This window comes from Triticum urartu, chromosome 1A, assembly GCF_056163025.1.
Source record: "Triticum urartu cultivar PI428250 chromosome 1A, HENAU_Tu73, whole genome shotgun sequence".
Taxonomy (NCBI): domain Eukaryota; kingdom Viridiplantae; phylum Streptophyta; class Magnoliopsida; order Poales; family Poaceae; genus Triticum; species Triticum urartu.
Genome location: NC_141873.1, coordinates 566,245,379 through 566,316,473, shown reverse-complemented (window position 1 = coordinate 566,316,473; position 71,095 = coordinate 566,245,379). Strand labels below are relative to the sequence as shown.

The following is a 71,095-nucleotide window of genomic DNA, read 5'->3' as shown; positions in this document are numbered from 1 at the left end:
CACAAACAATCTTTTTATAGATATTGAATTTCAAACTGAAAGGATGAGCCATCCGTGGGAGATGGACTTCCACGGCTCCGAGAACCGAGTTCTGAGAGAGCTCCAGGTCATTTGTTTTAGGCCGCTAAAGCAGCAACTGGCGTTCATAAGGGCCATGCTGGGACGAGCACCTAAACTTGTAGAAAATAGTTTTGATAGACGAGTAGTGCAAAGAGTTTGACGCCTTCATTACAGGCTTGTTCCTCTGCGGGTTGTGTTTTCCAAAGAGCAAGGCTGAGCAGGAAGCGGTGGTCAGGCGGAGTTACAGATGGTGTTGTCTTCTTAGGTGAAGTGGTTTTTGATGATTGTAAGAAGCTGTAGTAGGTACCTAGTTGTTGCAGATGGCTTGTTCTGGTCAGAGGCAATTTTTTTTTTGAAAAGGGGTTTTACCCAGCCTCTGGTATTCTGTTTTTATGAGACTGTAGGAACAAGAAAACAATATCTTTGAATCAATTTTTGACGTGTTTATAGAGCAGTTAAAACTGAAATATGCAGTTGATCTATTGGCATAATTACCTGTCCACTCATTGAACGAATAAAGTAAAGAAGAAGCACCGTTGGGCATGATTTGGACAATATCCACAACAAAACCTCAAATAATATTTATGCCGCCGCCGAACTTGTGCAATGACGTTGATTCAATACGTATATGTCCATATGTCTGCGAAATATTTGTTCTTTAGCCAATCTTTGATTAGGGAAGAAGGAGATATTCGCAATTACTGACGATTTCATTATGGGGCAGCTCATGGTCTTCCTGTCGATCTATTATTCAGTTTTGTATATATTCTTTCATAGCTAAACATGTGGAAGATCCATCCAATCTGGTTATGTCATGGACTCAAAAAATATCTGAATTTGACATCTTTGACTTATATACCACAGTTTCTAAAGCGCGCCATACTTTCTTGTCTCGGGGTAAATACCAGTCCAAAGCAACCGATATTACTGATCCATCAATGAATCAAAGTATGGTGTGAGCACATCATAGCTAGTAGCAAGAATGATAAATTAATCATGGTCACCTCGAGCAAGACTATGAGATTCCACGAACTAACACTAAACATTTTTTAGGATACACTAATACTAAAAACAATACCGATATACTTGAACATGATGGCGCGCGTTGCCGCGCTCGTCCCTAAACAGTCAATAATGGGTGGTTTGCTAGTAGAACTATGTTAAAACAATAGGCTGGTAGAACATGGCATTTGCCATGCCATGTCAAATTTACTTTTTCTGGACTCTATGAAAGACGAACATATATCTGAGTATACATTTAGAAAATAAAAGCGAAAATAGTGTATGAAAGAAAAGTAGGAAAGCTAACCTATATAAGGAAACTGAGATGGCATCCAAAAGAATATGAATTGCAATTTCTTGCTAATTACCTCATGTTTATCTTGTATATGTCATTCCTTTCTCTTACCAAAGATAGTTTGTCCCAGGCCACTTGTTTGCATGAAGTATGAAACAAGAACTACATATTGTAGTTATGCACCACTTTGACTATCTATTACCACAATACATGTCTACAATATATATATTAAAAAACAACATATATTTTTCAAGTAAATTCATATATGAAGCTCAATACAAATATTAACAGGTACACAATTCATATATGAAGCTGCCTGATCTCCCACATTGATTCTTCGTAACTGAAGTAGCACCAATGGGCAAGTTTTTCGAAAATGACCTTTAATCAAGTGTATCCTCGAAGCAGCTAATTAACATTTAATTATTTTTTGTCTTTCCTGTAGATATGCCATGTGCATAGAACAAATGAAGTGTGTACAAACAACAGCAACGACATGTGATGCCTTGTATCTGACTTCACACAGAAGGCCACTTCACCGTGCATAAACAATTTTCTTAGACAAAAACTTGATTAGTAAACTGAATTTGAAGGAAAAGAACAGTGCTTTTTTGGAATCGACTAAGCAATCCGATACTATGAAACACCATGTAATCGGAAGAATGAGCTGGGTACTGAGTCAGACCATACGACCAAAAGTAGATATCTATGGTTCACTTTTTTTAACAGCAAAGGAGTTCTAAAATTACCAAATCTTCACAAATACATGTCACTTAATCGTGTAACTACAGATGTACTATTACTACATATCCACCATCACTGGGAGTAAATGATTGGGATTTGGTTAATCATCAACTGACCATGAAGTGTCCTTAAAAAACGAGACGATAACTAGCAATACAAGACATCAGATGATTGTGCAGGTAATACAGTAATGTAACTAATAAGATCATCTACCAACTGAAATTTTGCTTACCACTAAGATGTATATATCTGAATATTTATACTCTGTCAGATTCAACCCATGGTAAAATACTTTACTCTCCTACAAATAGGGCTGGTGCGTGCCAGGGGATTGACAAACATCATGAAGCCCGAATCACACAAAAAGTGGAGACATGGTTCCAAATACTGCTTTCACATTCATGAGCCAGGGCAGGAAGAGTTTATAAAGGCATTGCAAGGGAGATCACCGGCTTCAGTTCTCGGGCACCAATGATGCGGCTCTATTCCGGCTGCGAGTTGGGATCTGGTAGCTTGCTAATCAATTTCTAGGTGTCCTCCGCACCGCCACGGTCCAAGAGAGAATTCCTTATTTAATACTGTCTTAAAACATTTTGCCCTATTTAACACTGTAAAAAAATTTCTTCCCTATCTAACAATGTGTCTAAATTTTATGCCCTTTATGACACTTTTGTCCATTTTAAGCCTTAACTGTGTTAAATGACATCTGAAAAGACGTTTTTGCCCCTCATATGATATGTGATAAAAAATTGATAAATGTTAATATTGTATGTATGTATGTATCCAACCGGCTCGGTTTGGTAGTTGTGTCAGCCAACTTTCAAGAAAAATCAATCAACCGCTTATGCTAGCTCTGGTGTACGTGCATCTACAAGTGCTCTGAGTTGCATGGTGTAACTTTGCTTGTATTAATCACATCTGTGAAGTGACATATACATACCGGTACAACGAGTGGGGCAGCTCGCTACCGAATCTAAATAGAAAGGCTGTCGAGTAGGCGGAGGCATGCGGAGCGCGGCGCCATTGCACTTGCACCCTGCATGCGCGCGTGTTGACCGAGTCCACGAGCTGGTCCTTGTTTATGGAGTGGAATCCGCTTAAGTCCATTTTGGTCAGACGTGTCTTGCTGTCTGGCAAAGACGTGCGCGACGCCTTGCCCAGGTTGCCTCTTGCCAGGACGTGCGGCCGAGGAGCTCGACCACAGGGACGGGGCGTGTACTATAGTCGACAGCTCATCGACGTATTCCAGATGACCGGTTCATATTATACGAGGGGCAAAAGTGTCTTTTTACATGCAATTTAACAATGTTAGATGAAAAAATAGACAAAAGTGTCATGAAAGGCATAAAATTTAGACCCCGTGTTAAATAGGGAAGAAAAAGTTTTCCAGTGTCAAATAGGAAAACACATTTTAAAGTAGTGTCAAATAAGGAATTTTCTCACGGTCCAAAGGAGATGCACGCTAGCAGCCGCCATTGTGGGAGAGAAAGTCGAGCTCCGTCGCCATCCGTCGCCGCCTGTGCGTAGGTTTTTCTTTTTGAGACAAGCATGTGCGTAGGTTTTTTGAGAAGTTGGTCCAACGCAGGCCCAGCCTAGTAAATAAATGTCGGGCCCTTCGGGGACGGCCCATAGTGCCTGTTAGCCCGATTCACGTGAAGTCGTTAATCGGCGGAGCAGCAGCCCTATGAATTGATCTGGTCCGTCGGTGAGCGTAATCAGACGGTTAATTGTGCCAAAACGCTGAGAGAGGGCATAGGTAGCTTCATTTTACTGTTTTACAATAGCTCATGACACGCTTTGTGCAGATACATAGTACTACTACGTACATGCAAAGTAACGGGGCAACTACTAAGTTGCATCATTTCTACACGGATGCACGCATTCTGAATATGAAAGTATTAGTTCCTCAGCAAGACTTGTACATCTGGAATATGAAAGTCGATGTGGAGTAGGAGAGCAGGTGTCTTTCTTCACCTAAGTCAAACATCATCTCTACACGTTGTCTTTTTTTTGAGAGTAAGATGATGAAGGTTTCTTGCGGGCAAAGGGCACGACTATGTTAAATAATTGGCATCATAGTTTCTTGTGGGCAAAGCGCAAGACTATGTCTCTGCAAGACATTGGTCGGGATGATCACGGCTTTGCTCATTAAGATGACACATTTGTTGGGATGATTAAGGCTTTGCTCACTAAGACAATGCGTTGACGAAGGATTACTCTATGTGGTTTATGTAATACAAAATCACAATTCTTATCCGTAGGTGACTTTGAAAACAAATCTACACGCTAGCACCTATTAGTCATTTTAACCCTCCCCCCACCCCCACCTTGTGAGAAATTGGTGCCTTGGTGACATCACACACAGTTAGAATAACAAGCTGTTTCGAGCATGTGTGATGTCAAAGAATCACACATAGTTGGAAATTAGTGACTGTGTGCTATGTCACGCACACGATTTATTCGGAGAAACCTTATAGGAGGAGGGGTTTCATCATATAAGGTCGGACAAGAAGACTTCTGTTCAATTTCTTTGCCACAATTATTTAGACTGAAAACATAAGTGATGGTTTGTAAAACCTTGTGTGATGCACGATTTTCAACCATGCGCAATGACCTGATCTGTACTAGTGAGTGGTGATATACCAGCTCCATGCACTCATATATAAACCAGATAACACTTTTATTCTTCATTGACCGTACTATTTTATAGCACCACCGTATGATTTACCATATGACCAGCCTAAACATACTAGAAAACATGCATGCACGAGATTAAACGAACAAAAAATTGAACATGGTACACGTAGTTGCTAGTTTGTCATCCGAACACTGACATTGGTACGCCGGCGGCGCCACTCGTCGGAGAGCTGCTGAGCGAACTCAGTTAGCTGCTCCACATTGGTGCCCCTGTCAGGGACCTCACATTCCGACCGGACTCCAGGTCCATCCGGGACACCTTCTTCCCGAGAAGCTCATTCACAATGTCCACCAGCTTATCCAAGTTAGCTTTGGAGCAGTCGTCGATCGAGCTCCAGCTCTGCTTAATTGATCATCCTGCACTTCCATGTACAACAATCATTCATTAATTACCATAGCAAATAATATGGCTGTGTATTCTCCATATAATTTACCACAATAGGGCACTCATTGTTACATTTTTGTTTTTTCGGTAGGTACCTGGATGCGCAGGTATTGGTGGCAGGAGCCAAGGGTGGCCGAGAGGACGGAGAGGTGGATGTCGACCATGTCCCAACTAGCTGCATTGAACATGTCTAGTATGGTTAGCCCTTGAGGATCCAATTTAGAATGCCCCACTTGGCGGTGTCCTGGGCACTGTACTTGCCTTTAGGGTTCGAAGACATCCTGCAGCCGATGGAGATGACCATGTACGACTTCCCAAGCAAGCCGCGGTTCTCAGCCACGATGATGTCCTCCACAACTAGGCTCATCATGCATAGTGTCTATAGCAGTCATGCATGTGAGATATCAAGTTATGTTATACAAATTAGGGTTTGGAACAATGCTCGATACCCTTGGTGGGTACGGCTGTCATATATTTATAAGAGGGAACCGTACAAGTACAGGTTATGTTACAACACGTATATCTAATATATACTTAGTCTAACACCCTCCCTCAATCTTAACTATGTCCTGAAACACTCAGGAGGTTAAGATTGCGACGACATCCTTCAAAAGAAGGCAAGGGCAGGGGTTTAGTGAAAATATCAGCAAGCTGATCCTTAGAAGAAACAAATTTAATCTGAAGGAGCTTCTGAGCAACACGTTCCCTCACAAAATGATAGTCAACTTCGATGTGCTTCGTTCGGGCATGAAATACTGGATTGGTTGACAGATACGTAGCACCGATGTTATCACACCAAAGAACAGGTGGCTGAGTTGGTGAGACCTTCAGCTCTCGAAGCAATGACTGTACCCAAATGATCTCAACTGTGGCATTAGCAACGACTTTGTACTCAGCTTCGGTACTACTCCGAGACACCGTAGCCTGCTTGCGGGCTTGCCAGGCGATCAAGTTAGGTCCAAAGAACACAGCATGTCCCCCCGTGGATCACCGATCATCCGGACTACCAGCCCAATCGGCATCAGAAAATGCTGAGATCAGTCCAGAATGTGCAGGCTGAAGATGGAGTCCATAGGAACCGGTGTGACGAATATAGCGCAAGATATGCTTAACAGCTGACCAGTGAGAATCACGAGGTGCATGAAGGTACCGGCACACACGGTTAACGGCAAATGATATGTCTGGCCTAGTAATGAGCAAGTACTGCAGTCCACCCACAACGCTGCGATACTCAGTGGCATCCTCAGGAGAGAGCAAGTCACCAGCAAGAGCTGTCAGTTTGTCTGTGGCAGACATGGGAGTCATAGCAGTCTTGCACTGCAACATACCTGCACGACGCAGGAGATCCTGAGAGTACTTCTTCTGAGTAAGAGTCAAGCCACCATCAGAATGAAGAACCTCCAGGACCAGAAAATAATGCAGTCTCCCAAGATCCTTAACAGCAAACTCAGCGCCAAGAGAGGACACAAGCCGATCTGTAGCAGTGGCAGACGAACTGACAAGAATAATGTCATCAACATAGACCAGAACGTACATAGTCACCTCAGGTCGCTGAAGAATAAACAGAGACGTGTCCGTTGTAGAAGGAACGAATCCATGTGCACGAAGAGCAGCACCAAGACGGGCATGACAGGCACGCGGGGCCTGCTTCAGACCATAGAGAGCCTTGACAAGGCGACACAAATGATGTGGCTGAGCAGGATCAACAAAACCTGGCGGCTGACACATGTAAACCTCTTCTTCCAGAACTCCATGAAGGAAGGCATTCTGAACATCAAGCTGTCGAAGTGGCCATCCATGAGTAACAGCCAAGGAGAGGAGAACACGAATAGTAGTTGGTTTAATAACATGACTGAACGTGTCTTCATAATCAATGCCATACCGTTGCTTGAATCCCTTGGCAACCAAGCGCGCCTTGTACCTCTCAATGGAGCCATCAGCATGCTGCTTCACCTTGAATACCCATTTAGAGTCAATGATATTGACACCAGATGGAGGTGGAACGAGACGCCAAGTGTTGTTTTTCCGAAGAGCACAGATCTCCTGCTCCATCGCAGCACGCCAATGCGGAATGCCAAGTGCTGCTCGAAAATGTCGTGGTTCAGTTGTAGGATCAGCCTCAGCATGCGCCACACAAGCCGCAAGCCACGCGACGGTGCCATCGGTGCGCTTCTTCGGCTGAAAGATGCCACTCTTTCTGCGAGTATGGGGACGCAGGACGACAGGTGGCGGTGGCGATGGAGCTGCCACGACAGAGGGCACGGTCAGGGTCGGCGAAGACAGGCTGGGTGGCGTCGATGAGCCAGACGACGAGGATGTAGTGGTTGACGAGTCCGCCGGTCCAGGGGACACCGATGGCGAGTCCGCCGGCCCAGGGGAATCAGGTGCCCTGTCCATCAGCGCCGCGGGCTCAGTCAACCCAGGCGACAGCGGGGCCGCCAGCCCAGGCGAAGGAGAGGCCGCCCGAGACAAGCGCGAGGCCGCCAGCCCAGGCGACGGAGAGGCTGCCCCAGGCAAGTGCGAGGCCGCCAGCCCAGGCGACTCGGGCACCCCGTCGGTTCCACATGCATGGGACATGCACGCATGATCGACGTCGGGGACAGTGGGCGTAGCTGCGGGGGCAGTCAATGGAGCAGCAGCCGGCGCAGTAGTGTCCACATCATCATCAAGCAGCTCAAGTCGAGCGCCTCGTCCAGTTCCTGCACCATGGTTAGGCAACAACAAAGGAGAATATGCAGCATCCACAAATTGATCAGGCAAAACTGGAAAAGAGTGCAACTCGGTGACGGGAGTAGCGGTGCGTGACGTGAGTGTGGAAAACGGGAAGACAGTCTCGTCAAACACAACATCGCGAGAAATGTAAACACGATTCATTGGAATGTGAAGACACTTATAACCTTTGTGGAGAGGACTGTATCCAAGAAACACACATTGTTTGGACCGATACTCAAGTTTATGCTTATTATACGGACGAAGATGTGGCCAACACGCACAACCGAACACTTTGAGTAGGGAGTAATCAGGAGTTTCATTGAGCAACACTTCCAGCGGAGACTTCATGTGAAGAAGTCGTGTGGGAATCCTGTTAATCAAAAAACAGGCAGTAACAAAGGCATCGCTCCAGAACCGAAATGGGACAGAGGCATGCGCAAGAAGTGTTAGACCAGTTTCAACTATGTGACAGTGCTTGCGCTCAGTAGCACCATTCTACTGATGTGTATGAGGACAAGACACATGGTGTGAGATGCCAAGCTTCTGAAAGAAGGTGTTAAGATTACGATACTCACCACCCCAGTCTGACTGGACATGGATGATTTTGTGCTTAAGCAGTCGCTCAACATGTGCTTGAAATTGCATAAAGGCATGAAACACATCAGATTTGCGCTTAATAAGATAAATCCAAGTAAAGCGACTAAAAGCATCGATGAAACTGACATAATAGTTGTGACCACTGACAGAAGTTTGGGCATAGCCCCATACATCAGAAAACACAAGTTCAAGAGGAGCCGTGACAACACGACTCGATATAGAAAAAGGCCACTGATGACTTTTGCCTTGTTGACAGGCATCACACACTAGAAACTCCTTATTACCCGACTCAACAGGAAGACGATGACGATGAAGCACATGGCGCACAATGGGAGTGGCAGGGTGGCCAAGGCGAGAATGCCACTGCGACGATGGCACCCGAACACCACTGAAAACTTGAGAGGCTCGTGGCACATCAAGCGCGTATAAGCCATCACGAGCTCGACCACTAAGAAGAACGTCCCTCGTGTCCCGGTTGAAAGGATCGATATGGTTGACTAGAGGGGAGGTGAATAGGCAACTACCAATTTTTAACTTTTCTTTAACAAATAAAACTTTGCATCAAAGTAGGTTGTCTAGATGCGCAACTAGGTGAGCAACTTATATGATGCAATAACAACAAGCAAACAAGCAAGTAAGAGAAGTAACACTAAAGAGTTTGTACAAGTAAAGGTAAAAGATAACCAAGAGTGGATCCGGTGAAGACGAGGATGTGTTACCGAAGTTCCTTCCCTTTGAAGGGAAGTACGTCTCCGTTGGAGCGGTGTGGAGGCACGATGCTCCCCAAGAAGCCACTAGGGCCACCGTATTCTCCTCACGCCCTCACACAATGCGAGATGCCGTGATTCCACTATTGGTGCCCTTGAAGGCGGCGATCGAACCTTTACAAACAAGGTTGGGGCAATCTCCACAACTTAATCGGAGGCTCCCAACAAAACCACGAAGCTTCACCACAATGGACTATGGCTCCGTGGTGACCTCAACCGTCTAGGGTGCTCAAACACCCAAGAATAACAAGATCCGCTAGGGATGAGTGGGGGAATCGAAAATCCCTTGGTGGAAGTGTAGATCGGGGCCTTCTCAACCACTCCCGAGCAAATCAACAAGTTTGATTGGCGAGAGAGATAGATCGGGCGAAAATGGAGCTTGGAGCATTTAATGGAGCTTGAGCAATAAATGGAGCTTGGGGGAGGAAGAGGTAGGTCAAAGAGAAGAAGGGGACTTCCTTTTATAGTGGGGGCAATAATCCAACCGTTGCCCCTCACCAACCAGCCCCGCACAGGGCGGTACTACCACTGAGAGGGGGCGGTACTACCGCCAGGTCAGCGGTACTGCCGCGCCAGCCAGCGGCACTGCCGCGCAGAGGAGACTAGTAGGGAATAGGACCCAACGCGGTACTACCGCGGTGGTAGGGGCGGTACTACCGCTCCTGGAATGGTACTACTGCCTCTACAACTGCAACTAGTGCCGCAAAACCCGACACGAGAAAAAGACCCCTCGAGTCGAGGCGCTAGGAGCCACACAGCCCAGCGGTACTACGGCAGCGGGATCACGGGCGGTACTACCGCCGTGGAGCGGTACTGCCGCTTGTGACCCTTTGGCCGTACTACCGGTGGTAGTGCGGTACTACCGCTGGGGCACAGAAGAGAGAGAGAATCTCTCCAAAGAGGCTGAGGACGAGGCGGAGGTGCCAGGCACCCCAGCGGTACTACTGCTGTGGAGCCACGGGCGGTACTGCCGCTTGTGGCTCCTCAGAGGTACTACCGCTGGGTTGCGGGGTACTACCTCTTGGACCCAGACAGGACAAGGAAGAGAGGAGAGATCTCTACAATGGAATGGAAAATCTCGGAGGGTGAGAAGCTGATGTGTACGTGTTGATTCCACCCATGCAATACCCCAACGGACCCCCTCTTGATAGTACGGTACCCTCTACGCAACTAGTCCATCGAGAAAGAAACGAAAGAGCTACACCGTCTTGAAATATACTCCGAGGGGAAGAAAAAGTCTCGTGCCAGGGGAGAATCTGTGAATTATTCAAAGCACAAGATTAGTCCGCAAACATGTTGTCATCAATCACCAAAACTACCTTGAGAGAGATATGCCGTAACAATCTCCCCCTTTTTGGTGGATTGATGACAACTAGGGATTTGCGCAAGGAAAAGAAATAAAAGAAGAAAACTCTGAACTACAAAATATAGACGGGCTCCCCCAGAATGTGTGCACCTAGATAGTGGAGCATTCGGAGCAAGACACACACATTCGGATCAACACTCCCCCTATATTTTATAGTCCAACAATACTAAGCTCAAGATATATGAGAGAAGAGAATAAAACAGGACAAGCATGCATCTCATAATAAACTACAGTACTGAATAGACATAAGTAATAAGGTAGCGATAGGGAGCATATGTCTCACACCATATGTCTAGAACTTAGGTCTCACAGGCACCAAACCAAACCAAATAAAGACACCGAGAGAACACACAAGAAACCACAAGACGACTCAAAGCACGGCAATAACACAAATCCCTACACTCTCTCCCCCTTTGGCAGCGAGATACCAAAAAGGGCAAAGAGTGACGCTACGACTCCAGGTGATGGGAAGATGGAGATCTCGAACATTACATCTCTGCATCTTCGTCGTGGGTCGAAAACTGCTCGGCATCGGAGTCGGTCCAAGGGCAATGCTGATGAATCCATTCCTCCTCTTCAGTGATCTGACCCTTAGACCCACTGGCAACTGTCGCTCCCATCTGACGCATGAGCTCCTTGTGGCGTGTCCTGGCATGCTTCTCCGCCACATGAGTCATGTACTGACCATGAGACTCCATGCAGAAAAGCTTCTTCAATCTTGCGTTTAAGCTTTTGTGCCCACGACGGTTCTGTACTAGAGGGCCCAAAGTCCTCCTCATGATCATCAGTAGCAGCCCCACCCTCGGTCCCCATGGCAGCAGCAGCAGCAGACGGATCCCTCATGGCAGCAGCAGCAGACGGACCCCCCTGTGTGAGGCACTGGGGTGGCCCAATTGTCCTTCTTCCTCAGACGCTTGATCTCATGAGAAACCAAGTCTCCAGTTTCTAGCAACACTCTGGGATAAGTCTGTGCCTAGTCCCTCTCAATGAGCCTCATGATGAATGGACCATATATAGGGCACTTGCGCTCAGACACGGCATAGAGAAGTTCAGACCACATGACATGAGAAATATCCAGGCTCTCTCCAGTGCTTGCTTCCTTCTCATGCTGACAGAAAAGGAGCATGTCCACGAGGTAAGAGTGGACCATATCCAGATTGCCAATCCGAGGGAAGAGAGTCTCACGGAAGATGCGATGAAGAATGTCCAGATACGGAGACAGCTCATAGGTCTTCTTCTCAGTTACTGGGTGAACTTTCACAGTGCAGTAGGGCCAGGGCTTGCTTGTGGGTGGACGTAGCATTGCGGTGAGGGCGGAAACCGACAGGAGTCTCAAGCCCGTGATCCACCACATCAAGTAACTCCATGAAAGCCTTCCACTTGACGGAAAGCAGCTTGCCATTGGTCATCCATGTCAGAGTCCTGTCGACATCCGTCCCAAGATGGACGGTGGCATAGAATTGAGCCACCAAATCCGCATCGAAATCCTTGTTGAATTGCATGATCCTGAGAATGTTCAGCTGAGTGCACATCTGAAGGGCTTCACCAAAGTACTCCAGGTCCTTCTCCATAGCATCAGTGTCAATGGAGCGAACATCAACAAAGAGATTCTTCTTGGCCTTGATCACATCAAAGTAGATGGCAAATTGAAAACGGTTCCAGAATGGGCGGTTGGCCAAAGTGGGTTCTTGGTCCACCGCATAGGGGTTGCGGCGACGCTTCTCCCAAAACTCCTTGTTGGTCATCTCAGTCACAGTCTTCCCTTTTGGCTTGTTGGCGGATCTCTTTGATTGCTGCGGAGGTGGAGGAACACTTGCAGAAGCGCTTGCTGGAGGCGGTTGGGTGCTCGAGGAACCACCGGCTGGCTCAGAGGTGCGGTAGCGTTTGGATGTTGCACGCCCGGGGTTGATACGGCGAGCTTGATGCTCAGAAGGGTCATCACCTGGAGCCAAACACAAGAACACGCAAAACAACCAGAAAGAACGAGCATGAGCCAACTAACACAGCAAAAATAATCAAGGTAAGGTAGGAATTTGATGGAATTTGGCATGCAGCGGTAGTACCGTGACATGCACGTGGTAGTACCGCCCCAAAGAGAGCGGTAGTACCTCTCGAGGTCAAGCGGTAGTACCGCTCCAATGAGAGCGGTAGTACTGCTCGAGGCGGAGAAACATCAGTTTCCTACAGCACGAGGCGGAGAAACAGCGGTTTCCTACTACCGTGGTCAGATCCGACACTACCGGCCTGCCAAATTCAAAAAAATTCCTACCAAACTCTAATCGAGATAGTCTAGTTGCCTTCTCCAACCAACTCAAGCCTAGATTTAGCCAAAAATCTAGAGATGCAACCACCATTGCCCCTAAGAAACAAGATCTGAAAACGAGACAAAAGGAAAGAAGGAACGGGGGCAATACCGACATCCATGGCAAGAGAACGGGGTGGGGATCGACTCCACCAAAGGAAATGGAGAGGGACGCCCCGGAGACGGAGATCCGCCGGAGCCCTCCCGCGGCGAGTGGAGGCTGGAGAGAGGAAGAAGAAAGAGGGGGGCGAATGGGTATGGGGGAGAAGAAACCTCCCCCTGCCCCGATATAACCCCCTGGTCCCGTCCCTCAGCGGTAGTACCGTGCTGGGGACGGTAGTACCGCTTATGAGCGGTAGTACCACGCACCACCAGCGGTAGTACCGCCCAGCACGCCACGGCAACCAAACAAACAAGGCTTTTGCTTGAAGGAAAGACACTTACGGCAAGAAAAGAGAGCACACGAGCAAACGACCAAGACACACCTCTTCAAAAGAGGGCGGTGGCCGAGGCCACCTATGTTTGAGTCAAGAGGTATGGCGCCGCGAAGATTTTAACCTTGGGCCCATGACCAAAACTCATCTTAGAAACACAAGTACCATCAACAATGGCTAAAGTGAAAGACTTGATCAATTTATGCATAATGGGGGAGGGAGAGTTCATTGAGAGAATAACACTCCCCCTATGTCCATGCCTACACCTAAACTAGACAACAAATTGAGCGAGGTGGGGTTTGCAAGGGTTCAAGCCACATTGCTTGAATCAATGATATTTAGCTCATGCCTTAACTCGCGAAATCTTGCTTCATCCAAGGGCTTCGTGAAAATATCTACAAGGTTGTCATGAGTGTTGACATAGTTGAGCTCGATCTCTCCTCGCCTAATGTGACCCCGGATGAAGTGATACCGAATCTCAATATGCTTCGTCTTGAAGTGTTGCACCGGGTTGAGAGAGATCTTGATGGCACTTTCATTGTCACACCAAAGAGGCACTTTGTCACAAGTGACACCGTAATCCTTTAAAGTTTGCCTCATCCATAGGAGTTGTGCACAACAACTACCGGCGGCAACATACTCCGCCTCAGTGGACGAGAGAGACACACAACTTTGCTTTTTGGAAGACCAACTTACCAAAGAGAAACCAAGGAATTGGCACCCTCCGGAAGTGGACTTCCTATGCACTTTGTCTCCCGCCCAATCGGAATCCGAGTACCCTACAAGCTTGAAGTTTGATCCTCTTGGGTACCATAAGCCAAAGTTTGGGGTATGAGCCAAATATCGAAAGATTCATTTGACCGCCACATAGTGACTTTCCTTAAGTGCGGCTTGAAACCGTGAACAAATTCCCACACTCAACATGATGTCCGGTCTAGATGCACAAAGGTAAAGCAAGGATCCAATCATGGAACGATATACCTTTTGATCCACCACTTTACCATTGGGATCTAAGTCAAGTTGGCACTTGGTGGGCATTGGAGTGGAAGCCGGCTTGACGTCACTTAGCTTGAATCTCTTGAGCATGTCTTGAGTGTATTTGGATTAATTGATGAAGGTTCCTTCTCGTCTTTGCTTCACTTTGAACCCTAGAAAGAACTTCAACTCTCCCATGGAGGACATCTCGAACTTTGAGGTCATGAGAGCGGCAAATTCCTCATTGAAAGCTTTGTTAGGAGAACCAAAGATAATATCATCAACATATAATCGGCACACAAACAACTCCCCTTTGACCTTCTTAGTAAAAAGAGTGGGGTTGATTAGCCCAACTTCAAAACCACGGTCTTGTAACAACTCGGTAAGGTGGTCATACCACACACGTGGGGCTTGTTTAAGGCCATAGAGTGCCTTATCGAGTTGATACACATGATCGGGAAAGTAGGGATCCTCGAACCCGGGGGGTTGCTTGACGTAAACCAATTCATTAATAGGACCATTAAGAAAAGCACTCTTCACATCCATTTGTTGTAACTTAAAGTTATGATGAGAAGCATATGCAATCAACATGCGAATGGATTCAAGACGAGCAACGGGAGCAAAGGTTTCACCGTAGTCGATACCCTCGACTTGGGAGTAGCCTTGTGCTACCAAACGAGCCTTGTTGCGAATGATAATCCCATGGGCATCTTGCTTGTTCTTAAATATCCACTTGGTTCCTATGACACTGTGATTCCCGGTTGGTCTTGGCACCAATATCCACACTTTGTTGCGCTCGAAGTTGTTGAGTTCTTCATGCATGGCATTGAGCCAATCCGGATCTTCTAGCGCTTCATAGACCTTTTGGGGTTCCACACAAGAGACAACCGTGTGATGCTCACAATAATTTGCTAATTGTCTACGAGTGCTTACCCCCTTTCTTAAGCTTCCAAGCACATTCGTCATGAGATGATTCTTGGTGGAGAGCTTGGAAGCAACCTTGGCGGCACGACGCTCTAATTCCTCCTCGGGGGTGAGACGAGGAGTGGTCACTTGATCATCTTGAGTGTCGTCTTGGGCTTGTTCTTGTTCTTGAACTTGCTCGGAGGAGAGAACTTGACCTTGGGCATCACTTGATGTGTCAACACCATCTTGAGCGTGATCTTTCCCTTGGTCATGTTCTTGAAGATGAGGGCCTTCATGTTGTTCTTCGGAAGCGTGTGGGCCTTGGGTTGGTGATGGCTCCACTTGAGTGGAGCTTTGTCCTTCTCCTTCGGCCACAAGGGGTTCCTCAATGGGTAGGATAAAGCCAACACCCATTCTTCTTATGGCTTGGGGAGGAATTTCATCACCTACATCACAAGTGCCACTTTGCTCCACTTGGGAGCCGTTATTCTCATCAAACTCCACGTTACACGTCTCCTCAATAAGTCCCGTGGATTTATTGAGGACACGGTAAGCATGAGAGTTTGTAGCATAGCCAACAAATATGCCCTCATAAGCTCTAGCCTCAAATTTAGACAACTGAACACCTTTCTTGAGAATGAAACACTTACACCCGAATACCCGAAAGTACTTGAGGTTGGGCTTGTTACCGGTGAGTATCTCATATGGAGTCTTGTTCAAGCCCTTGCGGAGGTAGAGCCGATTGGATGCATGACACGCGGTGTTGATGGCTTCGGCCCAAAAGTTGTACGGAGACTTGAACTCCGCCATCATGGTCCGTGCCGCATCCATCAACGTCCGGTTCTTCCTCTCTGCAACACCGTTTTGTTGAGGGGTGTAGGGTGTGGAATATTGATGCTTGATTCCCTCATCACTAAGAAACTCATCCAAGGTGTAGTTCTTGAACTCGGTGCCGTTGTCACTTCTTATTGTCAAGATCTTTGCATTGTGTTGACGTTGTGCTTCATTTGCAAAGTCAATGACGGTTTGTTGGGTCTCGCTCTTCCTCTTGAAGAAATACACCCACGTGTACCTTGAGTAGTCATCCACAATCACCAAGCAATACTTCCTACCTCCAAGACTATCGAAGGATGGAGGCCCAAAGAGATCCATGTGAAGGAGCTCCAAAGGACTCTTTGAATAAATGATAGTCGTGGGAGAGTGAGCCTTCTCATGTAGCTTTCCTTCGATACAGGCACTGCAAGCACGATCTTTAGCCAAACTAACATTCATTAGTCCACGGACATGGTCCCCCTTGAGGAGACTTTGCAAAGATCTCATATTGACATGGGCTAAACGGCGATGCCAAAGCCATCCCACATCAACTTTAGCCATTAGGCATGTTGCGGTCTTAGTGGGTCGTTCCGAAAAGTTAATCACATATAGACCGTTCTCGACATGCCCAACAAAAGCTACTTTAAGAGTCTTGCTCCACAAGAGGGCCACGGTATCGATATCAAAGAAAGTGGCAAAGCCCATGATTGCAAGTTGATGAACGGAAAGTAAATTGTATGCAAGGGACTCAACAAGCATGACCTTATCGATCGTGAGATCATGAGAGATGGCCACATTACCAAGTCCCAATACCTTAGAAGATGAGGCGTCACCCCACTCGACATTGGTGGGCATAGATGGAACCTTGTGCACGTCCACCACCAAGTCCTTGCTTCCGGTCATATGATTTGTAGCTCCGCTATCGAGCAACCATGATCCCCCACCGGAAGCAAACACCTACAAGATATCAATGCTTGGTTTTAGGTACCCATTTTGTAATGGGTCCTTTGATGTTAGTAACAAGGGTTTTTGGAACCCAAATAGACCATTCAATGTATTCATGAGGAGAACCAACAAATTTGGCATAAACATGCCCATCACTAGCACGGCATAACACATAAGAAGGATTAAAATCGCCGGCTTTGTTGGGAGGGGTGACATTGCCCTTCTTGACATTGTTCTTCTTCTTCTCCTCGGAGGCACTCTCTCCCTCCTTCACAAAGGTTTGCATGAGAGGAGGAGGTCGTTTGGTCTTGTCATTCTTCTTCTTGTTCTTGGAGTCGGGCACGTACCCAACCCCTTCCTTGGCCACAACTCCCTTTTGGTTGATCAAGAGATCGTTGAGGTTCTTCTTGCCTTGTATGCAAGTCGCAAGACCTCTCTCAAGTTGCCCCTTTAGCTTAGCATTCTCCTCAACGAGATGCACATGCTCACAACACGGGTTAGTAGCATTTGCATTATCAATTAACATCATACGAGGGAAAGTGGCTTTTTCCTTGGTTAGCTTTACTTGAAGTTGATCATGACACTCTTTTAGGCTAGCATGAGCACCCTTCAAGACCTTGTGAGCCTTGTCAAGTAGATCAAACTCCTCTTTGAGTCTAGCAAGATCAACCTCAAGTTCGGTCTTCTCGGAGTTTAGCACATGAGAAACTATGAGGACATGATCATAATCTTTCTCTAACTTAGCATGATAAACGTTGTGTGACTCCTCAAGAGCCAAACGAAGACCACACTCTTCCTCAAGAGCATTGGAAAGATCCGAAATCTCATCGGCATAGTCACGACTATGCCCTTCCATCTTAGTGATGGTGTCTTCGTGAGCCTCGATCATGTCATTGGCTTCACCAAGTTGTTCCAAGAGAGCAACAAAGTGCTTCTTGGATTTTCCCTTGAGTTTGCCCATAAAGGCCTCAAACTCGTTAGCCTCCACATTAGCTCCCTCAAGTTCATTAATGCTATTCGTCGGAGAAGGATGATTAATGATGGTAGTTTTGATATTGGGGGTTACCTTGTTGGTGGCTTTAGCCATGAGGCACTTGGCGGTGATGCTCTCATTGGGTGAGTCGAAGAGAGACACCCGTGAAGTCGTCGCAATGGCAACGGAGGCCATGGCAACCGACTCATCATCTTCATCATCGTCATCATCCTCATTGTACTCTTCTTGTACAACCAATGCCTTGGGAGGAGTCTTCTTGGTGAAGTTGTTCTTGTTGGGGAACGACTTGGACTTGTCCTTTCGGATGAGCTTGCCACCATTGTCTTCCCTCTTCTCATACGGGCATTCCGCAACAAAATGACTCATGTTGCCGCAATTGTAGCAAGTCCTTACAGGTTGCTTGCCCCTCGTGCCACTCGAGTTGTTTTTGCTAAAGTTTGGCCTCGAGTTTTTCTTGCTCCAAAATTGCCTTAAAGCAAGTGCCATGTGTTCATGATATGCATACTTCGTATCTTCGGGGTTGCTCTCCTCTTCTTCCTCTTCTTCTTCTTCAACGGTGAGCTTGGCCTTCAATGCAAAGTTAGGCTTCTTTGCCCGTTGAGAACGGAGCACCGCATTGTCGGCGGTCTTGTCCAAAATGTTCATGACCACAAACTCATCCAACACTTCGCTTAAGGTCAAAGTGTGGAAGTCCGGTCTTTGACGAATGACGGAGGACATGGCGTTGTGGTAGGGCATCATTGCCTTGAGGAATTTGCGCTTGATCCAATTGTCATCCGTGTCCTTGCTCCCGTGATCTCGTAGTGAGACCGCGAGTTTGGTTACTCTCCGATAAAGCTCACGAGGTTCTTCATCTTCTTTCATTGCAAACTCATCGGCCTCATCTTGTACCACTTCATAGTTGGGGCGTTGAATGCTTGCGCTTCCCCGGTAGAGAGAGACAACACAATGCCATGCATCTTTGGCCAAGGCGAAGGGACGAAGATGAGGTAGGTCTTCGGGTGGAATTGCATCTTGAATGATGAAGAGAGCATTCTCGTTGAATTGATTGTCCGCGGCTTCTCGAGGAGTGAAGTTGCTTGGATCATGTGGATAGAAACCTTCTTCAATGATTCTCCAAAGGTTAGTGTTCACATGATTTAAATGATGTTTAAAGCGGTAAACCCAAGAATCGAAGTCCTCATTTTTCACAATCTTAGGGGGAGGACCGGCATGATTCAAATGAGTGGAAGGAACCGGTCCACCATAAACAAGTGGTGGTTCCACATGGGCAAAGATGCCGGTGCCATTCTTACCACTAGAAGAAGGAGCATTTTCACTACTAGCTTCCCCCTTGTCGGGGATAGCATCCGTCACCTTGTTGGCGGGGTCACCCACTTTCAACGGTGCGGTGGATAGTTTAAGCCCCTCAAGAAATTTAGTAAACATGCTTTCAACTTCGGTCGTCATGGAGGTTTTCAATGTCTCCAAGGCCACATTGAACTCCTCCCGAGAGACTGAGGTTCCCCCATCGCCCGTAGATGAGATCGGATTCACACCGGAGTGTTCCTCCACACCATCTACGGTATCAACCATACTCTTTGGACGGTAAAGTCCTTAATAAAGAGACGCGGCTCTGATACCAATTGAAAGGATCGATATGGTTGACTAGAGGGGGGGGGGGTGAATAGGCAACTACCAATTTTTAACTTTTCTTTATCAAATTAAACTTTGCATCAAAGTAGGTTGTCTAGATGTGCAACTAGGTGAGCAACCTATATGATGCAATACCAACAAGCAAACAAGCAAACAAGAGAAGTAACACTAAAGAGCTTGCACAAGTAAAGGTAAGAGATAACCAAGAGTGGATCCGGTGAAGACGAGGATGTGTTACCGAAGTTCCTTCCCTTTGAAGGGAAGTACGTCTCCGTTGGAGCGGTGTGGAGGCACGATGCTCCCCAAGAAGCCACTAGGGCCACCGTATTCTCCTCACGCCCTCACACAATGCGAGATGCCGTGATTCCACTATTGGTGCCCTTGAAGGCGGCGACCGAACCTTTACAAACAAGGTTGGGGCAATCTCCACAACTTAATCGGAGGCTCCCAACAAAACCACGAAGCTTCGCCACAATGGACTATGGCTCCGTGGTGACCTCAATTGTAACGCCCCGGACACAACCGCGGGTGGTCGTTACTCCTGGCGGGATCTAGACTGGCCTCACAGATCAATACTAGTCTTTTCTGCGCACTTTGTCCTCACTCATGCGCACCCGGGAGTAACTTCCCGGTCGGTCACCCATCCTGACACTACTCCAAGCTGAGCATGCTTAACTTTGGAGTTCTGTCCGAATGGGCTCCCAGAAAAGAAGGAATTCCTTATTGATATGAGTACTCTATCATCCCTAATAAGTCAGGCCATCACATACACCCCCACTCAGAGGAACCGACGTCCTCATCGGGCCACAGGAACGTTCCCTCTTGGCACATACGTCTGTGCTTCTAGTCCAGTACATGTGCCATGCCGTGTGCCATGACGGGTCACAAACGTCATGAACAACATGACCACACACCTGTCCGCAACCATCCGTGTAACCGCGAGGGTCGGCTCTGATACCAACTTGTAACGCCCCGGACACACCCACCGGTGGTCGTTACTCCTGGCGGGATCTAGACTGGCCTCACAGATCAATACTAGTCTTTTCTGCGCACTTTGTCCTCACTCATGCGCACCCGGGAGCAACTTCCCGGTCGGTCACCCATCCTGACACTACTCCAAGCTGATCACGCTTAACTTTGGAGTTCTGTCTGAATGGGCTCCCGGAAAAGAAGGAATTCCTTATTAATATGAGTAGTCTATCATCCCTAATAAGCCAGGCCATCACATCAACCGTCTAGGGTGCTCAAACACCCAAGAGTAACAAGATCCGCTAGGGATGAGTGGGGGAATCGAAAATCCCTTGGTGGAAGTGTAGATCGGGGCCTTCTCAACCACTCCCGAGCAAATCAACAAGTTTGATTGGCTAGAGAGATAGATCGGGCAAAAATGGAGCTTGGAGCATTTAATGGAGCTTGAGCAATAAATGGAGCTTGGGGGAGGAAGAGGTAGGTCAAAGAGAAGAAGGGGACTCCCTTTTATAGTGGGGGCAACAATCCAACCGTTGCCCCTCACCAACCAGCCCCGCACAGGGCGGTACTACCGCTGAGAGGGGGCGGTACTACCGCCAGGTCAGCGGTACTGCCGCGCCAGCCAGCGGCACTGCCGCGTAGAGGAGACTAGTAGGGAATAGGACCCAACGCGGTACTACCGCGGTGGTAGGGACGGTACTACCGCTCCTGGAACGGTACTACCGCATCTACAACCGCAACTAGTGCCGCAAAACCCGACACGAGAAAAAGACCCCTCGAGTCGAGGCGGTAGGAGCCACACAGCCCAGCGGTACTACGGCAGCGGGATCACGGGCGGTACTACCGCCGTGGAGCGGTACTACCGCTTGTGACCCTTCAGCCGTACTACCGCTGGTAGTGCGGTACTACCGCTGGGGCACAGAAGAGAGAGAGAGAATCTCTCCAAAGAGGCTGAGGACGAGGCGGAGGTGCCAAGCACCCCAGCGGTACTACTGCTGTGGAGCCACGGGCAGTACTACCACTATGGAGCGGTACTGCTGCTTGTGGCTCCTCAGCGGTACTACCGCTGGGTTGCGCGGTACTACCGCTTGGACCCAGACAGGACAAGGAAGAGAGGAGAGATCTCTACAATGGAATGGAAAAGCTCGGAGGGTGAGAAGTTGATGTGTATGTGTTGATTCCAGCCATGCAATACCCCAGTGGACCCCCTCTTGATAGTACGGTGCCCTCTACGCAACTAGTCCACCGAGAAAGAAACGAAAGAGCTACACCGTCTTGAAATATACTCCGAGGGGAAGAAAACGTCTCGTGCCAGGGGAGAATCTGTGAATTATTCAAAGCACAAGATTAGTCCGCAAACATGTTGTCATCAATCACCAAAACTACCTTGAGAGAGATATGCCGTAACACCGGTCCTTACTAAAAAATAAAAAGGGTGAAACTCAACGAACACATTGTTGTCACGAGTTAATTTAGGAACCGAGAGTAAACTACGTGTGACTGAGGGAACACGAAGGACATCAAGCAGACACAAGGTTTTAGTGGTACGTGAAAGGAGAGATGCCTGACCAACATGTGAGATGGGCATACCTGATCCATTTGCAGTGCGAACTTGATCATGGCCGGTGTAGGGCCGGCGAGTGGCCAGTTTGTCAAGCTGGCTCGTCAAGTGGTCTATGGCGCCCGTGTCCATGTACCAGGCAGGATCCACAGAGTATGATGGAGTGAAGCCAGGATCCTATGTAGCGAGAGCAGCTTGCTTCTCATTGCCCTTCCCATTGTTCCCAATGCCAAGAAAATCTCGTTTGAAGCGACGATGGCAGCGAGACGCCAAGTGTCCCTCAATACCGCAGAGTTGACACTCAACCCCACCACCACACGCCTCACAGTGGAGCCGCTTGCGGCCAGACGTCGGTGGAGGTGGAGCGGGCAGACGGGGCTGGCTGCCCGAAGATGACGGCGCCTTCTGCTTGGCACCGCGAGCACCTCCGCGAAGAGCAGCGTTCGCAGATGGACCCTCCGAGTAGACGCCAACGGAGCGGCGAGCAGCGAGTCGTTGTTCGGTGTTGAGGAGGCGTGCATAGAGATCGCGAGGCGGCATCGGCGTGTCACGTCCGTTGATGTTTTCAACAAGGGAATCATAGTCCTCGTCAAGCCCATTGAGAAGGAATGAAGTGAACTCCTCGTCACGAAGAGGCTTCCCAATGGATGATAGTGTATCAGCCAGGGTCTTGACCTTATTGAAGAAGGCCGTGACGGAGAGATCATTTTTCTTGACCTCACCCAGCTGATTACGCATGGCAGAAGACCGAGCCAGCGACTGTGAAGAGAAGCTGGAGTCGAGCGTGGCCCATGCATCCCTCGACGTCGCGGCAAAGACCACCATGCCGGACACGGAGGGAGTGAGCGAGGACTGAATAGCACCCAGAATAGCCTGATCCTGAGCGGTCCACCGACGATGAGCAGGGTTGGACACCATGACAGAACCACCTGCAGCTGAGGGCACCGGAACCATGGCCGGCGGACAGGGCAGCGTACCATCGACATACCCCTCAAGGTAGTGACTACGCATCAGCGGTAACACCTGAGCGCGCCACAGGAGGTAATTATCAGCAGAGAGCTTCACCGTCGCCAGATGAGCAAAGTGGAACGGTCCTGTCATGGTGTCCGAGCCGATGCAGATGGATCGAGTGCGGGAGATCGGGACGGCGCCATCGGGCGCGAGTCCGAGGCCGCCTGCCGAGCCCAGGCGAGCGGTGTGGACGCCATGAAGGGCGAGTCCGTTGCCAGGGTCGAGGGAGGCGGACGGCAGAGGAGGCCGACGCGGCGGCGGCGGCAGCAGCAGAGGAGGCGGAAGCGCGGCGCGAATCGAACGCGTCGTCTGATACCATGTTATACAAATTAGGGTTTGGAACAATGCTCAATACCCTTGGTGGGTACGGCTGTCATATATTTATAAGAGGGAACCGTACAAGTACAGGTTATGTTACAACACGTATATCTAATATATACTTAGTCTAACAAGTTAGGTGGGCCCAATGGAGTTATGTACCAGTGAGCTTAAGTAGGTAGTTACAAGCAATGTTGTTGGCGGCAATGCCACCTTCCATGAGGTTGAAGGCCCTTGTGTCACCATAGGCATGCATGCATGTTGAGTTAGTTAGTTGCTTACTTTTGTCGGAATATTTTGGGCGGCTCGTCGATAGAACTTCGCCAGGTCCTTCTTGCGTGCTATAAGCACACGTTGACTCCCAGAGGCGAGGCGAGACCATCCGTCACCGCAGCTCATTGCACAAGAAAGATTTGAAGAATCACTTGGGTATGTTGAAGGAGATGTATGACTACATCAAGGACCATGCTCGACTCACCTGAGATGGTACCACCTATCCGATCCTTCTACGACAGCAGCACTTTGCGCCCACAATCCCAAGTACCAACACCGCAGCCCCTAGCACTGACAACACAACCTGAAGAAGCAGCATTGAAGGACCAAGGAAAGGCGTTGAAATCTTAAGGTGTCGCCTTGTAGAAACTTGATATGTAATTGACCATATGGTTCAACCTGAACCTACGTACCATCCATTTATGTTTTCTTCCACTTGTGTTTTCTGCCGTGGATGGTTATAACTTGTGTTTTTCTATGTTATCATTGGATGACTATCAAATTAACTTAGAGGAAATGTCTATGAAATCTACAGACTGTGGCTTCCTGGTGATTCTAACTTGTAAAGGTTGCGAGTGTTCAGCGGCGGCAAGGTAAATAACTAAATATGCATCTACATTATATATCACCCATAAATGTTTAGAAAATGTGACAATGTGTACGAAATGAGGTTCTTCAATAGGTATGCTGTTTACTCTTAGAATATCTATGACTTCTCTAGTACCATAATTCCCAAGCCATGCCATCTTATATTGACTCCGGGTATATATATACCAGTTCGACGCAAACCATATAGAGTTCATAAGTAGCTTTCCATGATTCCATCAGCGAATCAAAGTATGATGTGAGCGTATCATGGTTAGTAACAAGAGTGATTAATTAGTTATGGTCACCTTCAGCAAGACAACTAGATTCCACGGGATAATAGTAAACATATTATTGGTAGCTCATGACGGGCTTTGTGCAGAGACATAACGTGCCAGGCAACTACTAACTGACATCATATGTGTATGGAAGCACGTACTGATGATTCCTCCGACGCGGCCTGTACAGCTGGAATATGAAAATTGATTCGGATTAGGATAGCAGGTGTCCTTAGCTCTGCATGCAAGTCAAACCAATACAAGAGACAAACCTGATCTCTGCTCGTTGTATTTATTTATTTTAAAAAGGATGATGGAGCCATGGAGGTTTCTTGTGGGCAAAGGACGTGACAATGAGAAGTTCCTTGTGCTCAAACCATCATGTTTTTTTGTGGGCAAAGTGCACGACTATGCCTCTGCAAGACATTTGTCAGGATTTTTCTTCTTCTTTTTATTTTTTTCAAAAAAGAGGTTGGAACATCCGGCCTCTGCATTATTGTGATGCACACATCCATCTATATTGAAGTTGATCTAAAGCAATGAAACATTTGTCAGGATGATCAAGGCTTTTCTCATTCAAAAAACATCTATATCAGTAAGTCACGGAGAATTTGGATAGATCGACCTAATACCTGATTTGTTGCATTTACCTGTCATATAAAATTACAATTACTGACTTTGAAAGGAAACACAGTAGCAATAATAATTCCATGCATTCATATGAACCAGATTACAACGCCTTCAACAAATCTTCTGTAATATGCACAAAACTATATTATAGCACCACCGTACAGTAGGATTTACTATATGAACATATAAAACATAATGGAAAAAACATGCATGCATATACATGCACCAAATTAGATGAAAAAAATGAAACACACTAGGTCTGTGTAGTTGCTAGTTCGTTGTGACGGCGACGCCTCTCATGGGAGAGCTGCTTTGCAAACTTAGCTAGTTGCTCCGCGTTGGTACCCTCGTCAGGTACCTCCACATTCTGGCCTGTCTCTAGGTCCACCTGAGATACCTTCTTCCCGAGAAGCTCATTCCCAATCTCCACCAGCTTATCCAAGTTAGCTTTGGAGCAGTCGTCGATTGAGCCTGCGCTTCCGCTTAGTTGATCATACTGCATTTGCATGTACATCAACCATTCATTAATTACCGTAGCAGATAATTGTTGTGTACATCAATTGATGCAGAGGCCGGGCAGTACTCTCTTTAAATTACCACAATAGGCCACTCATTGTTATGTTTTCTTTTTTGGGTATAATAGGTAGGTGGGTAGGTACCTGGATACACAAGTATTGATGGGAGGAGCCGAGGGCGGCGGAGAGGATGGAGAGGTGGATGTCGACCATGTCGCCGCTAGCCGCGTTGAACATGTCGAGGATCGGGGCGGTGCCGCCCTTGAGGATCCAGTCCAGGATGCCCCACTGGGCGGTGTCCTTAGCACTATACTTGCCTTTCGGATTTGAAGACGTCCCGCAGCCGATGGAGATGACCATGTATGACTTCCCGAGCAAGTCACCGTTCCCAGCCACGATGATGTCCTCTGCCACATGGCTCATCGCATAGTGTCTACAGTAGCCATGCACGTGAGATATCGAGTCAGTTGGGCCTGCCTGACGACCGAGTTGTGTGTACTGGTGAACTTAAGTAGTTACAGGGTTGTTGGCGGCAATGCCGCCGTCAATGAGGTTGAAGGCCCTTGTGCCGCCCTTGCCGTCTTCGGTCTCAAAGTAATGCGCCGGGAAGAAGGTGGGTGCGGCGGAGGTGCCGATGGCGATGTCTGACAGGAGCGCGTTCTTCGCTGGCTGGTTCTTCAGCTGGTCAATCATGCATGCACATATGATTAGTTGATTGTTCGTTACTAGGTACTCCCTTGGTCCTAAAATATAAAAACGTTTTTAACACTAGCATAGTACCAAAAACGTTTTTATATTCTAGGACAGAGGGAGTACATAGGTAGCATCATACCATGCATATGCGTGCATCACATGGGTACCTGGTAGCTGGAGAAGATGGTGGGTTGCAGGTGGGTGATATCGAAGGCCGGGATCACCACGCTGGTGAGAGCCCCGTCCAGCATGGTGGCGCCGAGGTGCCGACGGAGCAACGATTGGAGGTACTTGCCATTGTACTTGGGCCCGGTCACCATCCCCAGAGCTGTGCCGATCTTGGAGAAGATTGAGTCCCTGCACCTTGGCAATTAACTCTCCAAGAATCGATGAAATTACGATGTCGTAAACTAAGGAACTGATGATCCATATACTGGTATGTGTATAGTGATATACATATGAATGCATGCTTAGTTAGTTAGTTGCATGCGTACTTCTGTGGGAAGATTTTGGGCGACTCGTCGATGTAGAACTTTGCCAGATCCTTGGCATCGAACAGCGGCCGTCCATCCTTGTCCGGCGCCGTGAGCATCACCGTCAAAAGGCCACCGGTGCTGGTGCCGGCGACCACGTCGAAGTAATCCGCGATCCGAGCATCCGGCCCGTCCAGTTTCTACAGGCAACACATTACACATGCAGTGATATATGACAAGATCGATTGATGAACATACGTAAAAGTATCTTACCTGGAGCTCCTTCTCAAGGAAGGCGAGGACGGTGGCTGGGATGATCCCTCTCACACCGCCGCCATCGATGCTCAGGATGGTCACCAGCTTATTCACCTTGTCACCTCCTGCAGAAGAACTACTACTTGCCATTGATTTGGAGTTTGGTAACACGTACAGCCCAAGCTAGCTACGAAAACTCAAGAAGAGAATGTGGCAAACTAAGGATTTAGCTAGAAAGAACAAACTTGTTATATATATAGACAGGTCTGGAGCAACCAAATAAATTAACTACTACCTCCGTCCTGGTTTATTAGTCCTCTATGTAATCTGTGCTAAATTTTGATCAAAAATTTAACTAACAAAATGTTAGTGCATGTCAACAAAATTATATTGTTGGATTCGTATCATAGTTTTAAATAGCCGGCTATAGCCCCGCTATAGCTGTTTGAGGGTGTTGCCGCTAAATGATTTCATGTACAATTTGCCGCTATAGCTTCGCTATAGCCCACTATAGCCCAGCTATAGCTGTTTTTAAGGGTCGCCGCTAAATACCATAGCCCGCTATTTAAAACATTGATTTGTATTTGAACATAGTTTTTAATGATATAATTTTTGATGACATGCATGAACATTTTGTTAGTTAAATTTATGGTCAAAATTTGGCACAGATTACTATAAGGACCAATAAACCAGAAGAGAGGTAGTAAGAAGCAAGAAACGTTAACTCGTTCCCTCAAATACAGGGTGTAATTGCAAAGTCAGATGTCAAAAAGGACAGAACACAACTAATGCTAATATTATATAGTATGACCCCACTGGTTCATTGTGCCCAAAAACAATCACAAAGTCAGATCCTCTCTCTCTCTCCAATCCTTTTTAATGTAATCAATTCTTATAGTTGTGTGTTTTGTATCAACTAGGTACTAGATACCAAGAACAAATAAAATATTTCTTTTCCCAAAAAAGAGTCACATAGTAATTATTTTCTTTGTATGTACTTGTGCGCCCACGAGCCTCGTTTAGAACAGGAGGAGATTATGTTGATGGTTGCTCAATGGATTTTTTCAAACTATTTACTTTCTGTGAGAAAGATTTTTTTTCTAACTATTAACACTGGTACATGCACAAGTATTTCAATTTGTTGTATGAAAAATGCTACAATATATAATTTGATTGCATTTGCATGTCATCTTTTGAGAAACATGGGCGCTTCACAGTTCGTAGTCCAAGGCTGCATGCAACTGCAAGCACCCCTTTCAAATTCATGGCACGAGGCCATAATTGGCTGGATAAGATGCCTCAACAAATGAAGGTAGTTTTTCGGAAGTTGTCAGGTGGTTCCTTTCAACTGCTGGTAGCTGGATAATAAACTAACAATTTGTCTAATTCACATCTAGATGTTTTTAAAAAATGTCACATTTAAGCTCCCACATATATATAATGCAACAAAAAAAAATTAGGACAAAAAAATAAACCACAAACAGAATGGACATCAGCTTAGATGTGACATAACTATGTCATCTAGATGTGTTCTAAAGAGACCCATAAACCAACGCCGAGTCAAGCCCCGAATACATGTGTATGTATCTTAGTATCAGAGGGATGTGCAGACGACGTTAAGAATAGAATACGAGTCTTCCACTATTAAGAGTTTTCAGCCTGATTAGTACTCAGGGGGTGTTTGTTTTCAGGGACTTTTTTGTGTAGGGACTAGAAAAAGTCCCTCTTAGAGACTTTTTTACCAAACGGGAGGGACTTTTTAGGGACTAAACTAGGCATTTGGGACTAAATGAAGAAGACTCTCAAGGAGAGTCTTTTTTGGGACTTTTTGGGACTTTTCCAACAATGCCCCTCCATGCATTTAATGGCCCGCCACCCCATGGTGTTGTTTGATTGTTATTTTTTTATATACTAGGGGCAATATGGTCATTTAATAACCTCTAGGAAGGGACTAGGGACTTTTTAGTCTCTGCAAACAAACAGGGAGGGATTTTTTAGGGACTAGAGACTTTTTAGTTGAGACTAGAAAAAGTCTTAGGACTTATGAACCAAACAGGGCCTCAGGCTCGTGTGTGCATGTTGCATGATAGAAATTCTAAATGTTTAAAAAAGGCGTAGCAATGTTTAATCTCACCTTGTTGAGCCAAGGAGGTGGCTAGCAACTTAACAACAACTCTAGTAGAGTGGCTATATCTTTTTTTAGGAAACAACAGTACTCTGCTGCGTATTTTTATTCATTTTCAAATAAATAGTACAGCAAAATGTTCATAAAAGAGCAAAAGGAAACTATACAGAAGAAAAGAAAACTAGCAAAGCTAGCACTAGCAGAAGAATTGAAAAACAACAAAAACAAGTGGACAGTTCATACAAGGTAGGAGCAACAGCTGTTGGGTTCAAATAAAAGCTTTCACCCAGTCTTCTAGTCCATGGTATACTTTCCTCCTTGCTCTGAAAGTGAGCCACTTGATTTCTTCCTTGAATCTCTTTCTGCATGCAAATTCTTTACCCATATGACATTTTTACTAGAACATTCAGTCTAGCAAATTCGTTACCCGACACCCCATCGCTCTAATATTTTAAGCACGCTGCGAAAACTTCCTTGTAGCCTCCATATAGTGCTCCCTTCATCCACCATTTTTTTACGGCACATACCTTTCAGGATGCCCACACCCTTCCGCCGCCACCCAAATCACCTCATAGCTATGGTTTGTTGTAATCTCTAGTCCCTGAACTGCCGCCATTTTGCACCACTCGCCGCCACTGACCGATTCAAGGCCCTAGCACACCTTGTCACAGCCACATGCCTGCTTCCCGTCGTTCGGCTGACCATTGCCATGGCTGCACCATGAGAGTTTGGACGCGGGCAAGTCTATGCCGATGTTCCTCCCTTCCCTGGCTTGCTGAGAAAGTCGGCGTCATGAGCTGACCGTTCACAACTCCATCTTCCACATCGGCCGTGCCACATTTCGCCTGCCAGATCTCACCGTGTTCGATGACTTGCCCCAATGTATGGTTGCCCCTAATCTGTCCATGTTTACCCGGCAAAACATGAAAAACCACCGGGCCATGCATGCATACCAGTTACTCCATGCACCGGTGGATACACTTCAAATCCAGAAATCACGCATGTTGGTTACTAGCCAATCTGACGATCGGCTTGTTATCTGATCGGATGGCCATGGACTAGTCTGATAGGAGGCGATGCATCAGTAGTCTGATGCTTAGTGTTTTCCTTTTTTTTATTCTTGGTATTGTACCTATCCAGTTGATACAAACACAAAGGAGTACTATTATAAAAAAAATCTGTCAAGGACGTAGATTTCTCATAAAATTAGAAAATCATCTACATTGGTGATCACAACTACTACCTCCATCTGGGTTTATTAGTAGTCTTCATCATAGTTTAGGTCAAAGTTTGACCATATATTTGACTAGCAAAATGTTAATGCACGTCGCTAAACATTATATTGTTGAGTTCGTATTTAATTTTAAGTTTAAATGATATTATTTTTGTTACATCTAATTTATTAGTTAAACTCATGATTAAAATATGACACAAAATACGAGGGAACTAGCAAATCATGAGGAAGTAAATATAAGATAAGAATAACGACACATCTTCAATTACATTATATTAAAAATGATAGGAGAGAGAGAAAGGATCTGAATTTGTAATATTCTTTCGTGCACAAGGAACTAGCTAGTGGGGTCATACTATACTATTAGGAATTTGGGATTAGCTGGTTTTGTCCTTTTTGACATCTGACTTTGTGATTAAGACCTGCAGTTGAGGGAGCCAACTAATGGTGTTGCTTCTTGATAATTAGTTTATGTGAACGTTGTCTATATACATAACAAGTTTGTCCTTTGTAATAAATCCTTGATCTCCCACCTTCTGTTCAAAACGTTTGTCATTTGAGCCTGGCCTCGTGTTAGCAAACTCCAAATTGATGGCAGGAGGTAGTTCTGCTACAGCAGGTGACGAAGCGAAGGTGATAACCATCTTGAGCATCGACGGCGGCGGCGTGAGAGGGATCATCCCGGCCATCGTCCTCGCCTTCCTTGAAAAAGAGCTCCAGGTAAGTTACTCCACTTTGATATGTTCATTGATGATGCTCTTCGTGTGTAGTATATCATGCTTGTTAACGGAGTATATCACTGCATGTGTTGTGTGTAGAAACTGGACGGGCCGGATGCTAGGATCGCGGACTACTTCGATGTCGTCGCCGGCACGAGCACGGGTGGCCTCTTGACGGTGATGCTTGCGGCGCCGGACAAGGATGGGCGGCCGCTGTTCGACGCCAAGGATCTAGCGAAGTTCTACATCGACGAGTCGCCCAAGATCTTCCCACAGAAGTAAGTCACCAACTGAGATGCATGCATACTTTGTGTATGTCGTCCATTTCTGTACTACACGCAAGTTCAACGTCGATCGTCATCTGGATTATTGCGTGGGAAGCTGCAGGGGCTCCATCTTCTCCAAGATCGGCTCGGCTCTGGCTCTGGCGACAGGGCCCAAGTACGACGGCAAGTACCTCCATTCGCTGCTCCATCGGCACCTCGGTGACACTAAGCTGGACGGGGCTCTGACCCATGTGGTCATCCCGGCATTCGATATCGCGTACCTGCACTGCAACCCACCATCTTCTCCAGCTTCCAGGTATCCATGCATGTGGTGCATGCACATGGTGAACTACCTAGTAGTAGTTGTTAAGTAATTGACTAAGCTTGTGTGCATGATTGATCAGTTGGAGAACCAGCCCGCCAAGAACGCGCTCCTGTCGGACATCGCCATCGGCACCTCCGCCGCACCTACCTTCTTCCCGGCGCACTACTTCGAGACCAACGATGGCAAGGGCGGCACGAGGGCCTTCAACCTCATCGACGGCGCCGTGGCTGCCAACAACCCTGTATGTTACCAACTAATTGACCTCGCCGCCGCATTCACAATACGTATAAACAATAATCTCACTCATGGACTGCGTACGTATGCTGCAGACTCTATTAGCGATGAACCAGGTGGCGGAGCACATGGTCCTCGCCGGGCAGCAGCCGGCGGGAAAATCATACATAGTCATCTCCATCGGCTGTGGGACATCATCGCTCCCAAAACTCAAGTACAGCGCCAAGGATGCCGCCAAGTGGGGCATCTTGAGCTGGCTCATCAAGGACGGCTCCGTACCCATCCTCGACATGTTCAACGCCGGCAGCGCCGACATGGTCGACTTCCACCTCTCCGTCCTCTCGGCCGTCCTCGGCACCTCCCACCAATACCTGCGCATCCAGGTTCGTACCCGCCTACCTATTACAATTAGTAATTTATACTCCAAAAACATAAAAAAGAGGATAGTCTTTATTTTTGGCATCGATTGATACATGTAGCCATCCATCATCTGTTGTAGTAATGACTCAATGATCCGTTGTAAACGCAAGTGCAGTATGATAAACTGAGCGGGAGTGCGGGTTCGATCGACGACTCCTCCAAAGCCAACTTGGATAGGTTGGTGAAGATTGGTGAAGAGCTGCTCAGCGAGAAGGTGTCCGGGGTGGACCTGGAGACCGGCCGGAATGTGGAGGTGCCCGGCGGGGGCACCAACGCGGAGGAGCTAGCTAAGTATGCAAAGCAGCTCTCCGACGAGCGGCGCAGACGCCGCAACAATTAATATGTGCCTGCTCGAACCAAACTAGCAATTGCATGCTAGTTAATGTGTGTGTTTAAGTTCACTTTTACGTTTAGTTTGGGAGTTCAATCTGTTTGATTTATGTCGTTCGTAAATTCTATGGTGCTGTTGTAATAGTCCTGTGCAAAAATCATTGGCACAAATAATATTATGATATTAATATGTGGTTTATGTGACGTGGAAATGATATCACTAGATTTGTTTTCAAAAGTCACCTAATGATAATTGTGATTTTGCGTTACATATATAAACCATGTTAACTGAAGTTTCATGGCCATTGTTAGAGTTAACAAAATCTGATGAGTCGTATATCATGAACAAGAAATGCTATTTCTACCTAATATTTTTACGAAATTTCTACGCACAAATAAGGTGGAGCTCTGGGCTGCAACCACCTCAGCACAGAGTGAGTCTGGTGCTGCTCTAATACACTGCATGGTTTTTCCTATCTTGGACACGGTGTGAGGTGTCAACCCTCAACACCGATGCGCCCTGTGCACATAATTCACGCTCTATATAGGTTCTAAACCTCTTAATATAGTTGCCTTTTATGCACTACTTTGCTCAAGAATCCTTGATCATTCACTTTTGAGTCGTATGTATCGGTGTATGTAACCTCTCCGTTCTGGTTTGTATGGTTGCGACTTGCAAGTATCCATAAATTGTCAATTTAATCAACGTGTTACAAGTTATACTCCCCCTGTTCCGTTATATAAGGTGTATTTGTTTTTTCAAAAAAAAAAACGAGTGCATGTTTGACCAAGTTTTTTACAAAAATACATCAATACCCACAATACAAAATTTATATAATTTGATTCATCATGAAAACTAGTTTCATATTTTATCTATTAGATATTGCAGATGTTGTTAGTTTATTCTATAATCTTGGTCAAACATTCAAATGGTTGACTTGTACGAAAATCAATACACCTTTTATTCTGGAACGAAGGGAGTATGTTATAACAACATACCATTAGAAACTTTTCTGTATATGAATTCAATAGTGTGATTTTTAGGACATATATTTCATATTGGGTTAGCAAAACAATCCCTTCGGAAGTATTATAAAAAGGTAGAGAAAGAGCAACTTGTAAGCCGAGGAGGCTTCCCAATGACATAAGCAAGGATAATGTTTGACTTGCATGCAGAGGGACACCTGCTATCCTTATCCACATCGATCTTCATACTATTCCAGCTATACATGTCCTGCAGAGAAATCAATACGGGCATCCATATGCAATAGTGTCAGTCAGTAGTAGTTGACCCGTTACTTTTCCATACACTATATATTTGGACACACACACGCACGCGCGCACACACACACGCGCGCGCGCACGTCAATACTCAACAGGTGAAATATTACCGTCTTACTCAACGAGCATATTTACTATCAACACGTGAAATATTATTGTCTTACTCAACATGACCATAGAACAGGTATCCCTAGATTTGTTTCCGAAAGTCACTTATTAAATGATAATTGTGATTCTACATTGCATATAAAAATCATGTTAATCAAAGTAATTCATGGTCAAAGTGTGTACCCATTTGACCTCCTCACGCGACGGCTCAGACTATTAGAGTTTCTTCGCCTGCCATTTGTGCCGCTGGCGATCCGCCTCATCTCTGGTGGCCTTAGGGTCATGGAGGCGTGGTGGACCTTGGGCCTTACCAGTAGGAGGGTTCCTGTTCCTTTTTTTGGTATTTTTTTGAGATCGATAAGGATTTGTGTTGCGGCTGCTTGAAGATGGTATAAGGTCCTCCCCACCTAGCCCGCATTACCGACGGTGCGTCTAGCATCGTCGTAGGGCATGCGAAGGTATGCCTCTTAAGGATGACATGGAATTGAGTCGGTGTTGTAGTCAGTGAATCTCCGTGCATCCAGACTTCGTTCGTGTGTTTATAGGTTGGATCCTTCTGATCTACACTTCTCTTCATCAATGGCGATTGGTGTTCTGGTGCGCTGGTCCTGTGGGGCCTTACTATGACAACTTCTCGACTATCTACTACAATATTGCCTGGTTTCAGTGAGAAAGGGGCGATGACGGCAGCGTGCCTTTAGCTCGCTCCAATGGTTGTATACGTCCGTAGGGGTCTATGGACCTAGATGTAGTTTTGTTGTTTCTGTTGTTCGTTATACCGCCATGAAAGATGATGGATAAATTGAAAGCTTTCCAGCAAAACAAGTGTTGTCAAGTTAACAAAATCTGGTACACCCAGAGAATATGAACAATTAAATTATTATTTCTTTGGCTAAGCACAAACATAAATTTCTGGTCTTTGGGGAGATATTGTGAATTGTTTATTAGCAAGTGAGACCCCATCTGATTTTAAGAAAGGTACTGCTGCAAGATTCTTACTACCCTAGAAACGGTATGAGGTGTCAATCCTTGACATCACTATCAGTACCACTGCCACACATAGTTGATGCTCTAAGCCGGATATAAATCTCTTATCACTTTTGACGCATTAGCTCCGCTCAAGAATCCTTGAAGACCCGATTTGAGCTGTATGTATTGTTGTATACTCCCTCCCTTACAGCAACTCCCATATCTCCACATCATCAATTTGACTAACGTAATGAAGAATATATAATAGAAGTCATATATTAGAAACTTCTTTTGAATACAAATTCAACGATATACTTTTGAAGCATATAGCACATATTTTGTTTATGATTGCCTAAAGTAGAAATGCGTGCATACCTTATTATAAACCAAAAGAGAAAGAGTAACTTGCAGGTCGAGGAGACGTCCTAATCACATAAGCAGGGATAATGTTTGACCTGTTGTATTTGTTCGGCATGCGTGTAGAGGACACCTGCTATGTTAAATCCACATCGATGCTCCTTCCAGCTATATGCCATGCTGTGGAAATAAAGACGTGCACGTAAGTTAGTTGGCCAGTTACTTTTGCATGCGCTGTATATCTGGACAAAGAACAGCTACATTAGTGTCTTGCTCAACCTGACAATCATAGTTAACCTTTCTTGCTACAAATAGCGTCATTGATATTGACTGCTCTAGCACGTAGAAAGCTACTTAGGAATTCTATATCGGTTGCTTTGAACTGGTATACACCAGGAGATAAGATGGTGTGGCTCAGATATTTTAGTAGAGAAGTCACAGATGTTCTAAGAGGAGTAAATTGCAGACACATCGCATGCACATATGGACTTATACACATTTGAATATTTCCATAGACAATCATGTACTCAAATCCGTAAATATGTACAACTGCATCAAGGACCGGCAAATCTCGTGACCCAAATCCATAAGGGCATCTCCAGCCGTTGGCACCCCCAGGAGGCGTTTTTTTCGCCGCTTGGGGGCTGCCGGCGAGATTTTAAGCCTGGGGCTGAAATTTCTTTCAGTCGTTTGGCCCCCCAGGCAGCAACGAGCCGTCGGAGCAGCGCCAAGCGCGGGAACTGCGCGAGATGCGATCACCGGCCGGCCGTTTCCGGCCACTGCTGGTCGCGGGGGTTTGTTCGCTGGAACGCCCGCAGTGCGGCGCGTCCAGCAGTGGTCGTTGCAGCCGCCGACGTGGGGTGCAGCAACGGCAGCGACGGGCAGAGCGGCGGCCGTGTTGCGGGTAGCTAGCGACCCAACGGAGCAACGAGGCAGCGTTAGTAGAGCACCCGGAGCACGACGGGCAGCTGTGCATGGCGGGATGAGCTCGGCATCAAGCAGAGCATCGGCCATGGCGGACGGCAGCGCTCGGTGCTCGCGGGGACGACGGTTACGGCACAAAATCAAGCGAGAGGGGTGGTCAGCGAGCTCGGGAAGGCGGCCATGAGGAAGAGCACCGACGCCCAGTGCCCCCGCCGCGGCCAGCGACGCTAGGAGGAGCGGCCGACTCACCGGAACGTGCGCCCAAGCCGGACGGGGCGAGCAGGCAGGGAGCAAGGCGGGCGCGGAGGAAGCCGCGGGAGGCGGAGCCGGCGCGAGCCGACCAGCCGGCGCGCGGGAGGCTGGCCGGGCAAGGCGGTGAGTGGACGGGGCCGGACTCGGCGCCACTGCTGGAGCCGGACAGGGCGATGGTGAGGTACAGCGCCGGCGCGCGCACCACGGTGTCCCGTGAGGTCTCAGACGAGCGGAGACGTGGCGTCCTCCCCGCGAGCTCCGTCGCGCGCCCCGTCCTTCCTCCTCCGCCATGGCCGTCGGGGGCACGAAGACGTCGACGCCACCCTCCTCCTCGTCCGGCTCTTCCTCGTCGGCGGGTGCTTCTTGGGCGGGGGCAGGAACTCCCGTGGCCGCGCGCGCCCGTGGCCGCCCCGGCCTTGCCTGCTCCGGCCTCGCCCGTCCCGGCCTTGCCTGCTCCGGCCACGGCCCCGCCTCGCCAGCTCCGGCCAGCGCCTGCCCCGGCCAGTGCCCGCCCCGGCCGCGCACGGCGAGCTCCTGCCTCGCCCGCCCGTAGTACATGGAGAGTAGAACCGGGGAGAGAGGGAGTGTGGGCGTGGAGAGGAGAGAGGGAGTGTGCTGCATGTGGGTGGGCCTGGAGAAGAGAAAGGGGGAGAGAGAGGCTGGCAAGTGGGGCAGCGCCTGCAAAAAGCTAATGCCGGCGTCCTCGGCTGCCCCCCGGTGGGCTGGGTGCGGGGTGAGCGTGCCGGCGCTAACTTTTGCTAAATCCGGCGCAAAACGACGTCTTGGGGCCCTGACTGGGGCGTTTTTTACTCGCCGGCATCCAAAAAAGCGCCTGGGGGGGGGGGGCTTCTTGGGGGCCTTAGTGGAGATGCCCTAAGGAGCATAACGCCGCCTCCTGGCCCATCATTTCCGACGGAGGGCCCGCCGCCGCTATGAGTGGAACCACTGTTCCGGGGCCCTTGCGTCGTACTCCCCCCGTTTCTTTATATAAGATGTATTTGTTTTTTTAAGTCAAATAAGTGCATGTTTGACTGAGTTTCTAGAAAAATATATCGATATTCATAATACAAAATTTATATAATTTGAACTATCATTAAAAGTAGTTTCTCTTTTATTCTATAATCTTGGTCAAACTTTCAAATGGTTGACTTGCACGGAAATCAATACACCTTATATTCTGGAATGGAGGGAGTAGATCACACCACATCCATGCCTGGCGTCCCCATGTTGTCACCGCAGCGCCGCCAGGTACAGCCCCTCCAGGAAGCCACGTCACGCCCATAGGACGCGAGATTCCCGCCACCCCTTTCACCGGCGGCACATGGGCTTACCCGACGGTCACCTCTAGGGACATCAAGCAAAGAGGAGATAATGGAGGAGGCAGGCTAGGGGCAGTGCCCACGGTCGTCCTAGAGGCAATGCTTATGTTGCATTATATCTATGCATCTGTTATGTATGCTTATTTTTCTCAACTTGACAAAACAGTAAATGGATGCCCCATGTGAGACCAGTGGTTCAGTGAGATGCCAAGGGGATAAGAAGTTCTTCATAGATCTGTTGAATGACTTCCTCACTAGGACAATATATTTAAGTTGAACATGTTCTGATTAAGTTTCATATGCGATTTATACGGTTGTGCCCAAAATTGTCTAACTAGCTAGTTTTTTTATTTCAATTTGCTCAGGTCATCCCTTGCCGGGCAAGGCGTGACTTCTTAGAGAAGTTTTGAGTTCCAGTAGATGCCACCATCACATTCCAGTGCACCCTCATAAAGATATTGACGACCCAACAATTCAATTGTCTTGTCATCAACGAGGCAAGTCGCACCTATTTTGGTTGCCCTGGTTGGAAAGCCTTTGCAACTGCTTGCGAGCTGGAAGCTGAGGAGAGAGCCACGTTCTACCTCGACTACGATCATGACAAGATAATGGTCTACTATAGGCCTGCTGGCAGCGACGATGGTTCACTTACTCCGTACTATGACCTTGACTTCGTTTGCCGAAAAGTCTAGTTAGCTAGTTGTCATGCATGGAAGATCTCATGTAATTATTACCTCTATTTATTTAAACTTGTACATTCATGTGTTACTTTGCCTACTTTGTTGAACTATATCAATAAGTGCATTGTTGAACTTAAATGTTGTTATTCGGTCTATTTAAAGTTGATTTATTTACTGTTCTTAAACAGGATTATACTGTCATTTTGGTTGCGATCGCCGTTGTACAGCCTTTATTTCAAATCTGAAAATCAAATTACTGGCATCACAACAACATGAAATATCACTACTGATGAATATTACTGTTGGCGTTGGCCACGTGGCATGCCATTACCGTCCAATATAGTGCTGATGTAAGCTCCAACGCCACCACTATTTTTTAACAATGGCACTATTATTGGCGTCGGATGCCCACGCTAGCAAGGCTGTTTTTGGCACGCCATAGATAGTCTTTTTTGCACTTCCATCAAGATGCGTCATCTCCCACTGTCATCCTTTAGTAATTTTTTTTAATAAAATAGAGTACTTGAACATTTTTTTAATAATCTATTTGAACAAGAATATATAATAGAGTTGTTGAAAAAAAATCACATTTTCCAAAACAAAAGTGTTCATGTATCGCATAAACAATAATGTATTTTTTCCACCAAAAAAGAAATAAATTTGAATTGATAAAGTAGTAATAAAAATAAGATGAAAAGAAATAAAAAACGAGATTTAAAATAAAAAATTCCCATCTGAAGCAAAAGAAATAGTGAGTAAAGTGAAATAAGAAATAAAAAATAAAAAATAAACCCATAATTATAATAAAAAGGAAGGTAAAATAATGTTTAAAAAGAAAAGGAAACAACAAGAAGAGCAAAGAAAGTGGACAGAGTTACCTGAGGCTTGCCATGTGGGTATTCTTACCCAAATCTCTAGATGGCCCAACTCGTCAAGAGGCTACTGCACTTCGACCTCTTATTTTACTTCTCCCCCCTAAAAAAAACTGAAGTGCACCTTTTACCACCAGAGCTTCAGTTCTGGCCCTCTCAAAAGAAAAAGTAAAAAAAAAAGGGTCTCAGTTCTTATGCATGATGTGCTCAACTACCAACACACATTTCCTTCCGTGAAGAGACAACCAATATAGCCTTAAGGCATTGGTAGTAAGTCGTAACTATGGAAAATAAAGAGGGCAAATATTTCTGAACGATTTTGATTGCATAATCAACTCATCCAAGCACTGTAACTGCACACGAGCTCCAAAGCAAGAAACTTTCAGAAGCCTCAAATCATCTATACACACCAACCATGAAAGCCTCCAAACCTCACATGCACCCTGGGGCAACTCTACTACTCCAGCGCTTGCACCCACACAAAGCTACAGCTTCCCTCCAGAGACCAGACCCCAAACAACGCGAAAAACACGGGGAGGGCACGCGAAAACTAGGTGCGGAGCGCCATGAACAGGTTCTGCCTTCTCGCGTGCTCCGGAACCAGGCGCTCGACGACTTCTGGAGGTATACCGTTTAGCTCTGCAAATGGCACATAAAATGGGCTGATTCAGCTGGCAGCAGTTTACTAGATGCAGATAGGTGCATTTCTGAACTAGGAAGACTGAAGGTAAATGTAACTACCGACACACCAAAGGTGCTGGAGAAAGCATGACAAATGCAGCAATGAGGCAAAGCCTATAGCAACCAAGATTCGCAGGAAGCGAATCACTGAGTGTGAAGGTTTGACTGCTGCTACTGCTATTTAGATACAGTTACACTACCTTGAGATCTGAAGTTGAAGAGGGGAGGTAGAGGGCGGCCGTTAGGTAGACGGGTGTTTGGATCTCTCAACTCATCAAAGAACGGGTGCATGCAGGCTTCCATCTGAAGAACGGTTCCATGGTTAGAACATAAATGAGCTCATAGTCTATCAATCTGCAATTTGGAAGGCAACATAAGAAAATGATCGTGTGGCCTTACAGCAGTGCACCGAAGATCTGGCGAGTATTGGAGAAACCTGCTGACAAGGTCCATTGCTTCAGGTGGAAGCTTTTTCTGAAAAACCTGAATAAAAAGAAAATTTTGAGGTAACAGAGGAACCATGAGAAAATATGTTGATTTAATTTTGCGCCTGAGCATATAGATGACATGAAAATGACTTCTATGTTAATTATTATTTCTCACTATTTAACAGCACGACAGTCATTGTTTCCAAAAGTATGCACCAAATCGAACAGCTGCTGCACAACAAACAGCCACTAATCAAGCATGGCAGACATAATATGCAAATTACCTTGTGCCATGGGTGAGCCTTAATTTGTGGGAACTTGAACTCCGTGTAGTTTGGATTCATGCACTTGATCTCTTCCCTTGTTGGAGTACCCAAGACCTGCAAGGCACTATGACTGAACATGTCATTGTAAAGAATACAGGTCTCAGGACAGACCAGTTTAAGATGTCATATAAGTTTTCACCTTGATAATCTCAACCAGCTGATCAACTCCACTTTCCCCAGGAAAAAGAGGCTGCATGGATGAATATTATGAGAAGCAGCTACAGAGTAAAATGAAATGACTATATGCGTGAACAAAACCTGTCCAAGAAGCAGCTCTGCCATGACACAGCCTGTGGACCACAAATCAATGGCCGTAGTATATTCAGTTGCACCAAATATGAGTTCTGGTGCTCGGTAGTATCTTGAGCATATGTAGGAGATATTTGGCTCTCCCTTGACCTGCATATATTCAAAACATTACATCAAAAAAATTAGAAATCACCATGTCTTGGTAGGTTACTGGCATAACTGCACACCTTTTTTATTCTTATTATCAAGAAAGTTTAGCATGCTCTTTTCAAAATCAGCAGGACTCGTGCATTTAAATTTCAAAACCTAATATAGAAGATAACTTACCAAGACCTTTGCACTGCCAAAATCACATATTTTAAGCTGGTGTGTATGTGGGTTAACCTACAGTGGGAAGTTCACTGGGTTAGTAAAAATGTATTAGTGGTTCTTCAAATTTGTTTAGTAATTGTTCTTCCTGATGTAAAGAAAGCTCAACTGGCCAAACAATTCAGAGGGTGAGGAAAGATATGTATAGCACAACATATTAAGCAATAAGCATAGAAAGGGAGGTTAAAATCTCACGAGAACGTTCTGTGGTTTGATATCACGGTGGCAGATGCCAACACAGTTGTGTATATAAGCAAGTGCTCGACATATCTGCAAAGTTATGAGATTACAGGAACAATAATTAGACGACTTGTAAAGCTAATACTCAATATCAAAAGACAACTGAAGGAACAATTCTGTTGCATGGCCGGGACATTATATTCTGACTTGAGCAACTACAAAGAGCAAACAGATTACAGATTACAGATATATGACAGAACTCATTAACTAAACTTTTATCTGTAGTAAGAAGAAGCAAGTAAATAACAAGGATGCACTAATGTGTGATTCATCGGTTATACAGTAGATGGTCTATTGGAGTCCCTAGTAGAGATAACGTTCACACTACTACAAAAATGTGCACATAATTATCTCAGAAAAAAAACGTATGGCATCTACTCGCCTGTGTGATATACTGATATATACAAAGAAAATAGCGCCTTCTGATTAAGTAAACATACAAGAAGAAAGTTGTAGAACATAAATTCAAAGACTGTAGAACTGACAGGCTGGTTCGGTTGTACGTTTGGATGTCTCAGAATTTATTTTGGGTTGTTAGTCAAGCCATCAATGTGAATAACTAATCTGAAACTTGTAGATAGGTCCCAATACAGTACTCAAGTATTGGAACATAAGTTTCAAGCAGGCATGAGGACAAAAATGTGCTGCAACTAATTAGGGAACATATCATATACCACGAGTTCCACATCACAGCATAACTAGTGCAACGATTAACTTTAAAATAATTTTTGTAAAAACAAATAAAGATGGAGGACAATTGTGCAAAGCATAACATCGTTCAGAAAATTAACTGCCAGGTCAGGTCAGACCTGATAAGTGTATAGTTTGACATAAATGAGGGGCACTCTTTGATTCATTCTGTTGTACTGTCTTGCCATCCGGTTTACTGTCTCTGGAACGAACTCAAGGACAAGATTAAGATAAAGCTCATTCCTTTCAGTGGTTGAGAAGAAGTAATGCTTAAGACCAACAATGTTCGGATGGTCAAGCATATGCATAATTTGCAATTCCCTGTTTTTGTAACGCTTATCTTGAAGAACCTTTTTGATGGCAACGACTTCTCCTGTTTCTCGACATTTCGCCTGAAGAGTTGACAATAAGAGGTTATATGCCATTGACAATCAGTTGAGCATAGACCAGTTTAGACAACGCAAAGGCCAGAAGTTTACCTGAAATACAACCCCAAAAGAACCAGTTCCAACCACATGTTCAGCAATGTAACTGACGGACTGTTTCATTAACCACCATATCAGCAAATTGTGCTTTGACAGCCAAACATTATAGATTGTCAAGATGAATGTAGCATCACCTTTACCTGTTTAGGCAGACCATTTCGACCACGGATTGTGGTTGCAATTATTTGACCAGCTTCAGAACCAGAATCTGCAACCACATCTGGCTCATTGTCCTGAAAATGTAGAATTGAGTCACTTTATCCAGTAAAACAAGTTGCAGAGTTGATCAACAATTATCCTTAGGCTTGCTGTGGATATACATGAGGCATAACAGAGCAAAGCCAGAGCATAAAACTGCATTCCCAGGTTCTAGAACACACCGCAAATCTGCGGCAGAGCAGAATCACGCAGTGCCATTTCATCGTAGACTAAATACAGTGATTACTGATAAATTGCTCATTCTACCTCAAACAGTACAATTAGTTGAGTAACGAGTCAATCAAACAGGAATAGTGACCAATCAACCTACCCTTTCATCATCAGCATCATCTGGCTTTGCATCTCTGAGCTGCATCCCCACCATCCCCCTTCCCAGGAACTCGACTGAGCTGGCCTGCCCCTTCAAGCCATTCCCCTGCCGCGACGAGCTCCCGGCGGCACCGGCATGCCTCTGCCCAGAATACGCCATCTCCCAGCTGATTGGTGAGGAATTAATGGAGATCACCAAGGTCAGCGTCTGCAAACAGCAGAGGGCTCATCTCCTTGCCAGCAGAAGGATCAGCCTACTGCCAATGCAGCTCCCTCCACCACCTGCTTCAACAACAGCTGCCCACAACAAATTTCGGTCAAGATTAACTCGGAATGGATAAATCCCCCAGAAAATAATCGTCAGGAAATAATAAATTGTTCTTCAGTCAGAGCACACATCTCCTGAAAAAAAAACATCAGCCGAATTTGTACCCACCCAGAGACCTAGAAGATCCACTGAATAAAAAAACCAGCGACTCTCTCCAAATCGTGAGGGACAAATCCCTCAGGAAATTGGACCAAGATCCTCCGAGACAATTGGGTCGAACCAGCCGCAAACCGGGCCGGCGCGGGCAATAAAGATGAACTTTTTCTCCGGCGGGATCAGAGAATCCAAGAACCATTACCTGAAACCAAACCTGCCGGGGAGATCGAAGGCCGAAAATTCTGGAGCAGATCAAGCCGCAGCCCCTCAGCGGTTCCACGGTTCCCGCGATTCTTCTCCCTGCACGAACCGCTGGTTTCGGGGCGGCGGAGGGGGGCGACGGTCACCGGGCCGGCCGGCCAGTAGGTAATGGTGACTGACGAGTGAGGGAGGGAGAGTGGGAGTGAGTGGAGGGCAGGGGGCGGCTGCTCCTCCCCTTCTACCCTCCAAACTTTTCTTTTTCTGGCACTCAACATTATTGGCATGCAGTAGAAAAATAGTTGAGGAGGAGGAGGTGATGGCGAGCATGTGAACCGAAAGAAAGGAGGAAAGATACAAACTGAGGCTGAGACTGAAGAACTGTGAAGGTGACGCCTTTTATTCGCAGTCAATTTCGCAGCGAAATTTCTGTGGATTGACTGATGGATGGATGGATAATACTAGATGGGATTTTTATTTACTTGGGAGTGACCTCTGATGTGAAAGGATTATCTTATACTGTATTTAAACATTGGCAGTTGAAAAAAACTGTTAGTGAAATGCTTAATATTTTGGATATTACGTCCTCAGTGATGCAACTGCCGTTAATTTTGTACTGTAGTTATAACACAGGAAGATACAGAAGGTACATGGGCGTGGAAAGGGCATTTTCTGAAAGACAAAAAAGACAAGTATAGCTTTTTGTGCTCTGCAGGAGAGATGATGATGCTTCTGTGAAACAAGCTTTCAAAGTTGCACACGCACAAAGACAGAGCATCCAATTCTTTACTGTAATATTCAACACAAAATCCAACACATTGTGATCCGAAGTGGACACAAGGCTGCATGAGCCATGAGGTGTGGTGCCACAGAACTTTCGGCAGAAACAGGAGACCACTCTGTCAGAGGCTGCGTTATTCAGTGCTGGAACTCCATGTCATGTACTCCCACTGTTCGTAAATATTTGTCTTTCTAGAGATTTCAACAAGTGACTACGTACAAAACAAAATGTGTGAATCTACACTTTAAAATATGTCTACATACATTTGTATGTTGTGGTCTATTTAAAATGTATAGAAAGACAAATATTTAGGAACGGAGGGAGTAAGTAGCACTATACTGTACCTGAACAATCAGTGATGTACAGGCAGCATGTAACACTTTATATACATTCTCAACCATGTTTTTTCTTTTTTTTGCAAACTACCCCCTCTGTATACTGTATCAAAATATAAAACATTTTTTGGCACTGTCATAGTGTCAAAAAACATCTTATATTAAGTTACGGAGGGAGCACATAAGAAAACTCTGCCTGTCTCTTCTGCATGTGCTGATTAATAAATCTTCTCATGTGCAGTACCGAGCAATATGCTGCTTTCTTTTTCTCTGTATCTTTATACTCCACTGAACAAAATGTTGCATGGTTCTTCTCCACAGCTGCCTGCCTGCCTGCAATGCAGGGAGACAAACTTTGATGTAATAAACTGGTGATACTTGAAACTTGATGCAAGCAAGCAAAGTCCTGGCAATGCATCTGCAGCCACACACACAACTTTGCCCAACAAGAATGGCAACAAGAAACAAGTGGCAGCAGCAACAGAGAGGAGCACTCCAAAAGGTTCATCCTCATCATGCTCATCGTGCTCGCTGTCGTTAGCTCGCTGACCGGTCAATCCATGCCATGCCAGCCCAGCTATACTACTAGTAATACTACTACAGTTCTTACATGCCACTGTAAAGTGCAAAGTGTGCGTGTGCTGTGAGAAGCTGATTCATCACAGCTGGACTCCAAGCAAAGGTGCTGGTAATCAAGCATGTGCTCAACTTACCACTTTACCAGAACGTGTCCTGCACTGGGCACAGTTACCGGTCAGATGCCGACGGCGTCGAGGAGCTCCGAGTGCTGCGCCACGGAGACGAGCGTGTTGGCGACGATGGCCCCGCTGGCGGCCACCGCGGGCACGCCGATCCCGGGGAAGGTGGAGTCGCCGCAGCAGAAGAGCTGCGGGACCGGCGTCGCCTGCCCCGGGAACGTCGCCTCCCCGGCCTTGATGGCGGGGCCGTAGGTGCCCCGGTTCCGCCGGAGGAACCGCTTGTGCGTCAGCGGCGTGCCGACCAGCTTCACGTCGCACTTTTCCCGGCTGAACTTCGGGCCCAGCGCCAGCTCCACCGCCTTCCACATCACCTGCAAGGAAAAGTTTGCATTTGCATTACAAAGTTGGTTAGGACAGACAGCAGGTTACAGCAGCTCATGGCCAGTAAAAAGGAAGGACTGTATAAACTAACTTTTGCTTCACTTTTGTGAAAGGAGTTTTTTGCTAAACTTTGGACGAAAGGAGCTCCAAAGGATGTTGAAAGAGGTAAAGTGCATCGATTTTCTATCTAGGTGCTGATTCCAAGAGACCATGGGACAAAGCTATTATGTGGATTACTGGAAGAGTAGCAATTCTACATTTCTACTAGCTAGTTTGCATATTACTATGTGGAGTACCTCGGAACGCTCCTCTTTTAGGCTCCGGTATGCCGCACTCTTCCGGTCGAGCCCGTCCCACAGGCCGAAAGGCTCCGTCCCCGGTGTGTACGCGTGAAGGATGTGCTTCCCTGGTGGCGCCAGGCCCTCGCTGAGAACGCTGGGGACCGATATCAGCACCACGTTCTGCTCGCCGTCGACCCCTTTGTCCCAGTCATTAACCACGATATGGTGGATCCCAAGGTCCTCCTCGACACACTGTCCAGTTACATACATAGATGGTTACAGCGAGAAAATGTACCGATTAAGCAAACATGGAAGTAGACATGACTATCAGGGATAATTTGTTAGGATGAAGCATATAGTACTATATGACAACCAAATTAACCAACCTCCGTGTCGAAACCCAGGTGGAGGTGCATGAACGAATCGCACTGGGGGGTCGCCTTCACTTGATCTTGGTATGATCTCGGGACGGCATCTGGTGGCAGAAGACCCAAGGTATCCCACATGGACGCGTTGCTAACGACCGCTTTCTTCGCACGTACAATCTGCAAAGAGGAAAACATTCATTCATGACAGGATTTCAGCAGCCGATTCAATGTTTCAAGCATGATGGAAGTCGATACGAAGGAAAAGGTAATCATGCATGGCACTCGAAAACAGATGCATGAGACAACGAGGAGGTCGCTCGTCTTGGCCTACAAGATTTCCATGGTCTGCCACTAGCTAGTGCAAAGGTGGCAAAGGCCTGAATCTTTAATGGGATGGATATCCAGTAGACAGTAGTACAGAAGATAGCACTTTGTTTACTTGGGAAGGATGATACTATATAGAATTGGCTATTGCGGATTTGTACTAAGGTTGTACTAAATCAGCAACACTTATTTTGGGACAGAGGGAGTGCTTCATAACTAAAGATATGCCACATGAATCTGAATTGGAGCCTTACTATCTGGCGAACGTTCGCCACAAGAGATGGCATTTACGAACGTTCGTCTGACAGTTTCAGTATATTTCGGGAAACTGGGTTGCTTTTTTTTTTGCAAAACTCTCATGGCATTTCTTTTATTTTGAGTGTAGAAAAGTTATCCAGTCTGCACCGTAGGATCAAGATCGTGTGGCAATTTAGGAATTCGCTGGCAGTTGCTCCCTGGTGAACGTCCGCGAGTTACTATTTCCGTTATTGGATACTAAAATATTACTCCAGTACTCTTAGTAGTATTGATTTTACTGTGTCCCCTCTGATTTCCAACCATGTATTGACACCTCACCCGGTAACTGTAATCCCGTAAGAATTCGTCTCTCACCTCTGTTCTATTCGACTGCTTAATTAGGTTGAGCCGCCTCCGTCGTCTTTGGCCCTTCAGCGCCGCCACCCCCGGCTCACCGTCCTTGGATTCTCCCGTCCGATTCAGGTTCTCGGTTACTGTGCCACTGCCTTCTCTCTCCCCTCGCCCGCTCCTGTGAATTTCCAGTGCTGTACAAGCCTACAAGGTAGCCTGCTTTCTGAATCTCCAACGCCAACGCACACACATGCTTTTTGATCTTGTTATTACTTGAAACCTAGCTCGATCATCTCGCCTTCTTTAGGTCCCATGTTGCCACTGAGTTCCAACTACGTACTACATTAGATTTCATCTTACCAGGATCAACTGATGACTCAGTACCACGCTACCCAGTAACAGTAGCCAGATATCGCGGATAATCCAAGGCCTTGCGCATTGTTTGCTATTGGGTCAAGTTACAATGCCTTCTTTCTTATGTAATTTCAGTTCTAAGCAGGCTATTTTTATACAGTTTGCATTCACACACGCTGCTCTCGTTCCAGGAGGCATAAAGAGATCTTTTTATTTGATGTTGATGTACATATATACTCCTGGTAATGATGCGGGTCCTAGTTATCCTACAAACCTGCCAATTACGCACATTCTTGCTGAATTCCGTGACATCCCCTTCTACACAAATAAATGCAAGTATCCCTGGGAGGAAGATGAGGAGGAGATTAAGGCGAATGAATACGATGAAATAGATTATAATAAAGTGTCGGGCAAACCGTGGTCACCCGTGCCACATACTAGATCGAGAAAGGGAAAGGGGCGAAGAGGAAGCAATGTTGCTGATTGCTAACAAGGGGAATGGCGTGACAACATGGGATCAGCTTTGGACGTGAGTCTCGGGGAGAAGGTGGATTCACCACAGCCGCTCATCACTAGTGATGAAGTTCTTCGTGTTCGTTTGGACATGTACCATCTGAAAGAGTCTCAAAATTCAGAAGAGAGCCTCTTCAATTGCCAGGCAGCCAAGGAGGAGCTACGTGTCGACTTCACTCGCACCATGACATACTACTATCATGCCATACGTGATGGCATCAAAGCAAAGTCCTATCCGCACTTCTTCCACCAATTTACTGGGGAGGTAGGTACACATCTAGATCTTTCCTCCAACTATCACTTAATTTCATATATGCATTGATTATGTAATGTACCGCATTTGGAGTCTTAGCTTTGTATGTTTATTGTGTTGACAGTATTCCTCTCCATGTTGTAATTATATTGAACCTACCACCCTGGATGGTGATTTGCAATACATCGAGTTTTTTGACAAGCTAATGGAGTCAGCGAGGTATAGAGAGACCAGAGATGGGGTGCTTGCTAAGGCTATCGTCATGGAAAATAAACTTTTCAATAAAATGCTATTTTTCCAAATTAAGATTGCTGTCAATGAGTGCTTACAACTCATGGAGCATCTGGAGAAGATGGGGCAGAGGCATCAGTTGTATTACTATGTTGTGCATGAACTTCTCATTAAAAGAAAGGACCGTCAAGATATTATCGACCAAATCCGAGAAGGAAAAGTTCAATTGGTCTACGATCTTACTGAGTTTGCTGGTCTAGATTTGGAGGATTGTGAATCTTCTGTACAAGATACGGTACTGGTTCACATGTATTATTACCATCCATTTAATATTTGTTTACACACAATATTGCACATTATGGAGTTAATTGTTCTGCATATACTTTTGAGGTTGATCATCTTATTGATCTTACTGGTGCTAAGGTAGCATTCAAAGCTTATCATTTATTTATTTTCCAAGAAGAGCAAATGACCCTTTCCTCAATAGCGTTCTTCTGATGTTAGAATTTTGTGTTTCCTCCATAGCATACGACACTTTCCTCAAACAACTCTTTTGCCATGGTCTCATGTGTTTACCATGAATTTATCTTGTCAAGCGATTTGGGCTACTTATTCATGAAAATTAAAGCAAAACATGCATATGTTTGATTTGCTTGGTGTAGTGTCAACTTTTGCCTTGGCAAGCCAATAAAAATGGCTTCCACTTGGTTTGGCACTAACATTTGGAAATGCCCCAAAAGTTTGGTAAGGCTTCTCTCATGTTGGTAGCAAACGAAACGGGCCCTATGTTCCTGATGAAGCCTAATTCCTCCATAGAAACCAAACGGCCCTATCTTCTGATTAATATGACTCTTTCAATTCCTCTAATGCATCAGTGCTTAAGAGGTAAATACATGTTTGCTATCCTATCTTATAGGGAGTTTTCAGGAAAGGCATTTTGTACATATATCCTTAGATGAGATGTGAAAATACTTAAGAGTAGCACTTTGTGGCATTTCTATTTTTGAAGTGGCTTTTTGTCAGAGCTATCTTTCTTTGTCATTCAGTTCTTTGCAACTTATTTATCATTTAAACAGAAGCTAAATTTAAATTGGGATCTAGTTGTACACTTTCAAACTTTTGACGCGCGAGGATTGAAAATGTACTTAACATAACAAGATTTTCAGATTATTATTTGGTGGAAATTGAGATATCATATTAATCATTGACAAATTGGCTTTCAACAAATAATCTTAAATCCATGCATACCTACGCAATTCATCTATTTGCTCAAATTTCTCTGTATTTGCATTTTATTGTCTGTTTATGATTTGGAAATATTCTAATTCAATTTTTGTTGCGTATAACAAAACACAGTCACCTCCAAAGAAAAGCATCAAGGACGGTACCTACAAAAGGATTATCTGTAACGAGGTCGATAAGCTGGTAACTAAGTTCTGTTTTGTAAAATCTCTTGACCTTTTTTTTAGTGTTATAAGGGTTCATAAGCAGTGTTGTTAATATTTTCTTCCCTCATTTCCCCCTCACAGTTTCCAGGAGATATTGAGCTTTATACATATTTTCTGAAGAAGAAGATGGAAACTGCCGAAGAACACAACGTGATACCCAAGGCAAGCTTCTAATGTGGACATAAGAAAGACATTCTTGCTCTTGCTCCACATCTTTTTTCTAACAGTAATTTCTCTTTGCCCGTTTTGAAGGGAACTTGTGAACATCTTGGCGGTTTATGTTCCTTTCACTCGAGAGATAAGAAACTAGGGATAACCAGGTGTATCACCTGCTATTGCTCAGTAAAAGGCTTCGCTTATCCGACTGCTGAAGGGGCGCAAAGAAAGATACAGAGGTGATTAGCCGAGTTCTTGGACTTTGACGTTGGAGCAAACTGATGATTTGGTTGTTTGAGGCAAGGACATTTCAATCTATCAAGAATTGGGCCAGTGGCTTAGAAGATTTGGAGCATGTAGTTTCCTGCCACTAACAGGCTGTATTAATTATTGCATTTTGTACTGTACCATCTGACTCGAGGAATTTTGGCATCTTGAAGATATTATGAAATATATGTCGTCTGAATCAAAGACTTACTAATAATTGTCAAGCTGTTAATTCCCATGAACTAATATTATACTTCATATATTTGGCAATAAAACGGTATCCTCTGGAGCGGCTTACCTGTCCACCTCGTAGCTTGACGCCAACAGCCCGACCGTTCTCGATCAAAATCTTCTCCACATGAGAATTAAGAGCAAGTCTTCCACCGAACTTTTCGATACCCCGTACCAGGGCATCGATTATCGCTCCACTCCCACCCAGAGGGTACTCCAGCTTGCATCCTGGCTTGTACCATTCTGCAAACATATAAACCTGACATTGTAGTTAGACCAAATGACGAGCATAAATCTTCAGAATTGTATATACTTAACAAGAGGTAAAGATTGATTACAAGTTTTTACAAAAGCCCATGGCTCCAATGCCAAATATCCGGACATGAATTTGTTCATGGAGCAGGCGCCTCTGTCATGATTCATGGACCAGATGACTGCCATCCGTAACTGCAGTAATATGTACATAACTTACGGAAAATTGTCACAAGTTGTGGCTGTAGTTTAGTGGTGAGAATTCCACGTTGTGGCCGTGGAGACCTGGGCTCGAATCCCAGCAGCCACATCCATTCTTTTTTTCCTTTTTCTTTCTATAAAACACACAATCCTTTTTCTTTCTATTTTGTTTTTTGACATTATAAAATTACTATTACTACTAGTTTAAGGGCCAGGAACAAACAAATAGATATAGACTGTGCACCAATTTGTTTCATTTATAAAATTACTACTGGAGTCCAACAAGATATTGCCCAGTTCTCATGTAAATGAAATGCGGTTTTTTTTGGACAATCACTAAAGAGAACAGGATAAATTTTTGTTTTTGCGAACAAAGAGAATAGGATAATAGGGTAATTAACCTGGTGGAAATTTATCAGCTTACCATTTCTGCAGAAAGCGCGCTGTCGGATTTGACGCCCGCAAGCAGAAAGCACAGGAGGTCGATCCAGTTACGGACAAAGGGGTTTTTCAGCTCCAGCGAGTCGACAATCTCCGAGAATGGGCGTAGCAGTTTCGTGGCGCCTAGGGCTCCCCGAGGCCCCATTTTAATCAAGGACTGCAACAGAGAAGGTGCGTATCTACCGGCTGCTGTCGAAAGGATGCCCAGATCGCCTCGGATGGAGAGGGGAGGCAGAGCCATCGCAGCTGCGGATATAGGAATAACTGCATCCTGAGATTGTTTTTGATACCGTATTAGCAGAGGTTTCAAGGGGCATAACAGTACCATATGGTAAACTAACGTTTGGTCTCACATTTGAATCATGAAACTTCTATAAATTTAAATGATACTTGTATATACTCCCTCCGTCCGGAAATACTTGTCGAAGAAATGCATAAAAATGGACGTATCTAAAACTAAAATATGTCTAGATACATCCATTCATCCGACAAGTATTTCTGGACGGAGGGAGTATATGCTATACACAAAAAAGAGACAATTCATTGCCCATTTGGCTTCATGTGTTTTTTCAGCATTTCAGTAGGTACAGCTAAACAGACTTGTACTAAGAAACTGAATATCGAATGCAGGGAACTCACTAGAAGCTTTTGCCACTCCCGGGTCGCGTCAAGACCGACATAAGTCTCAAGGTCCTGCAAGAATTATATGTAATCACTTATACTGCCAGAGCATTGGGATACAAAGAAAGGGTAACATACAACATCAAACAAAGTGCACTACTAAGTTTCATAGGTAGAAAGCAACCAATTGTAAGTCATGCTTATTAGCAAATTTCAGTCTCATCCTGCCGACCAAGCAGCGAACATCACATCTATGAATCCAGAACAATTCACTGCAAATTAACCAAGCAGAGTCTGGCATGTGCTACAAGTTAACTGAACCTTGAGGAAATCAGTCGGCCCTATCCGCGACTCGAACTGTCCTTCAGGGACATGAACCATCCAGGAGTCATAGGATGCACACGGAACCGATTCGCCTAGCGCGTCGAGGACCTGCAAGGCCAGTAGAACTCATCATTGCATCAGACCAGCCTCGAGCTCTCACCACAATTTCTGCATTTAGTACAGACAGTTTTGCTCTGTTGATTAGTTCAGTTAAGACTTCAGACAGTTATTAATTTCTCTGAAATGGTTTCCCAATTTTTGCTCTGTTGGTGTTTGCAGAGGAAGGAAGCAATCGATGGAGGGTGACCTGGGCGAGGGGGTTGGCCTGCGGCCCTCTGGACTGGAAGCCGGAGAAGAGCGAGGGGCCGGAGTCGAAGTGGAACCCCTTGACGTCGAACGAGTGGGCGGCGCCGCCGGGCCGGTCGTGGCTCTCCAGCACCACCACGTCCTGCCCGTACCTCGCCAGGAGCCCCGCGCAGCAGAGGCCCCCGAGCCCGCTCCCGATCACCACCACGTCCGCCTCCGGCCTCTCCGCCACCCTGAACCAAACGTAAAGACGACGACGATTGCCTGATGAGCTCTGAGCCTCTGGCACGGTTCGAACGGCGAAGAGCCGGTGCGAGTAGGGGTAATGATTAATACGTACCCGGGTGGCGAGGGGCCGGCGGGGGCGGCCACCGCCCGGCAGCGCGCGGCGGCGCCGAGACGGCGCGGCACTGGAGAGGCGGCGGCGGCGGCTGCCGGGCACGCGCGAGGGTGGCGGTTGGCGCGTGGCGCAGGGCGCGGCGCCGGGGAGGCCAGCGCGGAGGAAGCCATCTAGGCCGGCGGTCTCGTCGCCGGTGGCGCGCACGGCAATGTCACGGGTTTGGGTGGGGTAGAGGGAGCGGGAGTGGAGCTCGTGAGTGAGGCAGCGGCTGGGTACACGTGGCGCCTCAGTGGCCTCTCTCCACTTGCGGCTGAGCTCTCTCGCCTCTGCTGCTGCTAGTTGGCTTCGTAATCTTCCACGAGAATTGAAAAACGATTTTTATTTAAAAATGAAGCTGTTTAACAAGAATAAAGAATGAATTGTAATTTTTACAAGAAGCCAGTTAACAGGGCATCAGAAACAGAAACCAACACGTGGTTGGATGGTTAGAGGGATAGTGGTATACCAGCGCTCGCATTATTTCTAAATTTCTTTCAGTATTTCTGACGATACGCTTTTAGTGAGAGGAGACATTCCTTCTACGACGAGGCGCATAGGGACGAGTATATGTGCGTATGTATAAGCGCTTGCGTCTATACTGATGTTAAAAAAAAGGAACGGAGAATGAAGTCATGTTCGGCGGACCTTTTTTGAAAAGCGAAATATATTAATATCAAGTAGATACCAAGTACACCCAGACTCTGTACCAATAAGATGCTTAAAAGCATCCAGGATGCACACAGCCAAAAAAACAAAATAAAAAGAGAAAAAGAGAAAAAATGACCCTGCCATGATGATCAATCACCCGAAGTACTAGCACTCTAACCACCACTAAAGACAGCACCCGGACTACAAAGAAGGTTCTTCAAAAACAATGCCTCCACAAAGGAAACAATGCATAAGTGTTGCCGTTGCCCAATCAAAGATGGTTTTCACCCTGGAAACAATGCCTTCAACAAGGCCACTGCCAGACACAATCAATAAAGGCCAGACCTTGGGTTTTCAACTTGAAAAGCACGACTCGATACTCAAAGGAGCACCACCAACAATGAAATCCTCCAATGCTGCCGCCCCACTTGCCAAGGCTACTACTACAAGTCACGTACCGCCAGACTCACAGGAACTCGTGTCCGGTCTGGACGGAAACATATCCCGCAAGCCAGGTCTGAACAACTGCCTGTGAAGCAAAGTCTTCATCACCTGTGAGACCCAGACAATGCCGCTTGCAGGCCCTCCAATCATGCCATGGCATTCTCTGCATGTGTTGATCCTTTGGAAATCTTAATGCAAACATGTCCCAAGGTGTCAACAAAAACAGAGCTTCGTGATACCCCGCTGAAGCTGGTTATGCTGATATTGCGGGTGCACACGACCGGACCCAGTCCAAACAAGGTGTCCAAAAAGTGCCATATACGTCAGTCATTGGTTTCCTTCGAAGGAGAAGTCCGGAACTCGCCGATGGCCAGATCAAAGAGGACTAATCAAAGGTACAATGGTGACTTCGCACGAAGACCACTAGGGCTACCCAGATCAGCTCTGTGTCACTGTACGTTCGGCGGACCTGTGTTAAGCCTAAAATAAAGGCCACAAACATGACAGAAAATATTGCGGCATAATGATGGTTCGTGTGATGGTGTACTGGCGTCTTAAATGCAACTAGGAGCTCTGTAAGGAAGCCAAGGCATGAGTCTATCGATGATCCTAACATATCGTAATATCATACAATATGAGAAGACACTTCTGGACGAGTTGTCATTTCTTTGGCCCACTTTCTCACCCTCCAACATATCATTTATCCTGACGCCTTTCATTCTCAGAGCTCTTCACCATGTTCTTGACCGGAACCGCTATTTTAAACATTAAATGTATATATAACATTGTTACACTCTTGTAGCTAATCATCTAATTTTGTGTTGTGTAAGAAAACATATTGTATTCATGCTAAGGTTAAGCGTTGAATGTAGAATATGAAATTCACAATCAAACAAGTGGAGGGTTTATATAGGGAAGTGGATGTTAATATGGGTGGGGAAGTGGGTGAAGAAATAATGTACCCCTTGTATCGTGAGAGCGGAGATGAGTCGGAAACAATTTATTGTGGAGGTTAGTGATCTGAAATTGATTTATTTCACACACCGCAGTTATAATAATATGTACGCATCATAGTTATAATACTGTTCACCGAGTGCAGATGGGTCCAGGCTAAAAAAATGAATATTCGGTTACTGAGGATACCTTTTATCTAAATTTCTTGAGAAAATATTTTCTTTCAAGATACTCGCAAGGAGGCCCGCGCAACAGAGCCCTCCAAACCAACTCCGGTTGACCACCATGTATGCCTCTGGCCTCTCGGCCACCGGGGATGAAACAACGATGACCATGACGGTCCAAGTGATTGTTTGTCGGTTGTCGCGCTCTTTCATGATTTGAGCGGTGAAAAGTTAGTGCAAGTGGTCAATGAAAATTACTCCATCTGTCTTATAATATAAGAATATTTTTGACATTAGTGTTAAAAACGTTCTTATATTATGAGACGAAGAGAATAATATGTATCCGAGTGCCTCATATGAAGATAATTACATCTACAGTCTCTGTATTCTCCGGCATGTAACATGATGGTCCTTAAATTCACGGAGTACTTCACTATGGTCTTCAAATACGAGAATATGCTCCAAGACGGTCCTAGCTACGTCTCCTACTACAACCTGCTGCCCAGCCCTGTGCCACATCAGCATTCGATACACGTGACCCATGTCAACATATCAAAGAGGAACATGAAAAAAATATTCTGCATGTCAGCACAACAAAGAGGAACTTGGAAAAAGAATCACCAATCCAAGATTCGATGCAGAGCCCACACGTCAACCTAACAGACGAGCTAACCAACAGACCGGACGATGATTCGTGTCTAACAATGATATAGAACTTTAGATAAATCAGTGTGTAACGTATCCGTTTCCTTTCTATTTTATTTATCATCTGCGTGTTTATTTTTCCTTTTAGTTGAAAATTTATTAAATAATATACATAAATTATGTATTAATAATTCTTGTAGTTTTTCTTACTTTTTTAAAAATGGGAAAGTTAAAAAGGAAAAAAATGTACTTGAAAATAAAGAATAAAAAAACAGTAGATAGGCGTAGATTTGGATAAAAATATAACCACACTGAACATTATCCAAAATACATGTTGTCAATTTATGTTAAATAGTTTTGTATTTACAAACTACTCCCTCCACTGTTTAAAGGGCGTATCTCCAAAACCAGAATTTTTCATAATTAAAAGGAAATAAGGCGCATGTCATTAATTAGCCTATTAAATACATTGTTTTGGGAGGAATTAGCTCCTTCCGCTTGCCTTCCTGGTGCGCATGCATGGTGTGAACTGAAATTACTCCACCAATGCATGCGATGGTTTCCTTCTTTTACTGGACGGGAAGATTACTATGCGTTTGTTTGGCGATTAATTAGGCGCATATCCTTAACTACCGCAGCTCCAGCGCATCAGTTATTCCTGCCAATCGCTAGCAACCTTGGGCCCAGAGAGATGTGAGGTACGCCCTTTAAACTGTGATGGAGGGAGTATAGTGAAGATTCCCAATAAATGTCCGTGTTGTGGTCCTGAATGAAGATAGATAAATTTTCCCAATAAATGTGCGTGCTTTTGATCCAAACTACATTTTTTCTCTCTGATGTGCTGACATATGAGGTCCACATTTGTACTGTATTGCCGGGAGTAGCGTGAGATGTAGCCAGGACCATATTGGAGCGTATTCTCGTATTTGAGGACCATAATGGAGCACTCCACCAGTTCAAGGACCATCATGTTACATGTCGGAGAGTATAAGGACTTTAGGTGTAATTATCTCGCCTCATATGGAGGCGGTCACCGCCTGGCAAGCGAGCGACATCGACACGACTCGGCATTGGAGCGGCGGTGGCTGCTACTACTGGGCATCCGCGAGGATGGCAGTCGACGTGTGACGGAGGGGAGCCCAATGCAGAGGAAGCAATCTGGGCCGACGGTCTCGTCGCCGCTAGAGCGGAGGTGGCGCGCGCAGGCAAGGCCACGAGTTTGGGTTGGTAAGAGGGAGCACGAGTGGAGCACCTGACTGGCTTGGGACACGTGTCGCCTTGCCAACATCTCCGGCTTCACCTAATTGCGTAAGGCCAACTCCACCGCGCGACCCCAAATGGATGTCCGATTTGGCCGGATTTTGTCCCTTTGGGGCGACGATGCAGTCGCCCATGTCCGCGTTTGTCCGTTGGGTCGTGGGTGCGCCCAGCGTGCGGCCGCACCCCAAATCATGTCAGGGGTGGACGTGATTAAAAAAATAAAAAATTTAAATAAAATGCCTAAAAGTAAATAAACACACTTAAAAAAAATTAAAACATATATAAAGGTCATGGCCACAAAATGGCCTAGTTTCACGCCGCACTTAAACGGCCCAGTGTCATAATTAACATAAAAAATAAATAAATAAAGCCGCCTGCACGCTGCTACCGCGCCCGTCCATGCCCTGGCCGTCGCCGTCGCCGTCTTCAGTGGTCGCCGGTGTCGTCGTCGTCGCTGCAGAGGTCGACGTAGTCCGGCGGCGTCCAGAGATGAGCCGGCGGTCCGCGATGCACGGGGGCGGCGAGCTGGAAGGTGGCCGGTGCCTGCACCACCTCCTCCCAAGGCGAGGCGTCGCGCTGCGGCGACCGCGGCGGCGTGGGGCACCAGTTGCCCCCCACGGCGACCGCCATCTGCTCCGCCGTGCACGACCAGGTCCACCCCTGGCCCACCAGGCCCGGGTGGAAGGCGGCCATGATACGTCTCCAACGTATCTATAATTTTTGATTGCTCCATGCTATATTATCTACTATTTTGGACTATATTGGACTTTATTTTTCACTTTTATATTATTTTTGGGACTAACCTATTAACCGGAGGCCCAGCCCAGAATTGCTATTTTTTGCCTATTTCAGTGTTTCAGAGAAACAAAATATCAAACGGAGTCCAAACGGAATGAAACCTTCGGAAACGTGATTTTCTCATCAGATAAGATCCAGGAGACTTGGACCCTCCGTCAAGAAAACCACGAGGCGGTCACGAGGGTGGAGGGCGCCCCCTCCCCTAGGGCGCGCCCCCTGCCTCGTGGGCCCCTCGAAGCTCCACCGACGTACTCTTTCCTCCTATATATACTTACGTACCCCCAAACGATCGGGGACGGAGCCAAAAACCTAATTCCACCGTCGCAACTTTCTGTATCCACGAGATCCCATCTTGGAGCCTGTTCCGGAGCTCCGCCGGAGGGGGCATCGATCACGGAGAGCTTCTACATCATCATCCAAGCCCCTCCGATGAAGTGTGAGTAGTTTACTTCAGACCTACGGGTCCATAGTTAGTAGCTAGATGGGTTCTTCTCTCTTTTTGGATCTCAATACAATGTTCTCCCCCTCTCTTGTGGAGATCTATTCGATGTAATCTTCTTTTTGCGGTGTGTTTGTTGAGATCGATGAATTGTGGGTTTATGATCAAGTCTATCTATGAATAATATTTGAATCTTCTCCGAATTATTTTATGTATAATTGGTTATCTTTGCAAGTCTCTTTGAATTATCAGTTTAGTTTGGCCTACTAGATTGGTTTTTCTTGCCATTGGAGAAGTGCTTAATTAGCTTTGGGTTCGATCTTGCGGTGTCCTTTCCCAGTGACAGAAGGGGCAGCAAGGCACGTATTGTATTGTTGCCATCGAGGATAACAAGATGGAGTTTTTTTTTATCATATTGCATGAAACTATCCCTCTGTGTCATATCATCTTGCTTAAGACGTTACTCTGTTTTTAACTTAATACTCTAGATGCATGCTGGATAGCAGTCGATGAGTGGAGTAATAGTAGTAGATGCAGGCAGGAGTCAGTCTACTTGTCTCGGACGAGATGCCTATATACATGATCATACCTAGATATTCTCATAACTATGCTCAACTCTGTCAATTGCTCAACAGTAATTTGTTCACCCACCGTAGAATACTTATGCTCTTAAGAGAAGCCACTAGTGAAACCTATGGCCCCCAGGTCTATTTCTCATCATATCAATCTCTATCACTTTATTATTGCTTTGCTTTTACTTTTTTACTTTGCATCTATATACCAAAAATACCCAAAATATTATTTATCATCTCTATCAGATCTCACTTTCGTAAGTGACCGTGAAGGGATTGATAACCCCTAAGTGCGTTGGTTGCGTTGAGCTATTGTTTTTGTGTAGGTATGAGGGACTCGCGCGCAGCCTCCTACTGGATTGATACATTGGTTCTCAAAAAGTGAGGGAAATACTTATGCTACTTTGCTGCATCATCCTCTCCTCTTCGGGGAAATCCAACGCAGTGCTCAAGAGGTAGCAGGCCACCGGCGGCTCCTCCGTCACCTCCTCCTTCGGCACCATCTGCAGCTCGGGGATGGCGACATCGCCGGCGAGAGGGCCATCGTCTTCTCGAGGCCCGGCCATTGGCGCTCATCGTGCGTGTACATGGAGTCGTCCATGACACGCGCCATGATCCGGGCCTCCTCCTCCGCTGTCATGCGAGGAGGTGGAGGTGGCGACGGGGAAGGCAACGGCGTGGGCGTCAGGCCGCGCACCTCCCGACGTGGCCGCCGCGGCCCCGACACCGTGCCGGCGAAGTACGACGCGCGTCGCACGTCGTGCTCGTCCTGGAGCCAAGTGTCCCACAGGACGGAGTCGGGGGCGTACCTCTCGTCGTCGAATAGGTCGTCGAGGAGGAGGCGGTGGCGGCGCTCGATCTCATCGCGCCTGGCACGGCCGCTCGCTGGCACCGGCGGGACGGGGAACCGGTCCACGGAGAGGTGCACGTCGGTCCACGGGACCGGCATCCTCGTCTCCCAGTACCGCCAGCACACATCGACGGCCAGGTACCGCCGGTCGCGCTCGCCGGCGGCCCCAGGCCTGATAGTGAAGGGGGCAGGCGTGGGGGCTCGAATGGAGGAGCGCGGTGGTGATGCGGGCTCCTCCTTCTTGACAGAGCCGTGGGCGCGTCCCGAGGAGGATTGGCCTCGCGGTCGTGCTTCCCCTTGCGGTCGTGCTTCCAAAAGCCCATGGCTGCGGCCGGCCGGTGAGGTCGACGACGGGGAGCGGCTAGGGTTTCGAGGGTGTAGGGTTTCGACGGGGCAGAGAGGGGCTGGAGTGGGAACTGTGGACGACGACCGGTCCACGGCTTCCCATTTAAGAAGGACGGCAACCCTTCGCAGTGCGGATGACAGGTGGGGCCACCCGCCCGTGCGCATTTATGTTGGCGGGTGGGAGGTAGGTGGCCGCCTGCCACGCGGCCTCGACCCGGACGTTCGAAGCGTTCGTTCGCTGTCCGCCGCGACCCAAACCCGGCGCAAGTTTGCGGTCGAAATGGGTCGGCCCGGACACAAAACGAACAAGATGGGTCCGGGCCGTCACACGCTGGGCCGCCTCATTTGTCTGTTTTACCCCAAATGAACGAGGCCGGACAAAATGGGGTCGCGCGATGGAGTTGGCCTAATCTACCCTAAGAAGCGGCTAAATGAGAAGGCAAAACAAATAAAAACGAATTATTGTATGTTTACAAAAGTCTACTGAACAAGAAGACACAAAACACATAAGAGGACCGAAGTCGCGGTCGGTGGACCTATGAACTTCTAGAAACCTAGAAAAAGGCCAGAAATATGACTGAAAATATCGTCTGCAAGACAAGGATCTGTTTGTTGATGTACTCCCTCCGTTTTTTTACTATGCATATAAGACTTAGTCAAAGTCAAACTTTGTTGGAAAAAATATGAACATCTACAATACTAAAGCTATATGGTATGAAAATTAATTTCATGATGAGAAAATTCCTTATTTGATACGATTTTAAAATCTGCTTCCTTATTTGATACTAGAAAAAATTTTCTTCCCTATTTGACATAAATTCTAAATTTTATTCCCTACATGATATTTCCGTCCATTTTGAGCCTAAATGACACCTGAAAAGACTCTTTTGCCCCTCATGTGGTATGTGTGTGGGGCAATAGCGCGCACACACACAGTATCAATGCGAGGGCAGGAGCACACACGCAACAACACATGCACATGCACGCAACAACACGCACGCGCACGTGCACACACACACACACAAGCACGCACACACGCAGCAACACACATGCACACGCGCACACTCGCAGCAACACACACGCACGCAACACACACAGGCAGCACATAGGCACGCAACAGCACACACACACGTACACACGCAGTAGCAAACACACACGCAACAACACACATGCAGCAGCAGCACACATGTGCGCGTGCACCCACACACGCAACAGCACACACGCGTGTACACACATACCGCATGAGGGGGAAATCGTCTTTTCAAGTGTCATTTAGGTTTAAAATGGACGAAAGTGTCGTATAGGGAATAAAATTTAGCACTAGTGTTAAATAGGGAAGAAAAACTTTTCTAATATCAAATAAGGAACCGGATTTTAAGACAGTGTCAAATAAGGAATTTTCTCTTTCATGATGCATCTAACAATATTGATTTCATATTGTGAATCTTGATAATTTTTTTCTATAAACTTAGTCAAAGTTGATAAAGTTTGATTTTGACCAAATCTTATATGCAGACTAAAAAAAAGGAGGAAGTATAAGCGCCATCAGAGGAACAAGAGCATAGCCGGAAAGCCAAGGCATAAGACCGTAGATGTTCCTAATCTATTGTTACATTAGAGCATCTCCAGCCGTGCCCTAGGAAGGCCTCCTCAGACGATTTTTTCGCGCCGGCACCGAAAAAACGCCCAGTCGCGTCCGCAGGAGTCCGATTTTCGCCGGCCTGGGCCGAAATCAGCGCCGACGGACTCAGGCCGAACCCGGCGTGCTGGGGGCGCCCGGGGGCGCCGGGACGAGCGGTTTTGGCGCGAAAAAGCCGCGGGCCAGCCGCATCAGCGACACCGCGCCTCGTCTTCCCCAACGCCTCGGTTCCCGCGGGGAATCAATGGCAAGGCTGCCGCCGGTAAGCCTTGCCATTGATTCCTCACCGGCGGCGCGTCACGGGACGGCGCACCGACGCCTCCCCTTCCTCACACGCGTACACACGGGCGCGACACGGCTATATAAGCCGGTGGCCTCGCTCGCCTGTGGCCACACCAGCCCCGCCCTCGCGGCCGAGCTCTACCTCTCCCGAGCGCCGCCGCTGAGCCCTCCCTCTCGCTCTCCCTCTCCCGTAGAGCCGCCGCCCAGCCCTCTCTGTCCCTCCCCCTCTCCCGATGGCCGAGCGTTTCCCCGGAGACGAGGCGGTGGCCAACGGCTTTGGCCGCCGCACGCTCCGCGAATAGGAGTCCTGGCTCCTATTCCAGGCAAACATCTCGGCGCCGCCGGACATGCGCGCCGGGCCGACGGGCTGGAGGCTCAGCAACGGGGAGTGCCCATTCCCCCGTTGTCCGACGCCGTGGCCAAACCCTCCTACTTCGCCGACGAGGTTGACGTCGTGCGCGCCTCCCTCACCGACGCCCAGCTCTCCCTTCCCCAGTACGCTGCCAACAACCACGCGGCTTAGGCGGCGTACTTCGAGCGCCGTCGGCAGCAGCGGATGGTGTCCACCAACGGCGCGGCGGTGGTCGGGGGCCTGAAGAACAGCGAGGGGCGCCGCCTGTGATGGGGCGTCCCCGGCCGCACAGTCGAGGGCGTGCTGACGCACCTCGAGGGCGGCAACGACTCACCGTTGGCGTACCCCCCGGCGAGGGTGGCCGCCCCGGCGCACCACCGACGTGACGGGTCATGGGCGCCAAGGAGGTTCGGCTCCTCCTCTTCTTCCTCATCCTCGCGCTCTTCCTCGCACTCCTCCGACACTCCGGCGCTGCTCGGCGTCAAGGCCGAGCCCGCGGCGGAGACACCGCTCGGTCGGCGCACTCGCAGCGTCGGGATCGTCATCAACGAGGGCGGCCGGCGCACCTCCTCGTCAGCTCCTCCTCCGCGCTTCGTCAAGCCAAAGACGGCGCCGGGGCTCGCGCCAGTGAAGGCGGAGCCGGGGCTCGCGCCGGTGAAGACGGAGCCGGGTCTCCCCACCGTGAAGACGGAGCATGGCGAGGTTGAGCTCGACGACGACGCGTCCCTTGAATGGGCGCACCAGGATTCTCTGAAGATGGCGAGAGAGCGCCAGTGCGCCGCCCTGCGGCGCTGCGCGGAGCGCCGCCGGGGCCGCGACGAAGGAGGAGTCGTCGTCATCGACGACAGCGACAACAAGGACGCGCCGCCGCCGCCACCAGTCCGCCGTGGCGACGCCGGGTCCAGCAAGGGCGCCCACGTCAAGGAGGAGAAGGCCGACGATGACGACGTCGGTGAGGATGGCGGCGACGACGGCGACTACTCGGCGTTCAGCCAGTTTCTTTTTTAGATTAGTTTATATATTTGCTATGTAATGAAAATCCGCGAACTTTGTCGAAATGTATGTCCAAGTTGGCCGAAATTTGTCGTGTTTAGCCAAACTTCGCCGAACTTTACCGAAGTTTACTATATACTTTTATTTTTTGAACGCGCCTGGGGCGACCCTGGGGCAGACGGCTGGGAACTAACTCGCCTCAGGCCTATTTTTTGCGCCGGCTCACTCCCAGACGGCGATTTTAAGCGTCCCCTGTAAGGCCAACGGTGGGAGATGCTCTTATACAGGGCAGGCACATATCGCTGGCCGAGTCATCATTTCTTCGACCTACTCTCTCATCCTCACATGTATCATTTATCCTGACGCCTTTCACTCTCAAACTTTAGCATTAGATTACTATAAAGGAAAGCACTGACAGGCTCTTGTAACTATCGTTTTCCTTTATGTACAAGCAAACTTGTTATATTCATACTTAGATATGAGGCTGGGGTGTAGACCATGAAATTCACGAGCTAACAAGCGAACGATTTATAGACGAGTGGATGTTTTTTTTTTGCGAGGGTATAGACGAGTGGATGTTGCTATGGATGGGAAAGTAGTCGAAGAAGTAACGTACACCATGTACAGTATCGTAAGCAGCACAAATGAGTCGGGTAAGAGCAACTCCAGTACACCTGCGCATTCTGTCCATGTGTGTAAGTTTGGATTGAGACGGACACAAATTATGGCCCAACACGCCGATGCAAACGGACAACTCAATTCAGGCTTAAATTTGGCCGGGTTTGCGTGGGTGTAGACACGGCGCGGACGCACACGGCTCCCGTCCTTGTCCTCACCCTGTCCCGCCACACAGTGGCACATCCAGTCAATCCCCCCCCCCCCCCAAACCCTCCAGCTCGATCACCCACCCCCGCCAGTCACCATGGCCGAGACACCAAGCCCCGCCGCCCCCGCCACCACCGTCGACAAGGCTCGCGCCGTCCGCAAAAAGGCGACCAAGCCCAAGAAAGAGTAGACGCCGGCGCAGCGGACCGTGCACTCGACCACGAGGGTTGGCCGGAGGAAGCAGGTGCAGGTCAATAGGGAGGACACCGCCAACGCGGCCGCCCTCACTGCCACCACCCAATAGGAGGCTGCCATGGCGGGTAATCAGGACCTTGTCACCAAAGCCACGCAACAGGGCCTTTTACTGCTAGGGTTCAACAACAACCACAACCAGCCGCCCACTATGGGCGCTACTGCCATGGCCGCGGCCAATACGGGCTTGTCGGCAATGTGTCCGCCACAACAGAGTCGCCGCACACATAAATCACGCCACAGACGCCCGATCACCATCTCCAGCAGCGGGTGCTACTTCTTGAACTTGCGTTGGTTTTCCCTTTAAAGAGAAAAGGGTGATACAACAAAGTAAGATAAGTATATTCCTCAGTTGAGAATCAAGGTATCAACCCAGTAGACGAAACACACAAGTCACCAATGGTTGCTCCTACACGGTAACATGCAAGGAGGAGATCTGATAGATATAGGTATAGAAGATAAATAAAAGTACAAAATAAATAAAAGGTAAATAAATTACAATAATGTATTTTTGAGTTTTTGGTTTTGTAGATTTGAAAATAATATGATAAAAGATAGACTCGGGGGCCATAGTTTTCAGTAGAGGCTTCTTTCTTGAAAGAACGCATACGGTTGGTAAACAAATTATTGTTGAGCAATTGATAGAAAAGCGCAAAGTTATGACGATATCTAAGGCAATGACCATGAATATAGACATCACGTCCGTGACAAGTAGACCGACTTCTGTCTGCATCTACTACTATTACTCCACACATCGACCGCTATCCAACATGCATCTAGTGTATTATGTTAACAAGAACGGAGTAACGCCTTAAGCAAGATGACAAGATGTAGATGGATATATCCAATCAATATGAACAAACCCCACCTTTTTATCCTTAATGACAATAATACAAATATGTATCATGTCCCCTTCAGTCACTGGGAATGAGCACAGCAAGATTAAACCCATTACAATGCACATCTCCCATGACAAGAAAAATCAATCTAGTTGACCAAACAAAATCAATAGATCAGGGAGAAATACAAAGCTATCTTAATCGTGCATAGAAGAGTTTAGAGAAGACTCAATAACATTCATAGATAAGATGATTATATATCCATAATTAATTAGATCTTGATAAACACACCGCAAAAAAGATTACATCAAATTGATCTTCATAGCCTATTTTAATCAAAAGAAGTCACGGCCGACGGACTTATAAAGTTCTCGAAGCCTAGAAAAAGGCCACAAGTACGAGCAGAAATATCCACCGCACGACGATTGTTTGTGTGGTGGTGTACAAGTGTCATGAAGGCAACTAGGAGCACTATCGGGAAGCCAAGGCATGAGTCCGTCGATGTTCCTAACATATCATCATGGTCTGCCTAGGACACATCTAGATGTGACATAGATGTGACATAGTTATGTCACATCTAAGTTGATGTCCACTCTGTTTGTGGTCTTTTTCTTTTGATTTTTGTTGCTGCATTATGTACTTATGGGAGCTTAGATGGGACATCTTTAAAAAACATTTAGATGTGAATTAGACAAACTGTATCATTATACAATCATTCATGATGCGCGGGAACTTCTGGACGAGTTGTCATTCTTTGGCCCACTTTTTTTGCCCTCCAACATATCATTTATCCCGATCCCTTTCATTCTCACAGCTCTTCGCCAAGTTCTTGACCGGGAACCGCTATTTTAAGCACTAATGGATATAGAACATTGACACACTCTTGTAACCAATCATCTATATTTTGTGATGTGTAAGAAAACCTATTGTATTCATGCTCAGATGTAAGCGTGGAGTGTAGAATATGAAATTCACGATCAAACAAGTGGAGGATTTATATAGGCGATTGGATGTTAATATGGGTGGGAAAGTGGGTGAAGAAATAATGTACGCCATGTATCATTTGGTCAGAGATCAGTCGGACACTACCTATTGTGTAGGTTATAATAATATGTATTCCCTCCGTCCGAAAATACTTGTCGAAGAAATTAATAAAAATGGATGTATCTAGACTGAAATACATCTAGATACATCCATTTCACCGACAAGTATTTCTGGACGGAGGAAGTACACATCACAGTAATACGTACCCGAGTAGTGCACCATGTACGTTACTTCTTCGACTACACATATGGGGCACACCACTCCTTACGATGTTGGTGCGAGTGGTCGGTGCGTAAACATTAATACGTACCCGAGTGCTTCATATGGGGGCATCCACCACCCGTCAGCTGCCGAGCGGCGACGTTGACATGGTGCAGCACCGGAGCGGCGATGGATGCTGCTGCTGCTGCTGCTAGGCACACGCGAGGATGGCAGTTGACGCGCGGCGGAGGGGAGGCCAATGGCAAAGCAAGCCATCTGGGACGACGCTCTAGTCGCCGCTGGAGCGGAGGTGGCGTGGAGGGCAAGGTTACGTGTTTGGGTGGGGATTAGTAAATTGACGGCATGCCTCAAACATCAACCAGATGAGATTCACATAGTAGGAAATAAACATAAATATTGCAAAAAAATCAAATGGAAGATAATATATTTACTTTTCAGTTATGTGTACTGCCAAAATTACCAAATATCTACATAGCAAAATATATTTCAGTACTAATTCAGATCAAAATTATATAGTATACTTTTTTGGTTATGTGTACTGCCAAAATTATATAGCTACCTATATAATGGGTAATAGGAAATACAAAATGATATGTGAGTACAATGACTTCTATATGTGCAGAATAGAAGATGCTTTACAAGAACTAACTGAAATGTAGAAGGGCTAAAAAATATCCAATAATCATCATGATATCCGGTTTCGTATATGTTTACGCGTCGGCAACCAGACTAACAACGCTATAAGACAGTCTGTAGTTACAGAAACTAAAATGAGATATGAAGAAAAATAAAGACGGAAGAAAAAGTATTGTAATGTATTTGTCAAGCTTACCTTATCAAGCTTTCAGGCATGTCAGCTTCTAAATTACAAAAACATGACGAAACCTGAAATAAGAAAAGTACCGTAGATTATTCAACCACTCCTGCATGCGTCGTTATTATCTTACATAATACAAAAGAAAAACTAAGTATACCTCTAAATTAAAATCAGACCAAAATAAGGCAATTCTAATGGTGATGGTGTTACCTCTTGATACGGTCTAGTTTAATGCATCTGGTGGTAGAAATAATCTTGGGAAACAGAGACCTGCATCTTCAATTCTTCAGTATCCCTCTAATCCTAAGTTGTAAGCCAAGACTGCTACACAGATCTTATGTACGTGTTATATCAAATTATGCATTTGCAGTACAACCATTGGCAACCTAAGATAATCCCAAACCTAGAGTTCTAGATTGCTTGAAGCTCCAAGATTCTTATTTAATCTGTAATGCACGTGCACCCACTGAACATACACTTTATGAGGGCAGACAAACTTATGCATGTAGTCAGATTGTAAATCCATCTTGGTCTAAATATGAACCTCATTGTAACTATGTAGGTCTAAACAAATACACTCTTACAATCAGTCTCATTTCCTCCTTAGTCTATATATGGGAATGATTTTCATGCTTCAGATCACATGTATTTGGAATTATCAAATGATTAATTAAACGCCGGAATAGCAATTCCTTCCTCTCCCAAAAAATGTTTCTAGTACGCATGAGAGGAGGATTGGTTGATAGATAAAATTGCAGATAAAAAAAATCTGACCCACCACCAAGTGCCAAAGGTATAGTATTAGTCGTGCAAAGCCGAGAATACCCACAAATTAAATTGAATGTTCACCTAATTGATTTGTGATAAACCTTTGATGCCCTCGACGGTGCATGTAGGGAGAACTGCAATAGGTCCTCGATGGCCCAGCCGGACGACGGCACCTCCTGCGCCAAGTCTGAGACCGGCCCGGTTGTCGGCGTGGGTTGATGCAGACGGAGCTGAAGCCGACACGGATGCCGATGGCTGCCGGAGAGCATGCTCTGGACATGGATGTAGTCCTCGCACTCGGACGCAAGAGCGCCTTGGCTATAGGCAGAAGACGATGGCAGCGACAACTATAATATGCCCGTGATTTAGTTTCCTAATAGGATGGATGCACCTCTGATTAGTTTCCTATATATTAAGACGCGCCCGTGATCTGTTTCCTAATAGAATGTGCCGGTGATTATATTTTCCTTATTGACCGGGCGTGTAGTTTCATCTGTGGTGGAGTACGGTCAGTCAATGTAAATTGCTAAATGCACACAGAAAATGAGTTAGATTAAGGCTAGCCGTTAGATTAAGTTTAGTGGGCTAATCATGTGGCGGTAATGGGTCTGTGTTTGTTTTACGGGGTGCGTTTATAGAAGATAATGTTTGCTCTTTTATAAGTATAGTAGAGATAGAGAAGAGGGAGCACGAGTGGAGCATCTGACCGGGGCAGCAGCTGGGGACACGTGTTGCCTTTCCAGCCTCTCTTCCCTCGCGGCTGAACTCTCTCGCCTCACCTCACCTTCTTCTGCTACTACTGGAGTAGTTGGCTTGCTTCAAGCCTTCAACTTATTGCGTAATCTACCCCGAGAAATGAAAATAATTTGGATTCATCGGTAAACTTACTTACCCCAGTCGCCAACCTGAAGTTGGGAGGGATTTCTGCGGCTCTGATGGCGCTGCTGAAACACTCAGGTCCTGATACATGCACTCGACTGCTCATTGGTCGACCTCTGTCTTGTCCTTCTCTGTGCGCTCTATTCCGGTCGACCAAACCTTGTACCAAAATTGACCTTACGTCAAATCCAGGTTCTCTAGGGTTGACTGGATGTCTTCGCTCGTCACCATACGGACGTCTGTCATCGGGTCGCCGGGGTGCATACGATCCGCCCCTCGGAGGGGCCGTGGACACTCGACGGCGGTCCTCATGGCCGAACCGATAATCATATTGCTCATGGTTCCAACCCATGTACTACTCTTGACGGTGTCCCCGGCCCTCACGCCGCGGAGACGATCTTGGGCTATGGGCCGACTGGACAGTGTCCACAACCACATATCTGCTATGGATCTTGTTGCATGACTGAGAAACTGCTGTGTTCTGCTCTCCCGCTGCACGGAGCAGCGCTCGAATCTGCATCAAACCTCTTCCAGCCTCTAACTAGGACGGCATGATTGACTCTGCTATGCGGGCTGCAGCAGTAAGATTCTGAATTGGGGTATGGTATACCTGATGTTTGGGGGGAAACAATTGCCGCTGTCGTCGACTGGATTCAGGAACCAGTCGTCGAGCGCGATCGTCGAGTGAACGTTGGAGATTCTCCAGTCGTGCGCGCTCAGCCAACGTGGCCAGGCGTGCAGTCTCCAAGGCCCGAGCCTCAGAGATTTCCCCAACGATGGGAGTGTGGAGTGCCTCCGTATTGCGACGATGCAGCTCCTCTCGCTGCTGCAAAGTGAGGGCTTGAGGACGATATTCTTCGTGAACATGCGACGGATCACCGCCGCCATCGCCGCCGTCGCTGTGGCAGAAACCAGGCGGGCTGCGTGGCGTGTCGACCATCAGGACTTCTGCCGCAGGGTCGCTGCTGTCACATTCAGACAGGGTCTCAACGGAGCCAGTCAACAGGTCGAACAACCCGTAGAGAGATTCGTCGGGCTCAATTGCCGTGAGTTGAGGGGTGGCCGACCGGCGAGCCACCGCATGCTTGATCCATCGCTGAAGCCGCGA

General features: G+C 46.8%; 3 protein-coding genes, 1 non-coding gene and 2 pseudogenes across 9 annotated transcripts; 3 read left to right on the top strand and 3 right to left on the bottom strand.

The window, feature by feature from the left end:
* Positions 1-25,322: 25,322 nt before the first annotated feature.
* On the bottom strand, positions 25,323-27,409 carry LOC125539360 (patatin-like protein 2; annotated as a pseudogene). The gene is made up of 6 exons (XR_015615409.1): positions 27,209-27,409; positions 26,957-27,135; positions 26,630-26,819; positions 26,289-26,450; positions 25,914-26,202; positions 25,323-25,750 (listed from the first exon to the last, which is right to left on the bottom strand). The product of XR_015615409.1 is annotated as a patatin-like protein 2 (transcript).
* A 3,641-nt stretch (positions 27,410-31,050) lies between these two features.
* On the top strand, positions 31,051-33,047 carry LOC125539357 (patatin-like protein 2; annotated as a pseudogene). Its single transcript, XR_015609711.1, has 6 exons — positions 31,051-31,269; positions 31,368-31,546; positions 31,656-31,850; positions 31,939-32,100; positions 32,189-32,476; positions 32,629-33,047. The product of XR_015609711.1 is annotated as a patatin-like protein 2 (transcript).
* Positions 33,048-39,896: 6,849 nt separating this feature from the next.
* Positions 39,897-44,519, bottom strand: LOC125529672 (shaggy-related protein kinase kappa). 4 transcript variants are annotated; one of them, XM_048694102.2, is made up of 13 exons: positions 44,228-44,514; positions 43,603-43,898; positions 43,208-43,306; positions 43,068-43,127; positions 42,708-42,980; positions 41,854-41,928; positions 41,617-41,673; positions 41,299-41,439; positions 41,180-41,230; positions 40,999-41,094; positions 40,686-40,769; positions 40,487-40,589; positions 39,897-40,244 (listed from the first exon to the last, which is right to left on the bottom strand). In XM_048694102.2, exons 2-13 carry the CDS (start codon positions 43,759-43,761, stop codon positions 40,156-40,158), a joined length of 1,287 nt encoding a protein of 428 aa, XP_048550059.1. In that variant the 5' UTR covers positions 43,762-43,898; positions 44,228-44,514; the 3' UTR covers positions 39,897-40,155. The 4 variants fall into 4 exon arrangements, with proteins under 4 accessions (XP_048550059.1, XP_048550066.1, XP_087387912.1 ...); XM_048694109.2 differs by having other exon boundaries at positions 43,214-43,306; positions 44,228-44,511; XM_087531786.1 differs by having other exon boundaries at positions 40,999-41,110; positions 41,180-41,439; positions 44,228-44,519.
* A 701-nt stretch (positions 44,520-45,220) lies between these two features.
* LOC125529665 (prolycopene isomerase, chloroplastic) lies at positions 45,221-54,207 on the bottom strand. Its single transcript, XM_048694091.2, has 10 exons — positions 53,918-54,207; positions 53,579-53,810; positions 53,269-53,379; positions 52,966-53,019; positions 52,310-52,597; positions 51,500-51,691; positions 47,086-47,244; positions 46,715-46,951; positions 46,053-46,408; positions 45,221-45,672 (listed from the first exon to the last, which is right to left on the bottom strand). Exons 1-9 carry the CDS (start codon positions 54,085-54,087, stop codon positions 46,094-46,096), a joined length of 1,758 nt encoding a protein of 585 aa, XP_048550048.1. The 5' UTR covers positions 54,088-54,207; the 3' UTR covers positions 45,221-45,672; positions 46,053-46,093.
* LOC147992824 (uncharacterized) lies at positions 48,845-51,493 on the top strand. Its single transcript, XM_087531798.1, has 6 exons — positions 48,845-49,111; positions 49,224-49,625; positions 49,721-49,753; positions 50,687-50,755; positions 50,860-50,940; positions 51,031-51,493. The coding sequence occupies exons 1-6, from the start codon at positions 48,845-48,847 to the stop codon at positions 51,175-51,177; spliced, it is 999 nt and encodes a 332-aa protein (XP_087387924.1). The 3' UTR covers positions 51,178-51,493.
* TRNAH-GUG (transfer RNA histidin (anticodon GUG)) lies at positions 51,923-51,994 on the top strand. The gene has a single exon. It is a non-coding gene; the product is annotated as a tRNA-His (tRNA).
* Positions 54,208-71,095: the final 16,888 nt, after the last annotated feature.

What these genes read in the sequence shown, in the direction of transcription:
- LOC125529672 (XM_087531786.1), bottom strand. Translation starts at nt 43,761, where the DNA reads ATGGCGTATTCTGGGCAGAGGCATGCCGGTGCCGCCGGGAGCTCGTCG. An exon ending in CTTTTGGGGTTGTATTTCAG is followed by an intron (nt 42,981 to 43,067) that starts GTAAACTTCTGG and finishes TCAACTCTTCAG; the next exon opens with GCGAAATGTCGAGAAACAGG. An exon ending in CAGATCTTCGGTGCACTGCT is followed by an intron (nt 40,590 to 40,685) that starts GTAAGGCCACAC and finishes ACCGTTCTTCAG; the next exon opens with ATGGAAGCCTGCATGCACCC.
- LOC147992824 (XM_087531798.1), top strand. Translation starts at nt 48,845, where the DNA reads ATGGGATCAGCTTTGGACGTGAGTCTCGGGGAGAAGGTGGATTCACCA. An exon ending in TTGATCTTACTGGTGCTAAG is followed by an intron (nt 49,754 to 50,686) that starts GTAGCATTCAAA and finishes AACAAAACACAG; the next exon opens with TCACCTCCAAAGAAAAGCAT. An exon ending in GTAACGAGGTCGATAAGCTG is followed by an intron (nt 50,756 to 50,859) that starts GTAACTAAGTTC and finishes TCCCCCTCACAG; the next exon opens with TTTCCAGGAGATATTGAGCT.
- LOC125529665 (XM_048694091.2), bottom strand. Translation starts at nt 54,087, where the DNA reads ATGGCTTCCTCCGCGCTGGCCTCCCCGGCGCCGCGCCCTGCGCCACGC. An exon ending in GCCGGCCCCTCGCCACCCGG is followed by an intron (nt 53,811 to 53,917) that starts GTACGTATTAAT and finishes CGTTTGGTTCAG; the next exon opens with GGTGGCGGAGAGGCCGGAGG. An exon ending in GCGCGCTTTCTGCAGAAATG is followed by an intron (nt 51,692 to 52,309) that starts GTAAGCTGATAA and finishes CTACAATGTCAG; the next exon opens with GTTTATATGTTTGCAGAATG.